This window comes from Cupressus sempervirens, chromosome 6 (assembly GCF_028749045.1).
Source record: "Cupressus sempervirens isolate cs-2001-9-10 chromosome 6, ASM2874904v1, whole genome shotgun sequence".
NCBI classification, from domain to species: Eukaryota; Viridiplantae; Streptophyta; class Pinopsida; order Cupressales; family Cupressaceae; genus Cupressus; species Cupressus sempervirens.
Window position 1 is genome coordinate 220392906 of NC_143123.1, and position 72089 is coordinate 220464994.

The 72089-nt window shown below is 34.9% G+C and overlaps 1 protein-coding gene across 1 annotated transcript; it reads left to right on the forward strand.

The window, feature by feature from the left end:
* Positions 1-6255: 6255 nt before the first annotated feature.
* LOC149552057 (electron transporter, putative (Protein of unknown function, DUF547)) lies at positions 6256-41712 on the forward strand. The gene is made up of 13 exons (XM_089787534.1): positions 6256-6723; positions 6846-7034; positions 8443-8515; positions 8865-8951; positions 13731-13847; positions 16637-17011; positions 18168-18224; positions 26753-27159; positions 27398-27497; positions 27738-27797; positions 40142-40228; positions 40344-40484; positions 40830-41712. The coding sequence occupies exons 2-13, from the start codon at positions 6877-6879 to the stop codon at positions 41151-41153; spliced, it is 1986 nt and encodes a 661-aa protein (XP_089643660.1). The 5' UTR covers positions 6256-6723; positions 6846-6876; the 3' UTR covers positions 41154-41712.
* Positions 41713-72089: the final 30377 nt, after the last annotated feature.

Here is a 72089-nt window from a genome sequence, read left to right on the forward strand (position 1 = left end):
TTAGAAGCAAGACTCAAAGTAATAAAGCTCATAAACCAATGCAATGTAAATGAACTAAACTAAGAAAACATAAATCATATTTTTTTTGTATTTTGAAAGAGATTTTGCAATTTTTTTAATTTTTAATTTTTGTATTTTTGAATTTTAAAATGCAAGAGCATAAACTAAATCTAATTTTAATGCAAGAAAAGACCTAACAAATATATGAAATGAAATTTAACACCACAAAACATAATAGGGCATCTAATTCCACAAAAGAAAAGAAGGTAAGTGTGTCGGGTTCACCAAAATGAATAGGGTAAAAATAGTGCCTATCCTCAACCCTAATTTCGAATAGGAATGATCCAAATTGATTAAGCACAAGAGAGTGATCAATGCATAAATGGATCATGTAATGAAAAATAAGGAAAAAAGAGGTCCTATAATCTTCCTATTTGAGAAGTATACACTTAAATCTTAAAATAGACAAAAGATAAATACTAACCTTGAAGTAGAATAATTCTAGAAAATGTTGATTTATGGTGTTTGTGTATAGTTTCAAGGATCTTTGCAAACAACACTAGACTGGAAATGTCGAGATGGAGAAAACCCAAAAAACTTTTGTCCTTTTGAAGGAAGGTCGACCTTGACCCTAATAGTGGGGCACAATCTTACCTTGGGGCACAATCTTACCCTGAAGCACAATTGTACCTTGAAAAGTCAACCTTGACCTACACTGCTTCAACAAATTTTTTGTTCATGAATCCTACAAGTTCAATGAAAAGGGTATCCAAATCTTCTCTTTAATTCACTATTGCACACCTATATCTGCAAGAAAAATGGGTTTGTTTATTTGTATGGGGGGTTTGCCTTGGCCAAACCCCAGTTTGGAATTAACCTTGAAATTGAATTGAAATTGCAATATGTATAAACAAAGTAAATGGAACTATTCACCTTACTTATATTGAAATCCTTGAATCCACAACTACGGATGCTCCAAATGAATGTAGAAATGTATGTAGGATGTCTCAAATCAATGACATTAGATCTTCAACACCAATCTTGAATGCATCTTTGCATAGAAGAAGACTTGAATGAATGTGGATGGAGAAATCTTCAACAAGAGGGCTCCATAGAGATTGAATCCTTCAATGGTTAACAATGGACCTCCTTGATGAATTGGATACTTGAATGCTTGATAGATAGAAGATCTTCACTCCATAGTAGGTGGATAATAACTTTTCTCATAGATAGTGTATGCGCTCATGAAAAATATGGATGTCAAAAAGAGGGAAGAAGACTTTCTCATATAGACATCTAGGGCACTAACTCCTAGAGAAGGTCGACATGGGAGCATTAAATCCCATTTAACCTTAACCCCTAGAAGTGGACCTGGATTAAATGTAATTTAAGAGTCTACCATTCCAAAACTTGAAACAACCGACCCAAAAGTAGGTAAAGGAAACTTTCCAAAGCTCGATGTCTCGAAACTCTTGAAAATTTTAAAATGGACCTAGGGTTACGAACGAGGTTGACCTTGCCCTAGGTCAGGGTCAAGGTCGACCTTAACCTAAAAGGTTGTCCTTGACCCAAAAAGTCAAAGTCCTAAGTTTCATAGAGAAAGTTGTTAGAAATAGGTTGGAAATAGGAAGAGAAGTAGAACAGGGCGAAAACAACTAGATCCATACAAAGGCCCATTCAATATACTTGACATGACTTCATACCACTTACTCGGAGGGCTAAACACTCTTAACATAGAAGTGCTTTCATTTTAAGACGATTCAAATAAGTTTTGACAATGAAAAATATTTTACAAGATACAAAGTAAGTGCTAACAACTCCATGGAAATAACCTTATCATTATAAATCTTTAAAAAACTTAATTAGATCTACAATTTTACCAAATAGTTAACTTGAGTTTCATTCTTTATTATTTAAAAAAGTTATGAGTGCTTATGTGAAAAATGCGACAAAGTTGAGTGAAGTTTCCTTACACTCCCAACATGTAGAAAGACAAAATTGGATTACCAAAACAAGAGTAATTATAAATTTATGGACAATGAATTGTAATTCTCTATTTATGAATTTGAACTAGAAAAGGAGAGGAAATAGTAAACAATAAATCAACATAATAAGTTTTGAGAACCAATAATATTGTATAACTTTCATACAAAAAAAATGCTAATTATATGAAGATAACTTTATCACTAGGGTCCTTCCAAATTATTTGTCATTAAAAGTCCCAAAAAATGATAGCACATGTTGTAATAATTGATCACACTTGTATTAATAATTGGTCATTTTTTAGCTTTCTTGGTTGCTGATTGGTCCATTTGTGCAAAAGTACTATTTTTTGGGCGGGCCACTAGTGGGGGGTGAACATAATAGGTTTCGAATGAACGTTTTAAAAAGACACTTATAGACCACCTCACACTCTACAAATTCTATAGAGAGCTCCATAAATATAGAGTGCTCAAAATTAACATAAAGGCTATTGAATGTCTCCCCTATAAATCTTAAAAATCTACAATTTTATCAAACACTTCCTCAGATTTTGATTATTTAAAAAAATGATGGAAATTAGTTTTTGTTTTCCCAAAGAATGCACTCAATTGAAAGAAAACATTAATTGAAGGGACGAGTTAGTTCCCGGTTTCAAAACGTAAATAATAGAGAGGGGACGATGGACAGCAAGTCATGAAAAGGACGCGGGCATGCACTGATGACTCCCTCATTAAAGTCATTCAAAGCCGATTGTCCATTTCCATCGTCCACAGCGCCCGCTAATAACGTTACTGCCTAAAATATCCCATTATTCTTTTTCCTTGTCCACTGTTGTCGTCGAAATTGATAGCACCTGATGTGACCACTGACCACCCCACTCTCACACTCTACAACTTCCTTGAATCTCATCATTTCACTCTCTACTACCTAATCTTTGTTGGAATCTCGTGAATGTGGAATATTATATATTACACGGCGCTTTTTCAGCAAACCCTATCATAACAACAAATGAGAACGAATGTTGTTTCCGTTGAAAGTGTATGCCAAACAATTTCATATGGGCTACTTATTGTATGGAGTGGTTAGGGCAAGTTGCAGATTTGACATTAGGAACCAAATTTGTTTACGGCTATGGCGCTAAAATATATCCCCGCCAAAATGGGGCACCAGCTACAGAGTCATACTTGAGTTTGCACTTATATAGCGCTGATGCCGGGCGCGTCTATGGTGTAACTTGCATGTATTTTTTGCAATGAAAATAGAAGGGTCTTAGATTATTAACAGTTCAGATGAGTGCATATAAGTTGTTCCGAAATATAAGAGTTTAATTTTTTCTAATATTGTAAATATTTTTATGATGAGATTTTGAATATGCAAAGAATAAAGGAATTTTAGGTACGATATTTTCAACTTTTAAAAATAATTTAATTTAATTTTTAATTTTAACAAGTTGTATTATTAAATAACAATATATTAATAGTTTTTAAATTTTTATAATATTTATATGTACAATTTTTTCACCATTTTAATAGTTATTATATAAAATTTTAGTAATGTGAATTGTTAATTAAAAAAAAATATAAATATCAAAATAAGTTAATTTTATATTATATGTTATTATATAACTATTAATAAAATAAATAAAAAACAATTTTAGAAATTCAATATATAACTTATTATTATAAAAATGGTGTAAAATTTAGATTAATTATTATTATTATTATGTGTTAAGTTCAAATAGATTTTAACCAAGACTTTCTACATGAGAGGTTCACAACTTACCAATGTTTTAGGCTCTTAACATTATCAAATTCCCACAATCCATTGAAATCTATGAACTATTTCTGAATTTGATTGTGTATGTTTTTTTAGCATCAACATCTGAATGGTAAAAAAAAATACAAAATCAAATTGAAAAATAGTTCATACGTTGTAAGCTCTTACCTATTATAATTATAATTATTTAAATACATTAATTTAAAAATAATTATATTTAAAAAAAATTTATTATCTATATATTATTTAGAGAGGATGAGATGCAAAGATAGCTAGTTTGATTATCAAAAGTATAGTAGGAGATCGAATGTGGAAAATAATGAGGAGTTAGTTTAAGGTTCTTTGGCCCTAGTTTGATTAGCAAAAGTCATAGTAAGAAATGTAATGTAGAAAAGGATATTGAATTGATTTAAGGTTCTTTGACTCGCAGTTTTATAGGCTATTGATCGTGTAGACGTCATTGAAACCTTTTCCATTCATTCTTGCATTCAACCCCACTAACAAAAGTACTCATACCAAAAGAGACAATTTGTTTTCCAAAAATTATGAAAAAACTATATGAAAAAATCAGTTCAGTCGCTGGATAGTCCCTACTACCATGGCGGGATAGCCAGTGCCTCAAAATGGTGGGCCGGCGGAAAAGCCGCGAACTAAATAAGGCGGGGCCGACGGAGACCCAATTAACGGGAAGACCAACTAACACGTGACCCATGTCTTCGTACCAAGACAAATTAATGTCTCTCTCTTTTCCCCTCGGATGCCTGAAGACGCTTTTGACTGTCATCTTCACCTGTCAAACCTAATTTTTTTGACGGTTTCTTTCTGTGCCTATCTTTTTCTTCATGGGTCAATTGATCTTTTTACTTTAAATTAATTTATTAGACACTTGATACAAAATTCATGAGCTGTTTGCAGTTATGGATTTCAGATCTCAATATAATACATATAAATAAGAAATCAAATCAATGTCCTTCCCTTATTATTATTATCAGACTGGAAAGCGAGGACAAACAAATACTCGGTTTGGACAAACAACACTCGGGTTTTAATGAATACAAACTTCTTTCATGATTTTTCCCCCAATCGTTGACGCCGTATATTGCTTAGTTTTATGTAGGTTATCCCCATTCATGTATTTTTCCAATTAAAGGTTAGTTTAGATGATCAGTTTAAGTACGTGGATATAGAAGACTGATTTTGACTTTGAAAAATAATAAATCTTAAATTTTGTTTTTATATACATATAGGGCAGTTTTGACTTAGTGTATATTTTCTATCAATTTTATATCTTAAACATGTTGACTTATTATGTCATTTAAAAAAATTGATTTAGTTGTCTTAATTTTAAATTTTCATTTTGACATTAGAAAGTATAATTTAAGCTACAATCTAGCAAATGCCAGCACATTGGAGCTAGATTCAATGGTGCAAAGTTAAGTCAACACCCAATTTTAAGTCTTATACGTGATTGATTCACTTTTGTTAAATTTCTATATACTATTCGGTCAACTTGATTCTCTTCCAACTATCTTCAATTCACCAACTCTTGTATCAACATTTTCAAATAATGATGCAACCCTAAGTTACTTCAATAGAGAAAAGAATCATCACCCATCTATCATTTTAAGGCATCACAAAAAGTAATCCTCTTCTAAATCAATTTTCTCTCTGTCATTTTGACTCTTCACATCAATAACCTAATTCTTGCATGAGATCATTTTGACACCCACTGTCTTCCATTTTGTTACATCAACTCATTTTGACACCCATTGCCTTGCATTTTGTTGTATCAAAATCTAAAGTAATTAACATAATCACAATTTCATCACATCATAAACAAGCATTTGTTTGCTATCATCCCATCTTATCAAAATTGTTGTATCAAAAAAATGATAAAATAAAAAAAAATCCCAAATTTTTCTTTCTTTTAACAAGTCCCATCAACATTAACAAAATTCCAATTTTAAATACAAAATTGTGATAAACTCCATTACATATTTTTTTATTCTTGAATATTTTAATAAAGCATTATCCATCAATACAACTTATTTGTTAAAAAAGGTCAATTTAAAAAAAAATCATATTGACACTTATATCAAAATTTTTATTCGTGCACTAGGTCACTCATTCCTCTAGTCTTGGATTTTATTGGACCAAGTCTCACTAATTAGGACAATCAAAATTACACCAACTGATATATATTTGTTGTCAACTAATATTATCAAAATTGTTGAATAAAAAATATAAACAAATCTTTTTTAAAATAACAATTTTCAATGAAGTCCTTCAACTTCAACAATATTCCAATCGTATATACACATTTCCCACGACACATGAAAAATGTCAAAATTACTGTTATATTATAATCTGAAAAATAAAAGTTCTTCACAATAATGTTTTCCATTATTAAAATTCACAGCTTTACGAAGTTCAAGATCTGAGAATCTGTGGTTTTATTAGTTGTTGAAATTTTAAAGTATGCTTATTTGCGTAAATATGTCCCCGAATGTCAAATTCCAGACCTGCTGCATTTGGTTTGTTAGATCAAGAAAACAATAAACAATGTTAAACCTGCAACCGAAGTTTTGACTAAAATTCCCCTTGACACAGAAATCTCTGTGGGGACACGCACTACACCTCTTTACTCATAAAGTGTTTACACTACTGAAATTTTAGAGCTTCGTTGAACGAGAATCTTAAACAAGGGTTGAAGGCTTACTGTACGAACCATAACTCATTGATGCTGTCTTTAATTCTCAACTTCTTTGTTTGTGGCGACATTCATTGTTTTACAGACAATAATGTCGTGAATAATTGATGAAATCCAAAACTGGTTATCAATAACACTCAGAAGCTAAATTTATGCCGAATCTAGTAAGTTAAAGCCAAACACATGTTATCAGCTTGCACAGCTTTACAGATACTGAGTTCCTCATGATTTTAGTTTTACCTTTGTAAGCTAATGTAAGTGCACGGTTTGAGCTTTCGCTGTCTTTCCATTTCCATGGTAATTTATTTAGTATGGGATACATAGTTTAATGTAGTGGTTTGATTGCCATTAAGGGAAATGTTCTTGTCCATTGCAGAGAGTAGTTGAAGCGGTAGCTTAGGATTTCCATGGATGTTGAAGCAGAGGAGACCAAAGGGGAGAGTCTGCTTGAGCATATTTCTGACAGAGGACTTTCCCCGGCATTTTCAAGGTTAAATATGGTGAACGATGTAGCGAGCTGCATGGATTGCCAGGTTATGTCTATTCAACATTCGAGATCAAAGAGGTAGGTGTCCATTTTTTTTGGTTATGGTCTTCATTCCCGCCAAAATGATTCAGGAACGCATTCTTTTGTGCGAATATTGGTTGCTAAGCTAAAATTATCAGGTATAGTTTCTGAAAATTTGGCGGGTAAGGGGTTATCAGGTCGCTCGTGATTCACGCTCCCTCCAAAGTTCCATATTTGGCGGTATCCCTTTCATAAGATTTTGCCAGTCTGTATTTACTCGATAAAAGAAGGGTATGCTATAACAGATAGTTAAGACGGGTATGGGTAAATTTTATACTGAAAATAAAAAATTTTCTTTTTGCCGGATGTGTTAAATAGTAGATACAGCGAAATGATTCTGTTTATAAGCTTTACTTTTAGTCCAAGCTATTTTTAGGTAATGGATTTAGATCCAATCCTGGTAATTTCTATTTATCATATCGTTTACCTGAGCGAATGGCTTAGTGATGGGACGGGGAAATCTGCAGAATTGAAGCCGGATTGGAAATACGCTTGTTTTATGCTATGAATTTCATTAGCACAGATACCATGCTTTGAACCATCATTAACACAAATAGCATGAAGTCTAGTGCCTGGAAACACCCTAGTCTCTGTCTCATCCTTTTCCTTATAATTCTTAACTAAGGGCTTATAGAAACCCCTTTCTACTGGACATCTTTCTTTAAACCCGGAGCATCTGAATTTTAGCGGCTAACGCAATATCGATGTGCTGTTCAAAGTCAGTCTGTATGAGATATCGATGACAAAATTCTACTTGTATATAATTTTGGTTTGAATAATGTAAAGCATCCAATGCTGGAAAGATTGCATTATTATTAGCATATCAGTTCGTACACTCTTGGTAAGTTCAAATCGAAAGGGCTATGATTGAGTTTTATTTCTTCACAGTATTCTAGGTCTCTAGTAATTTAGGTTGGAACGGAAGTAAACTTTCAATTCTTGTAGTGGATTTTGCAAGATATGCAAGGTAGGTATCTTCATGTTTCCTTCCGTAGGAGGTTTTGTTTGGAATCAGGAACAATTGCAGTAGTAAAATATGAAGATTTAAAACCAAATTAACTATCATCTAGCTAATGATGAAGTCACATTACGCAGTAGAGGAATAACCTATTGAACAACGTACTCTTATTCAATATTGTATCAAAGGATTATAGTTGAGTGGCATTCGTCACAAAATCAAAGTTTTGAAGTATGAACTGAAAGACTAGACAAATATTTGATACTCTGAATTGGATATGCCGTCTGTCTCTGGTAAATTTTAAGTAGTATGTATTGGAAATATTTTTGGCAGTTACAAACTGGCTTATTAAGAGTAAAAAGTGATTTCTGATAGACAACCAACTTGAGTTCCTGCTACTGGAAACTATTGTTCAACAATCTATTACACAATTTCCTTTTCTTGCAGTGCTTCAGATAATAAAGTGGACTCTACAAACTGGGACAAATTAGTTGCTAAGGCCGGGAAAGCAGCTAGGGAGGTGAGACTGTAGCTTGTCTCAGCTACGTTCCCATTCTTATTTTTGTTCTTAATATTTTTGGTCGTAATCATTATCCTAATCAAGTGAAAGAGCAAAGACATACTTTGATTACGGCACAGAAGTAAAACAAACTAGAGAAATTTACAGTTTCTTCTTTTCTAATTGATGTTACAAAGTGTGTGTATGTTGTGCATACTGTATATACATATATATGTGTTTTACATGCATATATAATGTATATGGTATATGTTAGTGCATGCCTACATGTATTATTCACATATGTAATGCTAGATTCTGTCAGTTGGCTTGATATGGAAAACGGTAAATTGATTGTTGAATTATCTGTTAGGCATCAGGAAAGCCATCACAACCAAATGCCAATATTAAAGCAAGACTACTTCCACCATCCGAACGCCGAGCTGCATTGGAGCAAGATGTAAGATATAATCATGTTTTTGTTTTTCTTGATTACTGTATTTCTCATTCTGTTATTACCAAATCAAACAATAATTCAACATTAACTTTACCCACCAAGAGAAAAGAAAAATAGTTGGAATGTCAATGAAGCTCTATGTTGTTAATCTTGGAACTTAACAGTGAAATATAAATGGTTGCAAGGTGTAATTTATATAGGACTTATGCCATCGGTTTCAATTTGACCTTCCACATTCATATCAAAATATAGGCTAAGAAAATAGCCCGTTAGATATTGCACCCCTCAAAATATAGACTATAAAAATAGTCCATTAGACATCTCACCCCTCAAAGTAGTGGTTTCCACAGGGTCAAAAATTTTAACATCCGGGGGATTGCACAATATTTCCACTTTTACTTCCCACAAGCCTTCATCTGTTGGACATTTACTTGAGGAACGACAACTCTACTAGTTCATAATGTGCTTTGTTTAGATTTGCGTTGGCTTGGAAATCAATTCTCTTTCTAGTTCCACCACAGCTCGGAACAATTACTGCTGTAAGTAGGGTCATAAATGTATTTCTTCAATAAAGACAGAAAAAACCCTAAGTTACAGATTTGGATGCGGATTCCGGAAGCGGATACAGAATGCGGGAAATTCTTTTCTGTGGATGCAGATACGGGAGGAAACGTGTATATATATATATACACATGAGAAATATACAAAAACAAATCATTTGGTAGTATGACTATGATACTTCACCCTTTATCAAAATTCAAGATATTTCAAAATTCATATGATATATCAATATGTGCTTGTCCAACATTAGAGACCAAATGAAAAGTGGCTGTAGATGCAAAAAAAAGTTCCAAATGAGTTGTGAATGCTTCAAAATTCACCTTTAGGGTCGTTTTAGGATTTCATAGGAAAAACTAACCTACAAAAATCAATTTAGGGACATGCATAATGGGAAAATTAAGTTGTTTTTGGGCTTTTCTTTATGTTATTGGCTGCTGGGCCCGCAGGTGCTGCTTGATACTTCCAGAAACCCTGTGGAAGCTGGCCGGAAGCCAGCCAGCCTGCTTCCACAGGGCTTCTGGAAGTATTGTGCATCCGTCCGCTTCAGATGCGGAAACCAGCTGTCATGTCCCCAATTTTTGGTGACAGTTCGATTTAATTAATTTAATTAATACTGGTTGTCCAAGGACGACTAATTAATTATTTTAATTAAATAAATAAATATTAAAAGATAACTTTATATTTAATAAAGTGACTTGGATTATAAAAATATTTAATAAAGTCACTTGAAGGATAAGATCAAAAATGTTCTAGAAGTCTCTGGAGAGGATGGAGAGAAAAGAATAAATAGGCACCCCGAGGCTCCATTCGAATCAGGCAGTTGATTATCTCTCTTTGATTTTTCAGATTGTGATTCAATCACAGGTGCATTGTGGAACCTAGGGTTTTCGCAATTGTCACAGTTGGCCATTGAGAACGATAACTCTCAATTGGTACGCAATTTTGAGGGTGTGAAATATCATCCGAATTATTGCAGATTGGAGGTGACATTCAGTCATTTCATCAGAGCGTTAATTGGGGCCTAAGGCCAAATAATTACATGGAGATGGCTGTAGTATAGAATGGTTTGTACTTTATCAGCCAGAATTAAGGAAGAGAATCCATTCGTATTAGCGACGATTGGAAACATATATATGATTTCTCATCTCTTATGATTTTCCTAAAAACCCTTTCAGCGAATTCAAAGCCGAGCACCCTCCAGTAGATTTTGATACTTATCATCGATGTGCCAGGTTCATACATTACAGACGACATCAGAAATTGCATAAGCATTTAAGGTTCAAAGAACGGAAGACGTCTTATCAGCAAGCATTTCTGTTTAATATTGGAATCAAAGTCTGGACTGAAGCTAATACCAATGTCCTATTATAAGGTGACACCATTGGAAACGAGTAGGAGGTGGAACCGATTTGAATGAACTAGAAGCCGTTTGAATTCTCTCGAGGTAGGCATCTTCTTTTCATTGTTTAAAGATCAGTGAAAATTCGTAGGAAGAAGGGAAGTCGTGGGTTTATGAAGGTGAACTAACCTCCGCTGCGGCTCTAAAGACTTGCGCAATTTCAAGCCACCGCTCCAATATCAATCCGACAGTAATCCTCCACTGTCTCAGTGATATAATTTGCATTGTCTTCGACTACGGGTCACACACAAATCTCACACCTTGTTGGCGGCTTATTTTGCACAGAGTACGGGGTCCCTTCTAAAGACAATTTGAACATTGTTGTTGATAGGGTAAATCCAAATCCGACTCCATTTGTTAGCTCTCACAAGCCGAAAGCATAATAATCTGCATACAGGTTAACCACTTTCACCACAGGAGGAACCCATACGCATCAAACCGAGGTTGAAGATTGTTAAGCAAGCAAGGTCGATGGTATTACGAAGGGATGAGGGAGTTTAAGAAATCAGCGGCAGTACTCCATATGAAGTTCGCAGGCCGAATTGTCTCAGATTCTTTGTGTGGGGCATTATCATTCTCATGTCGAGAGGCAACCGTTTCCTTATGACATACACTAGCATCACTTATTAGTGTGATTCATATAATTGTGTGACGCGGGTTTTGTAACGGCAGCAAAAGTATCAGGGCGATAAAAGAGACAAAAATCTCTTCTACTATATCGCCTCATCATTATTATTATTCATTCTCATAACAGGCTTTTCCACATGGTGCCTTCGTATATGATCAAGCACTCAACTCTGCATATTAGAAGTATTAAAAAATTCCCTGTGTGCATCTACAGGATTTTAAAACAGGAATATACCTTTATTGCTTGCTAAATGTTTGACGGAATGTCAAACCCTTGAAGTTTAAGATTTTGGTGCTTAAAGAGTCAATAATCCGTTAGGGTTATTTCAGTGGTATCAGAGCATTTGACGAATTGCCACAGTACAATATTGGGATTTAGTGACCTTTATAGCTAGGGTCATTTCAGTGGTATCAGAGCTGAAGTATAAAGAGTTTTTTTGGTGCTGGAGTAAGCAATAACCTGTCAGGGTTATTTCACCAGCCCTGTATAGGACGAATCGGTATCCTAGAATTTTTTTTTGGTTCTGATCAAATTAAGAGGATATGCGATTGGTCCTAATTACTCAAAAGTTTAAACTGTCCACAAAGTCAGGTGTCAACTCAATTGGTTGAGCTTATTTGAGTCTGCCTTGGCCCAACTTGCAGAAACTTTGATTCATGACCTACCACTTCTGATTCTTCAGTCTCTTTTAATTCTTCAGTTTGACACTTCACACAGTTCTCTTTGGCCTATCACACATTTACGTGTACTTGCATTTTGATCCACCGGCCCATCCACTTGTTTCAACATATCTGGCCTGGAGAGAACTCAATCTCCCAAGATTGTCCCAACTTAATGGTATCTTGCATGCTTGACCATTCAAAGAAGTGTCTTCATACTGAAATTCAAGTGTCTCCGACTATAACTGAATTCTACCAAATCATAGATATTTTATCAGTTTAGCGGGTTCATGCATGACATATATCCACTACATGTTCCCTAAATCCATTCTAGTAGTGCATTGTACATGCTCATTACTGGTTTATATGCAGTACTAAAATTCAACTTCTAGCATGAGAGTTCCCTCCAAAAACAAGCAGAAAACTCCTTAATCCTTTTAAACAAAATTATCTTTTGTCAATCAAAGATTTATAATTGGTAGATTGGGATGTTAGGAAACATTGTGGCACAGGTGTTCTGAATTAGAACTTCAATGGCATTTAAAACGGAGAATCATGTCAAGAAACCACATATTGATGAAGAGATAACTAGTACATGCAGCTTGTAAATTTCAGCTATAGATATCAAATTGCAAATGATATTGTGCTGCGAATGACTGAAGAAAGTGTCTCCCGTTTACCTGTTAGCTGAGAACATTGACACCGTTTTGAATGGTATTGTGCTGTGCATGGATGAAGAGAGCATCTCCTTTTCATACGTTAGCTGAGAGCATTAAGACCATCTGACATGCAAATAATGGTCTATATATTCTATGATGAACTATAAGGACTTAAGACGATTGCATAAATGATCACAGGATTATTGTTATGCGCAAATATGAAACAACAAAATGGCTTTGTGGCCATGGCTTCATCTTCCTTCTAAGCGACCAATGGGATGGCTTAAAAAAGTGATGGCAAGTAAATCAAATCTCAAGTAAATATTTAACATTGCTTGCAAACTATCCTTACAAATGAAATAGATGAAGGTATTTGACAGGGATACTTCTAATTCAAAATTTGAGGTTCTTTGGGTAAAATTTTTCATGATCTCGGGAATATTTAGAACTGATTTAACATTTGTCCATTTTCTTGCATTAGCTAAGCAAATCATTTTAGATTAAAGGTGTTGCATATTCCTTATTTGGGAGCCTAAGAATTTGCGAATTTAAATTCTTGATTAATGTATTGGCTTTACTCGAAAATTCAGGAGCCTACACCCAGATCATGAATAAATTTTAATTGCTAGATGAATGTATTTTATTACAGTTAAGCGAAAGCTACCATCCACAGATAATATTGCCATTTGTTGGAGATTTGTGAGCACCACATGTCAACACTATCAATGACGATTATTATTTCATATTTGAACTGTACATTCTTGTAACTTGTTTGTTAACTATCCATATTATGGTATCCTAAGCATCATAAACATCCTCTTCAGTGTATTGCGAATTTCAAAGTGCAGTTCTTATGGAAAATTCCTAACATGGCAGGTTGAACAGCTGCAAATGCGCCTGGAATATGAAAAATCTATGCGATATACACTTGAAAAAGCCATGGGTCGAGCTTCAAGTGCACTATCCCCAGGACACCACCATTTTGCTGCGCAGGTGCTTGAACCTTCTGCTTGAGCTTTATAAATAGTTATACATGTTGCTTGCTTCATGAAAACATGATTTGACCTTGCTTTGTCTACTGTAAATTGTGTTGTACTTGATAGCGTTTTGCAAATGACCCAGTTTTTATGCAGAAAATGAAGGATACTATGAATTTGTTATATCCTAAAGCAAGGAATCTGTTATGGCATTTTGGTAGTTGCACCAGGATTTCAAAATTTGATCATATTGTTTAAGTATACCTAAAACCTATGTTGCTGGTTTGCTGGTGTCTAGCCCCGGATCTAGGTGGGTTCGAACCCTGTTCATGATCCAAGTCAATCCGTATTCAAATTTGTACAGGGAGAGTGATATTTATTATTTTACTGAGGTTTTGTCCAGGACGAACTTGTGCAATCTCGAAAAGAATCCAGAAGCTCTGTGATAAACTTGCATCAAATCTATTGCGTTTATGATATTTTAGAACTTCTTGCTTTTTAAAAAAAATCTCACCCCCGTTCTTTTATAGGGCAACAAATAGTGGGTGTTATGTAATCCTTAAAGAGTTCCAAAGACACGTGAACTCCGACAACAGTTCTTTTGTCAAATTACGCATACACGAAAAATTAGAAAATGCCCTTACATATCACTCCATTTCAATAAAGCATATGTTATTTTTACCAACGACAGGGGACTTGTACAAACGACGCCAATGAAGTAGAGAACCCAAGCAAATAATGATAAGATTCTAGACAGTTTCTCTTTTAATGGTGCCTTCGTTCTCTGTAGTGTCAACATGTGCTAACTACACCGTCCAAAGATGGCCGATGAGTACGTGGACGAAAATAGTTAAGTTTTGGAGGCATTATCTGGTGCTGCTGCTTTTTCAAGTTCGTGTGGGCCTCTCTAGGGGATTATTGGAGTATCACCTGCTTCATTTATTGGAAAAAACCAGCAATTATTACCTTCATGCTATTTAAAACAACACTCGCTTTACTTTTTAGTGCTTTTTAACTATCCAATGTAGTAGAAGTGGTTTTGAATTTTCGTTTTTATACTCTCTCACACTCTGTGGGGTCCACATAAATGAATTAAGGGGTCAAGCTTTTAATATTAGCAGTTTATGAGTTTATACAAGTTTAATGGTTGTTTTATTTATTAAATGTATATTATGGGGTTATTTGTTTGCAAGTTAAATATTCACATATTCATGATTTTATATGTTTTACCTTTTTCGATATTGTATAATTCAAATTTAATTCGAACCTTCGAAAATATTTGATAAGTAGAAGATATTTTTCTCAGCAAGTCAAATTTTGATATTGCTATTAGGATTCACTTGTTTAATTTTTGAGTCAAACTCATATACCCATGTTTCATGAGTAGTGATTCACAAGAACCCATCAATCATGAGAATGAATTGAATACTCAGCACTCATTGCATTTAGGTGATGCTCATAGTGGTGAAACATCGGGCTAAATGGGTGAAACATCTCCTACTTATCAATTGATGAGTTGAAGGGGCTTTAATTAATGGTTCATTAGGCACAACACTTGCTGAAGGTTTTGCAATTGGAGTAGCAAGCTATAAGTGTCATGAGTAGTGATTCACAATAATCCATCCATAATGAGAATGAATTGAAAACTTAGCATTCATTACATCAGGGTGATGCACACAGGGGTTAAACTTTAGGTTAAAGGGTTGAAACATCTCCTACTTGTCAATTGATGAGCTAAAGGGGCTCTAATGAATCTTTCATAAGGCACAGCACTTGTTGGAGGTTATGCAAATGGAGTAGCAAGCTAACCTTGGAGGAAACTTCATGGTTAAGCATACTTGAGTTGGAACAATATTGGGATGGGTGACCTCTTGGGAAGGTTCGATGTTTCATCCTTGCGAGCATTATCTAGATGCAAATGAGTGCTAACTGTTCCATTCATCTTCATGATAGATGGTTTTTGTGAATCACTACTCATGAAACATAGATCAATGAGTTTGACTCAAATACTACACAGTTGAATCCTAATAGCAATATCACAACTTCATAATATTTGATTGAAGACCTATGAATTAATCTGCAAGCTCAACCAGATCCAAAGCAAATCTAGAAATTTAGTACAAATCAAAGTTTTGGAAATGAACCTATGCTTTTGTTAACTTAAAGCAAAGTTTTGGATTATTGGCTGCCAGTTAAAGGAATTCCAAATACTGTTTATCATAAGAAATAGTTTGACAATAAATTCTTATTTATGTGCTGTTGCTTCTTCCATTTTCTCTTCCATACAGGAAGGAAGGAGACTTTACTGGAACATTGTCATAAGAAAGTACTGGTGTATTACTATTTTGTAAGCTATAATATTCTGCTGATGCCTTTATGTGGAAGAGAAAAAAATGTATATGATGCTAATAACTGATTTTGTGTTGAGCAATAACTAATTTTGGCCTGATTCTAAAGGGAAGGAAAAGATTAGTTATTATGTTGTCAAGTTCAGTTATCATTTATTGAACGACAGCCCTTCAAAGCATGCCAATGTAGCTATCAATGACTTGCACATGCATATCTAGTTATAGTACTACTAGTTTTAATTTATGCCTTGATATTTTCTTCAATTGTCTGAAATTATCTTTTTGTGCCCTTGTCTATAAAAAATGTTTATGCTACTTCTGTGCTAAGCTGGTCAATTTTTGCTTTTATGGGTTTCTGATCTATAAGAATTCACTTTGCTATTTTAATTATTTTAAGAAACTACTTCAATAATTATACAAAGAGGATGGCGTTTGAGTTGTGTTTAGTTTGATGCAGACAAAGGATCTACTAACAGAGATAGCTGTACTTGAAGAGGAAGTCACTAATCGTGAGCAACATGTTCTTTCTCTCTATCGAAATATTTTTGATCAATGCATTTCTGGGGCATCCTCTACACAAAATTCAAGCAGAGCATCTCCAGCACATGTGAAACACGAAGACAAAAACCTTCCAAGTACAATTTCAAAGGCGTTGTGCACACCAAGCAAGTTTGTGTATCCACAGCATCGACGCCAATTTTCTGTTTCGACTCAATGTTCTCAAAACACAAATACAGAACTCCAATCTAAGATGATTCATTCTTCAGTACTGAGTGGGCCATTAGCCATAGATGAAAGAATTCAGGGTTTTCACCAGCCTTCCAAGGTGCAGGTATGTCCAAGTATTTTCAAATTTTAAGGGTTCAGGGATGTATATAATATAAATGGAAATCTACCACTTACTGATTACAATAATTGTTCAGATAAGACTTATTTGAAAGTAGGAGGTCTAGGCATGGGCTTAAATAATAATCTTCTGAGTTTGATCTTCACTATAATGTTGAAGTCATAAGTATCATACATAGGTAATTGTACATAAATGTCAAATGGCAAAAATGCTTCACAAATTCAATTATTGGTGATATTCATCTCTTTTCATTTTGGTTTTGCGAATGGATTGACTATCTTTTTCTGGCTTCATTAGTTTTTAGTTTTATCAAATTTATGGATTGACTATCTTTTTCTGGCTTCATTAGTTTTTAGTTTTATCAAATTTATCTTTACCTAGATAACTAGATGTATGGTGGCAATGTTCATTTGAGGCTGTCCTGAGATGCAACATATGTTTTCTGTTTAGCCCAGAAGTGTTCCTAGTATGTGATTGCTTTGGTAATTGTGTCTTGATAATATTTCCACGACAAATCTTTGACACTTCTGATCTTGTAAATGACACCTCATTTAAGCAATTTTTCTAACTTAGAGACTAATTAAACGATAGCATTGAGGCTTTGGAAAGTTCCGGTTAGTCTACAGCCTTGACTTATAGACTAAGCTCGAGTCTGATAGCCGAGACTTATTTGAGCAGAATTTTGTGAGTCTTGACTTTCAGACTTGGACAAGTTCTGAAAACAACGGAAAATTAACTTGAAATATAAAATTTATAAAAATACATTTCATATTTGTATTTTTTTGATTTATTTACTGAGTTCTTCCACTGAGTCATAGTCACAAATGTCTTGCCGAGTCCAATCTCAACTCTATCAGCAAAACATTTTGTCTCAAAGGAAAAGTTCTTTAACTTGAAGATGCGGAACCTGATAAATCCATCAACTTGATCATTTACTCATTTGTGTCATATAATTGATTTGAGCACGAGCAATTGATTACTTGATTTAATTTTTGTCAACGTGAATATAGAATTGTAAAATGAATTTTGGAAAGCATAGTTTTTTTTAAGTAGCAGTTTATGTGTAATTTTAATGTCTTAATTTACAGAGATTTTATATCTCTTAGACATTCTATACCTGATTTTTTGAAAATGAATGCAGGATGTCACATCAGAACAAGCTTTGAGGCATGCCAATCCAGACGTTGATAGTGATGAGGTAATTTTTCAACAAACAACTTCCCTAGCGATAATCTCTTTGTTACTTCCATATCTTTGCAGCACTAGACTTAAGCATATGATTAAAAATTAAAAACATTAACATCTTTTGTGCTCTTGAAATAGATAATTTAGTAGTTTGCAATTGGAATTGTAGGGACTCGAGCTAGTATGATTTGATGTAGTGTTACACCATTATGGGGTACTTCGGGATGGCAGGATGCCGGGGCGAGTTTCCAGGACGTGGGGAAAATAAGCCACATTTTTGGGATGGTGGGGGGACAGCCAAGGGATGGCAGCAAGGGGAGGACGGGCCAGAGAGGGGTGTTGTATAGTATACATATAGAACTTGAAATGCTAGTTATGTAATGATGTTTTAGTAGTTCATTAGAACATACCAAATTAAAATACTTGAACATAGCAAAATTGCAACATGAATAAGAACCATTGACATTCAACATAGTAATGTATTACATACCCAATAGTAACATTCAAAAATCAAAATTCAAATAGAAATTCAAGTACACATCCCAATGGTGGCATGGTTGCGGAATGGCGGAGGTGGGGGTGCTTGGGTACTCAAGTACCCGGTGCGAGGATGTCTCGGGGACGGGTAATTCAAGGTTTGGGAGGGCGGTGCGAGTCTCCGGGTTACATTGTTTATTTAGCCTCAACTCCAACTATAAAAATATTTGTGTTTTCTTATACAATTATTCACATCACAGGTGGGTGTGTTGCGTACACTTAGATATGAACTCTACTAAATCAACCTCTAAGTAGAGAAAGGTAGGGTGATTCTCATAGTAACACTCAAAGAAAAATGTGTTAGGCAATAAAGTATTAAATAAGGCAATAGGTGTCTCCATATGCAAAGCAATAAAGGCAACATGCAAAGTAAGAAATGAATGACAAGAATGAAATCAAACTGCAACTAGTAACATAAATAAGGAGATCTGCATTAAAAATGTAATATTTTGATGAGAACTATTGCTCATTCTTCCATTATCTTTTACATCTTCATTCTTGGTATTTGCAATTTTGCTCTAAGGAGCGATTCTAGAGGACTGGGATGCAAACCCTAGTGCCTGGCTATTGGGATGCAAGCCCCAATAGATGGTTTCAGCAGCATTCTATAGTATTGTTTCAGCAGTTGACAAAGATTGTTAAGTTCAACGTTTGGGGGTGCTTGTGTATTGCACGTTGAGGGTCTTGTTTGGCACATTAGGATCTTCTTGCTGCCCTGGCGTGACTATAGCAGCTGCGCGGTTGCCTTTCAGCTGGCATGTGATTTGTTGGTTGACTTATGTCACCCATCGCTGCCCTTTTGGTGTGTGGCTGGTCCATTCTTGCAGCTGGCGTCATCATTCTTTGTTTGTTAACACCTTTGTTGGCATACTGATTAAATATCTTGCCTGGTACGATTTGTAGCTATTCTGGTTGACTGAATATTATATTATTTGTTGCTGTTAATTATTGTTTACTTATATCTGGAAAATACAAAAAAGAATAAACAATCTTTCTGCAACTTCTATCTAATTCTCTAAGACCGCAAGGAAAGCACAGGAAAATCTATTATTTTAATTAAAATTTACAGATGTTCAGTGAAAGGATCCTTTTGGGATCTTTCGGTCTGTCATACGGATTCCTGGTCTAAAGAAGAGCTGAATTTATGAGAAACTAACCTAGTAGAGAAGCAAGAGCTCGATGTTTGATAAGCTTCTGACTCATACATTGAGATACCCATCTAATTGATCAAGGGTGATGTATATATTGGATATATTTGCTAAGGATGGTTTAGGTCAGGTTAGGGTTTTGTGGGTGCATGGTTTTTACCTTTTGCTGTCTAAACCGGTGGGTCAAGGATAGTTTTGAGAGCCCCCAAGTTGATCTTGATTATTAAGAGTCTGGGGCAAGATTTTCAAAATACCAGTTAAAAGAGGTTGGGGGAATGCCTCAATTAAATTGGATATATGCAGGTAGAGCATTACAAATAGTGGGGATGATGAATAGATTGCCGGAGTTGGTTGTACAAAGAGGGGATGGAATTGAAGTGTTGGAAGGAGAGATGAAGCCAGCGAAAAAATGAACCACTGTTGGATAAATTGCTTTTTGGAGTTTTTCTCATTGAAAACCTATTCATCAAGTATAAAGTGGTTTGACTTACCAGGGAAACAATAGTGAAATGGGGAAGAGTTTGTGGAATCTATCTAGCAGATCTATTTACTGCCTTTGAAATTTTCGTCTTCACCAATCCTATATTGGATTTGGTCCTGTGCATGCTTCTTTGCACTTGTGGGGGTTTCCTAATAGGGATCTCATGTCATAGAACTGACTTAAATTACTCCGCTTGGATAAAAATGAAGAGTTTGGATGTTATGGGACTGTTGCATTCATTAACATCTTGAGATCTGCACGATAAGCATATCAATCACAAGGCTTTAAGCTAGGAGAGGATCTTCCATGCAATGTTACGAAGGGAGACAATTGATAGGCCTATATTGGTCAACACTAAAATTGTTTGCGGATGAGGACCAAGGCAGTAATATTTAGGATCTTGAGTATCTTGTTATAAATCATCGATTCCCCTACCATTTGGAACAGATCCAATTTGATGATGTTCCTTTGGTAGGAAAAATGCTAGGACCCATCTGGGCTCAATGCCTTGTTTGGTTAGAATGAGAAATGTATAGATGAAGATATGACTTGTCATAGATCATTTGCTTGTTCTTTAGGAGGAATGGTCTCCGTTGTGCCTTAGGTAGTGATAAAAGCCGAACTTTGAATTGGTGAAGGTTCTGCCACATCCTATTTAGTTTATTGTCTTGTCTAAACAACTGAAAACAATTGGTTTGTGCCATGACGAGTGTAGTTTATTACTCAATTGATATGCTCCTTAGTCATTGGATGAAGATGTTCTAGATCAATATTCAAGGAGTGTTGAGTAGTTGTTGGAACAAGCGAGGGTGGAGAATAGGGCTTAAGCAATTCCATGTTCAATACTAGATGAAGATCAATGCAGGAGCATCCTTCCTACCCATACCAAAATGGGAGCATTGAAGCCAAGAATCAAAGCTAATACAGGTGCAATGTCAGATTATACAACCTTTGCCAGCATTCAAGAAAAGTAATGGTAGAAATTCAAGGAAGGGTCATTTGTTAGAGAAAGAAAAATAATGCTATAGGATATGGAGGAGATATGGCACCCATGTGGAGGAGAAGGAAAAAACCTGCTGTGTAGTGGGTGTCAACACTATATGCAGGGAAATAAATTGAATGATGCACAAAGAGTGGGGAGGCAAATTTAGAGGTGGACACCATACTTATGAGGGGATATAATGCCTAAGGAGTTTGGGTTTGCGGGGAGAAGAAAGGCAACCCAATAGAGGCCAGCGGATACATGAGTGAGGAAAGTTGGGTGTGAGTTGAGGTAAGGAGGTAAAGGAAGAGAATTGCATTGGAGCGAACAAAAGAAAGAGGTGGTGATAGAGAGTTAATAAATTGTGAGCAAGGAGAGAGTTTGATTTAATTTTCTATAGGAATATAATAAAATGTTATGTAGACCTGCTGTTTGGTGGGTGCCAGCACTTTATGCAAGGAAATATATTGAATGATGCACAAAGAGTGGGAAGGGAGGTGAAATTAGAGGTGGATGACATAACTTATGAGGGGATATAACGCAGGAGTGTTGGTTTACAGGCAGAAGGAACTCAACCCAATAGAGGCCAGTGTGCGCACGAGTGAGGAAAGTTGGGTGTGAGGCTAGGTAAAGAGGTGAAGACAGAGAATTGCATTGAAGAGAACAAAAGCAAGAGCTGGTGATAGAGGGTAAATAAATTGTGAGTGGGGGGAGAGTTCGAGTAGATTTTTTATAGGAATATAATAAAATGTTATGGAGCAAGGAAGGCTGTTGAGAGGCCATAAATGTAAATAGTGTATTTGCAGATCGTTATGAAACAAAATTTGTTTCTCTTTGCAATCTAATTATAGACTATGTTTTATGTTTAAGATTTCAGAGCTAGTGTTCCTGAGCATGCAAGTAGATCGTTGATTGGGAGACATCTTAGCACCAGGACTAAAGGGTGGCATTGAGAGAAGTCCGTGAGCATGTAAGCACATCACCAGAAGTGAGGCATTTTGCATTGGATTTCTTGGAGTGGTTTAAAGAAAGTGTACCTTCTGTGTACAAGCAGATTGCCAAGCAAAGAGGTAATTTGTTACTAAGATGGAAGTAGTATCTTTGATTTTAGGCAGCTTCACATTTACAAACTTACACATCAAGTGTAGGAAAGGAGAAGGGAAAGAGGAGATCAAGGTAAAGTAAGTATTTTGTGTTACACAATGAAGAAAATATATGTGGGGCTGTGAGTCCAGATTTTGGACTTAGAGGAAATAATCAATTTTTGTAGACTTTAGAAACAGATAATAGAGGTAAGTAAAAATAGCATGTATGTTTGACGAGATAGAAGAATCATTAGAAGGGAATTTTGGAAATTTGATTGCAAGACGTAGTGATGTTGGAAAAAGGAGAAGAAGATTAGGGAAAAGAATAAGATATCAGATATGAAACAGATGGTGCAGAATGGGATGAAGGATCTCATGAACAGAGTGGCCATATTGATCAGCTGATCAGAAACAAGACTAGAATTTCATAATTTAGTTTAGACGAATTTGAAGAGGAAAGTGAGAGTTATCTTGAAGAAGTAACAACATCGATTGTTGCTGATTTGAGCAGTGCAATAGAGAGTGATATTGACACTTTATTTGGTCATAATCTTGAAGATGGAGATGTTATTGAAGAGATTTCTGAAGAAGGTAAATGCATAGAAGACATGGGACATTTTATGACAAGCCAAGAAAATACTCAAGATCTGGAAGCTGAGATGATGGACGCTATGGGTCCTGAGTTTGATGAAGAACTTAGTGAAGGTGAAGAAGATGTGGTAACAAACAATGGCGATGAAAAGGTTGCAATGAATGAAGTAATGCATGATATTTGTAATTTTTATCATGAAAATGAGATGATTTTATGTAGATGAAAAGTTTGAGGTAGATAATATGAAGAATGATGTTTTGGCAATAGCAGAAGAATGGGTAAAAGAGGTAGAGCTATAATTTCTGGAATTTGTGAAAGGTGATTTGCATATTGAGATGATGAGGTAGTGAATACAAGAGAGATGATACATATGGATGTTGTTAGTGCTTATTTACAAGTAGCAAAAGATCTGTATGATGAAGTAGAGGATGTTATTGTAGAAGGTGAAAGAGAATTTGTAGCAGCTATAGATTGGGTAATGCCTTATTTCCTTGAATTTGATAAGAATAAAATTGATGTGGGTGAAGAAGTAAAAAATGAAGTCCTCTATTTTCATGAGTTTGCTACTATAGAATTTGTATGCAGGTGTTTAAAGAGTAGTGAAGAAGAATGTTATATGAGGATGGTTGAAACTGGATTAAATTCCATGGTGGTAAGGGAGAGTGAAGTGCAGATTTTGTGGAGAAGGATGGATAATGCTTCAAGAAGATGCTGGGAGAAGAGGAAAAAGAAATAGTTTTATGTTCAATTGTCACAGCGATGGAGTTTGATGCCGATTGTTTGCAATCTTGAAGGGTCATTCGATCACTCAACTACACTTTATGCTCACAAACTTTCTACTGGGTGCATTTGATGTAGAAGCATCCTTCCCATCCATGCCAAAATGGGAGCATTGAAACTATGAATTAAAGTCAATGCAGGTGTAATGCTAGATTCCATAGCCCTTGACAGCATTAAAGAAAATTAACGCTATAAATTTAAGGTAGCGGCAAGTGGAAAGTGGAAGGGTCAGGAGTTAGAGAAAGGAAAAGAATGCTGCAGGATATGAAGGAGATGTGGGACCGACATGGAGAAGGAAAAGAAACTGCCCTGTAGTGGGTGTCAATACTTTATGCAAGAAAAGATACTGAATGATGCACAATGAGTAGGAAGGGAGGTGAAATTAGAGGTGGACAGCATAACTTACTAGGGGATATAATGCACAAGGAGTGTTGGTTTGCAGGGAGAAGGAATGCAACCTAATAGAGGCCAATGGGCACATGAGTGAGAAAAGTTTGGCATGAGGCTGTGTAAGGAGGTGAAGATAGAGAATTGCGTTGGAGAGAACAAAAGCAGGATGTGGTGATAGAGGGTAAATAAATTGTGATTTTCTATAGGGATGTTTTAAAATGTTATGGAAAGGCCGTTGAGAGGCCATGACCATGAATGTAAATGGTGTATTTGCAGATGGTTATGAAATAAATTTTATTTCTTGTTGCTATCTAAGGATAGAGTGTGTTTTATGTTTAAGATTTGATAGTTGCAAGGCAAAGTGGTGTTCTCTATTTGCATCAAAGATAAAACTATGAAGGTAAAATATTTAATGAAGAAGCTTTGAACTATGTGCAATATTGTCTAAGGACCCTAGTCAAAAGCTTGTTATTTTGATGTGGATCTTTGAAATGCTCATTTAGAAGATGCAGTTATTGTTGCTCACCCACGTGGAATTCAAATGTGCGCAATGTGTCATGGTTCTCTTAATGTTTCCATTGTTGGCAAGAGTATTTGTTAGACTTCTAGTTTAGCATGTTGGATGTGTTGCAAAAACTTCTCTTCCTTGTCCACTTTGTTCTCTTCTTGGCACAATATTGTGTTGAATGATGCTTGATAAGAAATGTCAATGGGTAGGTAGGATGGAAGGCAAGACAGTTAGAACTGACCATGCTTTGTAGTCCATTCATTTTTGCAAATCTTTGTTGGAGGCACATTGTATGAATGACAAGTTGATAACTAAGAATGTTATTGGCTGAAGACCCCTGCTTTCCTTCTTCCATTGTTTATTCTTTCTTGTTCTCCTGTTTTCCCAGTATCTTTAGGCTTAAAATGATAGGACTCCTGTTCTTATGATTTGCCCTGTTTTTTTGCTTACTCTGCACAAATACTTTCTGCTAACACTTAGAGCATGTTCCCTTTCAAGAATGATGTGCATGGTTTCTCGCATCTACATTTTTCGTGTTTGTAGAGGTTTTAGATGAATTCATCTACTCTAAATGGCACATGACAACTTGGAAGAGTGAAAATCATCAGGGCACATAATTTCGCCTCTTATGATAGCAGTTATGGGTTCTTGCTGCCCTGGTTTAATCAAAAGCACATTCATGATTCCCCCATCTATTCCGTTCAACCCTAGTTGACATTCATGCCAAAACTTCAACAGCTGCCATGATGAAATGCACACAGGAGAACTATGCCAACTGATAAAACTATCTGATCCTTTTGACAGTTGAAGGTTTGAAAGAAGCTGATGTGGATAGAAGACAATACCAAATGTCCATTGAGATCCATGTCACCAAAAATCTCCTCTGTCGACAATCACTCCCACCTTGCTACCAAAGTCATCACAGTTGGTGCTGAATTTATAATGCTGTGGAAGTGAATTCATGATGTTACTTAAGATGCACTATATGTTTCTACTGCTGCCAAAGTCAGCTGTAGCATTCTTTTGACTCTGATTTATCCACATGTGCCATTTACCAAATACAAAATAGTTTTGCATCAGATACTTTGGAATATGAATAACAACTCTAGGTCTAATTCTAAGTCGTTGGTTCAGGTATGGGTATGTGCATGTGTATACAAAAAATTAAAGGAATATACAGAATTGTAAAACTAAATCATTTGATACTATGATAGTTCATCATTGATCAATGCCAAATGTCAAAGATAAATGTCAAATGCCAATTGAGCAAACCTTCAAGACACAATAACATCATCAAATGACAAATACACATACTGTGCAAACTCAAAGTTTTAGTGTACTTCAAAAATCAAATGGAGGTCTGGGGGCAACGCCTCCAATGGGCTCAAGGGACAGTGCCCCTAGTGGGATTGAGGGACAGTGCCCCTCGTGGGGGTCTAGGGGCAGTGCCCCTAATAGGGTCAAGGGGTAGTAGTGCCCCCCTTGTAGGGCTTTTGGGGTAGCACCCCCAGTAAGGTCCCAAGGCAGTGCCCCTCGTGGGGCAGCACCTAGGGTGCGTACCTTTTGCGATACGTGAAGATCAAATGAAGACCTTCAAAACCACACCCATGGCACACACCGTTTTATGGCCTCATAAAGGGCCATTTTAATTGAGTTTTGAGTATCTTTTTGTGACTTGGCTGCGGATGTGGCCAGGCTATATAGAAGCTGTGGGTATTATGATTTTATTATGCCAAAACTTTGATTTTATATCTTATAAATTACCTGTTTGTAATTTCCTCTGTCTGAAGCTATACAATATACATGAATTTTATTGAAAAAATGTTGAATCAGGGACTGACTTCTTGAGAATGTAGACAGATGAATCATCAAACCTTCAAGGAAACTATCTTTTGTGCCTAATATAGAATGCTTACTGTTTTGTAGTTAGTATACATTCTGGAAGCATGGGGGAGTTCATGCTTTGAATTTATTTAATATGCTTATTGCTTATTGTTGTGTGTACAGAAAGTAACATGGTTGTATGTTAATTGTTCAGAAAGAGTGTGAGGAGATTCCTATTAAAAACCAGAAGAATGCAGTACATCGTACCTTGAAAGATTATATCTATGAATCACCAAATCGTTTATCAGAAGAACTAGTGCGTTGCATGGCAGAAATTTACTGCAAATTATCTGATCCACCAATTGCACAATCGGGGATGATTCTGTCACCTTCTTCATCTATATCATCAACCAGTTTATTCTCTCCCCGTGATGCAGTCAGTGATGGGTGGAGCCCAAGATGGAGAACACATTCTGTCAGTGAGACAATTCTGAAGAATCCCTTCAAAGTAAAAGGGGAAACTGGAAACACAGGTGCTTACAGTTCTATGGTTGAGGTACCTTGGATATGTGCTGACAAAGATCAGTTAGCATATGCAACCTCTATGCTTCAGACATTCAGGTAGTGTTCCCTTCTTAAGATCTGTACATGTGGCTTTGATGTTTGAGTCCTAAAATGTGAATTTTCTAGATCTATTTAGTCAAAGGTAAAAGAGTTCTTACCAAAGAAATGAAGAAGGGCTTAAACACGTTTAGTTAAATGCTCCCAAAGTTGACTGTTTCTGAAAAGGTAATGGACAAAGATCCATGTTTGTTGAGATTGACTTTTCTAGAATATTAATATGAATTTTTGAACTCAGATCTATGGTGGAGCACCTGGAAAGAGTTGATCCAAGTCAGATGCCACGGGAGTCAAAACTTGCCTTCTGGATCAACATTTACAATGCTCTGGTTATGCATGTGTGTATATGTAGTTAGTATCTTGGACTATGGATTGGAAATGGATATATGCTATTTTACAAGGCTTTTTTAGTTTGCCTTTAAGTTCTCAAAGAAAAGAATTAGAATTACCTCCAAGATTGATCTAATGCATTTTTTTGATTGGTTCCTATTGCACTTATGAACACTTCAGAATTTATGTTATACTAGAGGCATGTCATTGCAGCTCATTTGTTGTGGATTGTCTTTCTGCTGTACCAGGCATATTTGGCATATGGGATACCCAGAAGCAGCTTGAAGAAGATGCCCCTATTCCAAAGGGTAAATATATTTCTTTTTGTCTTCCAGCTACGAAAACAGTATAATATCAATATGTAGTGATGAAAATTGAAAATTTATTTTAATTGGATTTGGAATGAACCTTTGTCAAACTTCCAAACTTTCCTTTGCTTTACTTGGAATCAACTGCTAAGTTACACTACGGAACATAAAAACAGATTATAACAATTATGCACTCTAAACAGCACAATTTGGTTGACAAGAATTGTTCTCAAAATATTGCACATGATACAGTGGAATGATAAAAGAATAGCATGATAGCAACCAAAATAAATACAAGAATAAATTGAATGCCAATGTTACATAAGATACTACTATATGATAATAGAATACAATGGAATTAATCTGAGCATTGGATCCTATTTAGTCCCAGATTGTGCTGCTTCATTCTTATATGTGATGATGTGTTGGAGTTAAGCTTAATGATAAAGCATTTGGAGCAGATGAGCTATATATAATGCTATGGAATATGATACGACAAGTTGCCCACTTTAAAATAAAGGGTTTATGATTTGTGATGCTTCCCTTTAGAGTTCATGCAGAATCACTTAACCATTTGCTTTGGCTTAGCAAATTAGGAAATGATTGATATAAATGCTTGCATCCTAAACGCTATTGAAAGTGTTCCTTTTTCGAATTCTTTCTTATGGCTTGAAAAGATAGTTTGTATGGAAAGTATAAATGAGTGTCCAATCAACAGAAAAACAGTGAAAAATTCACAATAACTTGATTATGAATATTATTCGATAAGTAGAAAAACATGACACAAATATGCATTGATAAGCCAAAAAAGATCTGCAGGAAGTAAGTTACAGATTTTGGTACGTGTCTTGGTTTATATTCATGGATCTGGCGATTGTTTGCTTGTTTTGCATTTATTTGCACAAAAGACATGTAAAAATCATATTATTATTATTATAATATATCAATAACGTTAATATTTATAAGGATCATGGGGAGGGCCCTGTTATCCATTAGACAGTTGTGCACAATTATTATATTTTGGAGACAAAATTGGTTAATTAAGCTTTGATCTTGTTAATATATTATTTTTTGCTTGATATACTTGTCAAAGGTGAATAAGTGTCTTTGTAGATTTTTGGTGCCACTAATCCATGTTCCTTAAATGTGTTCACGTGAAAGGTTTTATTTAGTGCCATCTCACCTAACAACAATATAATATTATAAAAAACTTTAGTAGATCAAAAACTCACACCAACTTGGATCTTTGACGTGAAGAGGGATGTGAATAGCTAGGGCCAGAGGCACACCTATCCATTCAATCACCTCGCTGAGTAAACACAATGGAAACAAATAACACACAGAGCAGCACCAAGGAGAGAGAACAGCAAACACTTTTATTGATTCATCCAATTATCAGCATACATGCCCAGTTGTAAGGCCTTCTGGGTTACAGCGAAATATAAAATGCAACTTCAAAATCCACAATCCAGCTTTAAATTCGCTCTGCCTAGAACATCTACTCTGAACTCTCTAAGTGATGCCTAACCTAAACCTAAATACCCCCCCTATTTATACTTGCCAAAATGGCTTACAAAAGATTCTAGATCATTATATAATAGAAAGGCCAACCTTAAAACAGTCTGCACACATCCCAAGACAAGATCCTAACATTAAATTCATGATCCAAATTAAATACATAAGTCGGCTCAAACTAAGAACCAATCACAGACAAACTCGGTCAAAGAAGGAACTGAACATCAACAAATATCAGGTTCACTCGGCACATGAAGGAACTCTCGGCCAACACTGGACAACTCGGCAGTAACTGGAACTCGGCAATAACTAGAAGAATGAACAAAAATAAGTAGGATTACAAGGCAACCCAGGATGCTTCTGCATCAATCTCAAATCCAGCTCATACTGGACCCAGATCCAATGGCTTGACCCATGGATTTGATGCAGGGAATTATCTTAACATTGACTAAAATTAGCTTTTAGAGACATATTAGAAGAAATGTGAAATGATATATAAAATAGAGTTTGTATGAAATTCTTGAGAAGAAACTCGAATAGATGTGCATCTATTTTTAGTATATATGGTACAGATCAAAGATTAGAATTAGCTTGGAAATTGAAAGAGTTTATGTTCTAGTTGGTACAAATTGTGGATCGACACTATGAGGGCACAAGGTTCTGGGATTCCTAGCTGTTTAGCAAGAGAAATTTAACCTGGACTGCCGTTTGCACTTTCAGATATGGGACAAAGGACACACTTTGGCATGATGGGTGTTGAAACATAATTGGCTCTAAGGTGTACAAGAGTCGTTTAATATTGGCAAAGATGTTTGGACACACAACTTTGGTGGCTAAGAACTAGAAATCTTATTTGTTTTTCTCTTGCCTTAAAATGGTTCCTGTTTAAAGGTCTGCAACCCTATATTAGGAGTTGAGAGAACAAAAAGGGAGCTCACTGCTCGAGGTTGAAGGTTATAGCCACCTTCAAGGACTCACTGTCCAATATAATAAAGTAGTATTACAACGAAATGTTGAACTATACATAGCATCTCAATGCTTGATTAGTTCCAATGAATTTCGTATCTGCTCTGTTCTGACATTCAGCATCAAGGCTTGCACATAACAACAACATTCCATTATCATAACATATTCTGTCATAACAAAATACCTTCTTTTATACCACTTAGATTTTTTATTCCAGTTAGCTTCAATAAGTCTTTACAACACATGTCCATACACTGACCAAAATACAAAATTAAATTACACAATCCTATGTCCTTGGATGTTGTCCCAACAATGCTAAGTAATTGAATTGCCAAGTCAATTCAATTTACTAAGCCAAATTACTCAATCATCAAAAATTGTTTTGTAACACTGTCTTCTTGGACCTGTGCCACTTCACACTACTGTATCTCATACTGCATCACATAGTAACACTGATGATCATAGTAGTAGATCAAATACATCCCATATACCGTACTCCTGAAGTTATAGACCCATCTGACAAATCCTCTGTCATCATTGATCAAAACTGTCCAACTATGCTTTGTGTTCCTTTATTGAACTTAGGCATTTCTCACATTATTGACATACCAAAACTTATCACCAACACCAGCGACTATACCAATGATGTGTGTTGCCATCAATGACAACATCTGTACAGTTGCTTGACATTCACTTACCAACATATACTCCCTTGTGAATTACTTGGTTTGTGTTGGCACCTAACTTGTTTTAACCAACTGCTATTGAACCAAGATGCGTTATTTGACTTAAAAGGACAAAGGTATTTGAAAAAAGTGGAGGTTTTCAGAAACCTTTCAACATGAAATATGTCTAATGAGGAATGGTTTACTTTTTGCATACTTGGCAGGAGATTGGTACTCGCACTTGTATGTCATCTTTTGAAAGTAGTTAATTTATATGGAAACTTTGAATATATGTAGAGTTTAATGAGAGGAAAATTGAAAAGAGTCACTGTTTTTTATTTTAATTTCTTTAGCAATCAGTAACATGACTTTTAGCTTTCAATTTTAAGCACACAAAGACCAATATGTTAGATTAAATATAGTATAAAAATTCATGGCTCTTAAGAGTTCATATTACATAACAAAATGCTGATTGACATACAAAAAAATATTAAAATATCTAAATCTTTATATTATATTATTTAACAGATGAAATCCATTCTTCCATTAGCTATGATGTCAATATTCAAGTTCTCAACTATGATGCTTTCCAAATTTTCATCACTCTTAAGCACATAAGTCATTGAGACCATCTGAATCAAACACTTCATCTTCCAAGGGTGGAGCTGATCCATAAAGTGGAATTTGTTCCTATTTTGTTGTTGGGCCCACCTGTTGTAATATTCATTCTTTTGCCATTAGTATAGATTTTGTTGTTAAACCCTATCAGGTCCTTCTGTGAACACGTAAGCTTTTAGTTAGTAATTAAAGTTACTTTCATGATGATGTTGTATTATGTCTCTTCAGATGATGTTTATTGTTATCTTCATGTATCCTGTACTTTTATCTTGAGGCCTCTATGAGACGACGTACTGTATCCTATTGTACTTGTATTATCGTTACATACTCTGTGACATATGCAGTAGATGTACTTAATTCTATCAGTTGGACTTATGGATTCACTATGAGATTTTGTATCTGTTACTCATTAATGGACATTGTACTTATGTTGAAATCTAATTAATAATATTTATTCAAATGTGATTCAACATGAAGGAACCCTTGAGAAATGGAAACCGTGTTTGCATGGTTTATGTGTATATGATGTGTATGTGTTATATTGCTTCTGCATTGTTAACATGATGTTGTATAAACTTTTAAGTAAAAAAATGTTCAGCAAACATTGTAACATGATAGGTTAACTTCAATTGGGTTCCCTAGCGGGGTGTTACACTTGTACTCAGGCTGTACATGAGAGAGAAGGTGAAGTGAGCTTGAAAGTAGACTAGGCTTTTTGCTTTCTTTAACTGTAATTGGTTCCTCTTTCATATTGAAATGCTGATTGACATTAAAAAAAAAAAAAAAAATCTCAATTTCTATATTATAATATTTAACAAATTAAGTCCATTCCTCCATTGGTTATGATGTCAATTTTGAAGTTTCAACTACGATGCTTTCCAAATACTCATCACTCTTAAGCACAGATGTCATTGAGGCCATCTCAATCAACCACTTCATCTTCCAAAGGGTGGAGCGACTCTGTAAAGTTGATTTTGTTCCTATTTTGTTGTTGGACCCACCTGTACTCAGGTTGTACGTGAGAGAGAAGGTGAAGTGAACTATGCAAGCAGACTAGGTTCTTTTCTTTCTTTAATTGTGACTAGCTCCTCGTTAAAGAACAAATAAAACCATAAGTACCCCAATTCCTTTAGAAGATGAAGAACTAGCTACTTGTGAGTGAAATCTTAATGTAGATAATTGCAATTCAGGTATTTCACTTCCATTGTTCCACCACCACTCTATAGGATCTTTCTTTGTATGCCTTTCATATGAGGTTTTCACACAAGAAAACTCACCTTGCCTATGTGAAAACTTATTCTACTTCATATTGATAACTCAATCATCCTCACCGTGGCCATAGATTTGTCTTACAGTAGCCCAAAACCCCTTCACTATCTCTTTGTTCTTATATGGAGAGCTCTTCTTGTTCAACCGTGTAACACAACACTTAAAGTCCAAGGCATAAGCGACACAATGAAGGAGTGTGTTAAGTTGTTCCACCTTTCATGCATCTTTTCTTCTATCAAAGGATAGAGAAATATCTGTAACATTTTTTATTTTCTTAATTTTGTCACTAAGGGTAAATATCTCCCAAACATTGCTTCTCTAAATCTACAAATCTGATTACCTCACATGTGGGTGAATGTATTAGGATAATATTTTCTATGATATAATGTTTCTTTAATGGTCTAGTTTGTATAGGAAAGTTTCCTATTCTGTTTTCTGTCAGTGTTTGTTTCTTTTAAAAAAAATGAATGTTCCTTCCTCTGTTTAATATAATAAGATCATCCCATTATTCTATCATCTGGCCAGTGTAACATGGTATCAGATATTAGGAATTTTTTTCAAAAAAATTAAAATTTTATTATGAAATCTTGTGTTCTTTAATTTTTTGAAATAAATCTGTTCAAATCCATTTATTTTGTAGACCTGTCTAGCGTTTCTGTTCAAAAATCAGTTTGCAGCATTTTTGTGGGTCTACTTGTTCTACCTCCGTTCAACCCATCTACAGTTGTCTAATACTCACATGGGCATTTGTACATGCACGCTTGCAGCTTCGCTTTAGCCCAGTTGCAATTTGTTTGAGTTGTTTGGGCAGATGACTAGGGTTTCATTTACAACTCTCTTTTTCTGTGCCAGTTTGAAAAACTATTTGCAGATTCCTGGTGGGTTTTCTGAGATCATAACTGGGTCATCATATTTTTCTGGGTACCTCGTTTTTCATGCATCAAATTCCATGTCATCAGAACTTTATTCTATTTTCAGATTCTTTCTGGGGTTTTTGAGATCTTTTTTGGCTCTTCGTCAGTTTTTTCTGGGTCAGCCAAAACTTTTTCTTGAAACCTGTGCTCGTTCAATTTTGATTGATGTTTTTCTAAAAAACATATCTAGTCATCTGTAATCTGTGATATTTGTGAGAGATTTTGTTTTCTGCGTTTGTCAATTTTGTCCTAAAAAGTCGTTCTTTGGGTTTTGTAATATACAAAGTTGTGTGGAATTCAAGATTTTTACCATTTTTCAGAAAAAAATGATGCTTTGTAAAACTTCAGTTTCTGGGTTTTTATCAAAAAAATTGTGGCTTCTTGCTGTCTGTTCAAGTTGTAGTCTCCTGCAAAAGTTCTCAGGGTCTAACATTTTGCAGATCCAGGGAGGGTCCCAACCATTGCAGAATATTCTGACATCCGTACAATGACCATTAAGGGAGGGTATTAGGATAATATGTTCTAAGATATAATGTTTCTTTAATGGTCATCTAGTTGTCTTTAGTCTGCATAGGGAAGTTTCCTATTCTGTCTTCTGTCAATGTCTTTATAAATCTATATAAGGGACATTTTGTTCCTCTGTTCAATATAACAAGAGCTTCTAATTATTCTATCATCTGACCTGTGTAATGAAATAAAGTGAAAAAATTCATCAACAACCCTAATACAATCATCAAGGACGATTCATCTCACCTCAATTGCATATCTAATGCATATTGTCTCCATGATGCCTATGCATCACTAACTACCATAGAACACAAATTTTATTTGACTACATAAGGATGGTCAAGGAGTATAATAGAAGCAGACTGTGTATCAACAAGTTTGATTGTCAATTTTTTGATAAAAGGCTTGCGTTGTGATGATGAACATTGTATTTATCTACCTTTTGAATGAGGATTGAAATCTATTGAAACTTGCCATAAATGCACATAATATGGTTCCCGAAATATATGCTAGTACCTTTTTTATGCCAATAATCCTACCTATTTAAATAGGGGGAATGTTTGTAACAACTTAGACTTGTATCTGGTTCTGAAGGGACTCTGCAATTTTATCTTGCCTTGAATAGTCTGTTTACCTTAAAAAAATAAGGGCTTTTGTTGTGTATAAGCATGATATTAAGAAGTGGATGATTTGTAGCATATATCCACTCACCAATCGCAAGACTACATCCTGTTTCAGACTTTACTCTTATAACTAGTGCAGTTTGTTGCTCTTGTCGAACCTTTTCATAACCTGCTGGCTTACTTGCTGGTCTAGTACTTAGAGCTTGTACCGTATCGTCATGGAAAGTTGAGCAAGAAAAATTAAATGGTCTTCTATTTGCATTAAAAAATGATGCAATTGCATCAACCGCATCTCTACTGTGCATATGAAACAAATTTCCAATGGAGTTTGGGCTGCCACTGTGTGGTCTCTTGCGAGAATACCCTATGTCTTCTCTTGTCACATCTCTAGAAGTCACATCTGTCTGAGTGTCTACATTGATTCTAAGATTCCCCTATTGTTGAACATGCGAGCTCAAATGAGACACATTCAGATGCATTGCAATAGAATCATCGTTACTCATCCTTGAAGAGTAATGGTTTCTCAGTAGAAAAAGGCATATTTACTAGAGACTTATCTGGAACAGGTTTTCCAAATTCTAGAGGCTCTTAATGGAGGCCTAAATATATTTAAGAGCACTTAATTTGCAAAACAAAGCATAGCCAGGCTTCTAGCTTTCTGATCAACGCAACTCCATTTCAATCCTACATAGCTATGAATTTATTTCAAGTAATTGCAACCCATAGAATTCAGTCAATGAAGGGATCTTCCATTTCAAGCTAATATAGCTCAAAATTTGTGCCATTAAATTTATCTATCTCCAACCCTGATGTGCTTGCCATCTTTACCTGAAATAAAATCATTTTTATGTGCAACTCTTCCCACTCACACCAAGATAAATGGAAAAAAATCCTTTTTCCTAACCAAGGATCTCATAAATTGCTCAATATGGCAAAACTTTGATACCATTGAAAGGAAGTTGGGTTGAATGGAACTTCTTTTCTAATCTTTCAGAGGAGGGAAATGCAAAAGAGTTAATGATCTAACAATGTTAGCAATGATATTCAACATGAAAACTTCTTGGAGTCACATGTGACAAACATGCAACAATATGAAACCACATGCAATAATATATACAGCTTGTATATTCATGTAGAAAGGACAGTGTAAACTCCCAAGTTATATTGGGTTGGATTACTACTGGAGCTAATATTTAAGTCAGACTTGACACTCTCCTATCCAAATATATTTGTATTCCTATTATTTATAGACAACACAGACAAACATTACATACAGCATTGCCCTGTAGTTATGCTAACACAGATCTATTCATGCATGCAGCACAGTTCTGTGCACACAAACCAACAAACAAACTGAACACAAACACTTCCCTATTAGAATTAAAACAAATCTTATCATGTTAAACACCCAAAAAACTTTAGAGTCCTTATTGAAGTCAAATCAGTTTAGAGAGAAGTTATAGTCCTTTCAGGATACTCATTGCCTTCTTCAAGTTAACCCAGAACTCCAAAGTTCAACACGGATCCTTTAATGTTTAGCACAAATCTCTCAAAGAGACTATTACTGTACTGCTTTGCCACTTTGTGTCAACAAAAAATCCATAAAATAACATACACTTGGTCAATCGATGCAATGCTATTGTGATGCTAAGTGCGAACACAATATTCTTGATCAAGATACAGTACTATGCTTCTCAAATGTGAATACATCATTCCAAGCAATGAAAATGAAATTTCATTCCTCCCAAAATTGATAAAGGGCTTCTATTGGTGAATTCTTTACCTCTATTACTGAATAATGCATATGTAATCATGCCACAGAGCACAAGCATTGGTTCACATGCATTGATAAATGAGCATAGTGCGGATTTTCAATGTGGAAAAGTATTGTGATTAGTCACAAAGGTCATGAGTAATCATGAGGTACAATCAACCATGAGTTGAAGAAAAACTCAGCACCAAGTTTTTCAAAATCTATTACAAAGCTATTGTTTCCATTGATCTTGCTAAAGTACAAGTGTGCAAAGATCGATGAACTTTAGATCAACACCAGAAGTGATGTTGAGAGTTTCAATAAAATTCTCATAGGACTTGGGCAAACTTTTGAGGATTATGACCACAATGTCCTCTTCCTCTGTCTTGCATCCAATGGCAAGCAACTAATCACGGATTTTCTGAATCCTATTATGGTGTTCCTGGAGCGATTTCCACTCATCCATGATAATAGAAAACAAAGCGTTCTTAAGAAAAAAGGCTCTGCTTTTGTTTGAAGTCTCATGAAGTTTCTTGAGATGCTCCCATATCTCAATAGTTCTCTTGTCAGATGTCTTGCTGGATGGAATCTAAGGGAGCTGATCATCAGCTATAGATAGTCTGAGAAGCATCATCGCCTCTCGATTATTTAGACCCCATGTATCTTGATCAATACCAGTTGTAGTCGGACACTTCGTAACACCCAGAACAATTTGATCAATATTCTGATATTCAAAGATTGCTCCTATCTGTTGCTTCCACATGCTATAATTCTGACCATTGAATTTTGAATTGCCTTCAAGTAGAATATGAGTCAAAGATGTTATATCACGTTTTTCAATTAAAAAGTGTGAAAATCTGTGAAGGCATGTACTTTGAGGCAAAAAATGGAAGAGTTAGAAAAATTGAAGGGGTACCTAGAAGAGAGCTCGAAAAACCTAGAAAGAATATATTGTGGTTTCTAGATCCGTTGACTCAAAAATAGAGGTATGAAAAATTGAGGTACCTAGAAGAATCAGACGATAACCTAGTTGAGCTCTCAAAAAACCCATAAAGAATATGTAAAAATATTTTGGATATGGTATAGAAAATTAGGGTTTCAAGCAAAACCCTAGCCGGCTGCAAAACAAGCTCCCAACAATGGCGGATTTAAGCAAAAATGTTGCAGAATTGGACCAGAAAAATGGCGGATTGTAGAGGCGTCAAGTGTTGTGTGGAGATTGCAGCAGTATTGATGGGAAAAAAGGGAGTTTTTCCAGTCGATTACCGCTCCAAACAAAAAAACCCGAGATGCCCATTGCGAATTGTTTATAGCAAAAAAAATGGCACACGATTTATAGTAAAAAATGAGCCAGAGGAATTGCAATTTGGCACTCAAAAAATGATACCAGTAAATCACGATTTTCAGATGGATGTCGTGTTTTTCCAGTCGCAAATTGCAGATGGTTTCTAGTCGCGAGTTGCAAATGGTTTTCCAGTCGCGATTTTGTAGACACTTGTATCCAAAACCCTAGCCGAACCTAGGTATTATGGAGTAGATATATTATGGAAAAAATAGATTCGAAAATAAGGGTCAAATAATCTCAACAAGAATTTATTATTATTTTTGAAAAAATTCAACCTTGCTCTGATACCATATTATGAAGTAATTGGTAAATATTTGCTTAATATTAATGAAGAGCAAGAGGTCAATATATACAAAAGAATGAATGATGTTTGTTTCAGAAAGGATTGTAAAGAATAGAATCATTCTATTCTAGCTAATAGAAAACTAACAGTTAACTGCAAGCTATAAATATTAGAAACATTCTAATATTTACAATAGATTACAAATAGATAACGAAATTTTCAAAATGTCACGGCAGAATTAAAACTCATCCAATGGCATATCTAACTGACATATTTTGCTGCTTAATGGTTTGAAGAATGAGTCAAAATGACACGGGTTAAGATTTTTGCAATTTCTTAGTTGACATATATAGAGTAAAACTGTAAAGCCTCGCTGGCACTGCTCTTGCAGTCTGAGGGCTGGTTTTATAACTGTTTTTTTTTATGAATAGTTTTTAGTTATCCGGCCTTGGGCCGAGTGAACTCTTGCGGGGTGATCTTGTATCCTTTTTTTGGCGAATTTGTAACTTTAATACTCATTAATAGAAAAGGGATCATTCATCAAAAAAAATATAGAGTAAAAGAATTTGAGATCAATTCAGAAATGGGGTTGGGTTGATTTCTCAAGTTCTGGTTACAGTTTCGAACATGGAGGAGGTGGGATTTTACACTAATCTAATCAATATGTTAGAAACCAATCTCTTATTGACTGCTTGCTTAAGGGGATGCCATTTACAAACTTTGGCTGATGCTTCATGCTGACGTAACCTTTGTATCTTTCTATCATTACACATATAAGAATTAAAAGTAGTATTATGCACAGGCTCTGAAGATATGGTGGATTTGCTAGGTGGGGGTTCAGAGATTCAGACTCACAAGTCTTCTGCAACAAAATAATCTTTCTTCCTATAGCTCGGGTTCCTTGTATATTTTTTTGTTGCACAGGCTATTGTATATTCACATATTGCATGCATTATTCACACCTTTTTTCTGTTAGAATCTTTCTTCCTCTAGAAATGCCCTACATTCTTTTCATGCAAGTTTCATTGTACGTACACTATACTCTTTCCATTCACAAGATAGAAGTAAGTGCAGAAATCAGCACTCGCAACAATATCCCGGCGTTCCTTTGATTGCTATTTGTCCACATCAGGACACATGACTGAGTTAGGAAGTGGACAAAATAGCCTATGAATGGATGATAGCCTGTGTTCTCGTGTTAGGCATGGATGTGCTGCTCAGCATATATCTTATTTTCTTACCGTTGCAGTTGATCTTTTCATTTTCAAAGTTTCATGTGTGCATGACAGTGAACTCGCTGTAGGTGCTTGAACTTGAAGACATCAGTCATGCTCTCATATAACTGGAGACTTGAGGGATGAAATAGTGTAACTGATTCATACACACTGGATTTGAAAGAAAGCATTTCATATTGTCGATTTGTTTGGATTGAGGAGGAAGGAGAGTTCCTCTAGCACTTTGTGAAGTATTTCTGCTAACTTGAAGGAACTAAGACTTGAATAGAGGTTGATCTGATTTGGCTTTTGAGTTTTACATGATGAAACTTATTTATATTCATAGATTTTGCAAGTCGATAGAGTTGGATTACATGTATAAATAATTTTTTTGCTTGGAAGAAATGGTTGTGGTGTCAAGTTATAAATTTTTGTGTCATTAACTACATTGACTACCTAGGGCCAAGCTAAAATTATTTATTCATCAAAGTAAAAATGAATATAAAACACTAACTTTTTTTTAATGTTTTTGAATGTTATTTGACAAATTTGATAACTGGACTCCCTGGTGTGCCTTCCTTATTTTTCATTTCAGAAAGCTTTTTGTGATGTTTGCTACATTCTGGAGTTTTTATTCAACTGACTATTCTATCTCAAACATAACATTTCCAGGCTGCCTATAAAATAGGAGGTCATTCTATTAGTGCCAACACCATCGAGCATTCCATATTATCTTTTCGCACGTATCGTCCTGCTCAGGTATGCTCATTATCCTAGTTTCTGCAAGAATTTTTTGAAATAGTATGGAGATACCTGTATGTTAGATAAATCACCACTCATTTTTTTATTTCTATATATTTCATTGTTGTTTAAGTGGCTGGAAACACTACTTTCAACTGGAGCAAGGATTAAGGCAGGTGATGAACGTCGCACTTTTGGGCGTAAATATGGTCTCGATGGTCCTGAACCTCTAGTATTGTTTGCTCTTTGTCGTGGAGGGCATTCAGATCCTGCGGTATATAACATTTCCAATTGCCATCTCCATAGAATTTTTGTTATTGCAGTTTGGTAATGCCTTTTTTTATTTTCATTGACATGGCATATTTAAAAAGCCTAGCATGATATTAGACTATTTTGTAAAAAAATGAAAAGCTTGATTGAAGATGTGACGATAAATGCTCTATATGTCAATCCTTTTATTGCATTACTTTGATGAATGTTTCATATTGTTGCTCTTCGTCTTTTGAACTTAAATAAATTAGCATGGGCCTGCATGTCCAGTTGTGGACTTCAATTCTAGATTTGACATCCATTTTAATTAAGATGTGACATGCACCTCGGACCTGTATTATATCTGCAGGTACGTATTTACACTGCCAAAAATGTGTTTGATGAGCTGGAAACAGCCAAAAGGGAGTTCCTTCAGGCAAGTATTGGAATTCAAAATCACAGACGAGTCTTTCTACCAAGGATTCTTGAAAGATATGCAAAGGAAGCATCCATCACCTCTGCAAACTTACTTCAGTGGGTGTCTGAAACTGTAGATAAGCAGCTGAAAACTGCTATCAAGAAATGCATTGAGAGGAAATCACAAGCAAAGTCAGCACAGTGCATTGAGTGGTTGCAATATAATGGCAGTTTTCGATACATCTTTGTGAGGGATTTAGTGCCAGGGCTGGTGTGATACAAATTTCTCTCTTGGTTATTGAATGTAGTTTGTGCACAGGGTGAAGCTTAATATAATCCGTTGGTATTTTATCTCTACGCTTTTTGAGTTACCGTGAGGATGGTTCCAAGCTTCCCAACTGAAATTTGCTACCTTGCACTAGTTGGATTTTTTGTAACAAGAACGAATCTGCAAGATTAATTAATCAATGATTGTAGCCGAGCTCTTCCTTTTCCTAAATGGCAGAAGGTTTGGCAACACATGTATAATAGCTTCTTCTTTTGCGACTGGCATACATAATTCTGCATGCCTAGATGTGTATCTGGAAACAGTGAAATATATAGGAATGGATAAATTCATTGTGCATCCATTGAGTTGTACTACTCACAGACACCATTATTTGAGTAATTTGGGGTCTTGACCATTCATATTTTTCCAGAAGGTCAACAATCTGGTATGTCTTTTTCTAATTGTTTTAGTTTAGCTTTAACAAGTTCACCATTTCTCTGATGTGGTCAATTATTGTATCAGTTAAACTACAATTTATATATAGAGGTGGTCTAATTTTCTACTTGCATTTGGAGTATGGACAGATTATGCATAAATTCTAGCCTCCTGTATATTCCAAGAGTAGTTTGACTGAATGGTGCAGTTCATTACTGTATAATAAAGAATAATATGATGGATAAGATGTGTTTGTATTTCCCAGATTGTAAAGTCCGAGTAGTAGCACACCTATGAGTTTTGTTGCAGACCATGGGAATCGATGATGGTGTCTTGGTCATCGATCCTGGGGGACATAATTAAAATAACTTAGTTTTCTTCAGTATGAATTTCCAGCAATATATATTTACAGTTAGACTATTAAAATCAATCAGTTCCTTCAAAATTCTCGTCAAGTCTCATCTATCCCTGAGCTTTGAGAACCATGAAATTATTGTAAACCCTGTTACGTTGGTGTGTCTAGCTGAGCAGTGTACTGGACATTTCATTCCCGTCAAGCAGTTATCAAAATAATTGTGAAAGGAGGCTTCTACTTGTTCTTCAGTTCAATTCATGAAAAGGAGATAGGCTAATAGCATACTAACATGTAGGTAAGGTTTGTTATAATTTTATGTACTCGAAAGGAAAGATCCTCAAAACAGTTATCATAAATTGTGACAGGGCTATATTAAAGGATGAGTAACATTCACTTTCCAGCTTTTTCGTGGAACATGTTGATATTTATTATCTTACAGTGACAGCAGAAAATGTTACTTAAAACCGTGAGCATGGATTTACATAGTGTCTTCGTGAAAGGTTCACATGGTTAGTGCAAAGTGGTGATTGATGAGTTTGCATTATATTTTAGAATTTGTGCTGCTGCAGTTAGGGGCAACAGTTAACGAGAAGAATTGTCAGGTTTCCTCCACGATTTTCATTGTAATTACAACACAGGAAACTGGTTATTTTTGAAAAACATGTATCCAGTAAATGTATGGTATTGAGCTATGTTAGGCAATGTAAGCTTTTTAAAAATCTGTTTACATAAAAGTAAGTTTGTAACAACTTTTCTGTTTTGACTCGTACTTCGATTCTTGAGAGAGCTACTACAAGTTTCTGGAAGTAGCTCATTTGATTCCATAAGCTGTAGAGCGCAGAGAATATTCAATAATTTGATCCTTTGGAGGTGCTTGCCAAGAGGAGAGACACATTAACTGCAATGCGAACACTTGACACGCATCAATGGCGAGTTTTTTCTCTTTTCCCTGGAAATGAAATCGTTTGATACTTCTTTCTTTCATTTTCAAAAGATGAAGTCTTAAATAGCAGTGGCAAGTAATTCATGAATAAAAAATTAGTTCTTCCAAATTAGCAATATCATTTTCTGTTTATAATTATTTTTTCTTACAGGTATCTTATATTGTTTATATGTGATTGAAAGTCTTATGTTTGCATGAAAATAAGTTTTTTCCTGTCAGTAAGATAGTGAATCAGTCAATTAACCATGATAAATGAAATCACTTTAGAGGATTGTCCTTGCCCATGGAGTTACCTAAGTTAAAGAGCTGTTAAATTATGCAAGGATGCTAGATGTATCCCACAACATTGGGTAGGAATAATTTACGTATTGGTACATGAGCATGAAAGAACCCTAGAAATTTAGGGTTTGACTATATTGCATGGAATAGTCTAGGAAAATTAATCTATGTACTAACAAAAAGTTGAAAAACAGATTAAACAGTGAGGCAGAAAGTGAGGCTATTATCCTACACGAATTAGAAGCCTTCAACTAACTTGGGGTGAATTGGATTCAAATTGAAGGCAATTTGCATTTTATTAGTAGTTGTGGCTAAGTATTATTTGCAACATTTTATGAATTTTGATTGTTCAAATTTATTTGACCCTATATGCCGGAATCTTTACAACATACACTTTTATTAGTGAATTCTATCAAGTTTGTTTGGCGTTGTTCAAAGAAACGGCAATGATTTTTTTTTTCATAACTATAAAAGCTCTATCAACTTTGTAATAGTTTTAATTTTTAAAATTATGTCCTATAAATTCTTTTTCTTGGTAATATTAATGTTATTTTTTTTGATTAAGTAAAACAGGTTTTAACAGGTGCCTGAAACCCAATAGTAAACAAAATAAAACCGACTTATAGTCTAGAACATGAAGCAAAACAACGAAAAACAACAGGCCATAGAAGACCACTAGAACCAGTCATAAGAAAACGCAACCTCTTAAGCAGCAGGCAAGCCTAGCAAACCAAAAAACCAATGGAAAAACATAAAAGCCAGGAGAACCAATCAAGGCACCATATCTTTGACCAACTTTGCAGCCTTGAGCTCCAACTTTTCCATTGTCTCTGTCGCATTAGTCATCAGTTGAGTGTCATTTGGAAAGTCCTCCCTGTCCCTCTTCCTCTTGTCCGATCTTGTTTTCTTGCTCGGGCTTTCAACTAGGGGGTTGACATCCTCTTTAGTTACCTTGTTTTCCTCATTGTCTATGTCATCTCTCACCTTTGTGCTAACCTCCATCATAGTATGCAACTGTTTGATATTATCATTTAAGCCTTTGATAATATTGAGGCTCTAGTTAGCAGAGTTGTGGAGAGAGCTCTCTATCTTATCCGTTCTTTTCTCCATTTCAGTTACCTTGATATCTAGATTGCTAATTTTGTTGGTCTCGTCTTCCCCTCCTTCCTTCGCTAACCTTGCATCCTATTCTTTATCTCTTCCGTTTTATGGAAAATCCATTTGATAGACCATAAGTTATCCACCATGTTGTTGCGGGCATTGTTGAGGAGATTCATCACTCTCTGACATTGTCCTTGAGAATCACCATTGCTGGATCAATGAGTTCTTTGAAATGAATTCTACCATCGTTTCCCTCTAAGACCTTGGGTTGGATAGTTTATCTCACAATGCCCATTTTAGCACTCTAAGTTTCAAAATTCCTCCAAACCATTTTCCTGCCTTTAGAGCCAAAAGTACAGGTAGTTTTTTCTGTGCCATAATCTTCATTAATCTCCTCTCGGGCTTTGAGAGAGATCTCTTGTCCCTTGCCAAAATCTTGATTAGCGTCCATATCAAATCCCCTTCTCTTGGCAAGGCTTTCCACCTTCCTATGAGTCGGGACCTTTGAAGACATGGTCACACAAGCTATATGGATAGAGGAATTCATGGTCAAAAAGGGCGAAATAACCCTTCAAAAAGACACTAAACAAGGATCAATTTCTAGTAAGGATAAGTCCAAGTATGTGAACAAGAACTGAGAGGTAGTACATGATGGAGTTGTTGATAACATTACTCCTAAACTTGCTAAAGCAACTTTCAATCTTATAGACAATCTCAAAGCATTTAAGAATGTTGACAAACCTCCTCTTGACAACAAGACATTTGGAAACAAAACAAATAACTCATCTTGGGTTACATGCCAAAAATGAGAATATACACCTCTTGGTGAACCTTTGGATGTGGTCTATAAGAACTTGTTGCAAAACAAGCTCATTTCTCCGTTGGATAATTCTCGTCCTTATGATCCACAACCACAACCTTCATGGTGGAATGAAATTGCATTTTGCGAATACCATTAGGGCAAAGGTCATAAAACTAGCAATTGCATCAACTTGCATCACAAAGTTCAAGACTTAATTGACGATGGTGAAATTGTTGTGGATGGACATAATAAGAACTCGGATCACAAGGCCTTCAAGGAGCCATTCACACACTATGAGAAAGGATAAAACTCTAAACATAAAGCTCATAACAAGGTTAGTTATACGTACTCTAATGATGATGATGTGATCAACATGGTTGAACTTGTGGATTTTGAGTATTGTGACATCATCACCATCAAGGGAAAACAACACCAAACCTAAGACACCATTTGTCTTAAGGGGGTGCTACATCTATTGCGCTTGACAAAGAACTATCACAATCTTGTGCCAATGTTGTTACGTGTTCTCGTGCCAAGCTAGTCCTTAAAGGCCCTATGCCTTCTGCTCTTGAGTTAGAACAACACAAAGACAAACCTCTTGTTGGTCCATCTGGCAAAGGTACAAAAATTGCAACATTTTTTGCGATTGCTAGCTACAGTATCCTTGATCAATTGCAATGTACAAGTGCTCAAATAATGATCTTTGAATTGCTCAAAATATCACCTGCTCATTGGCAAATTCTCGACAAAGCCCTCACTGAGGCAAATGTACCTCAAGATCTTGATCTTGATAGGTTCCAATATATGGTAGGTCATTTGACCTCACCTCACTATATATCCTCTTAGGAGGATGACAATTCATTGAGTCATTGACATAACCAATAGTTACACATTGAAGTCGTGATACACCAAAAGCGTGTTCGCCATGTGCTCATTGACAATGGAGCTGGTTTAGACATTGTCTCTACTACTCTGCTAAGATAATTGGGATATTCTGAAGAGTCCATTGATCCTCGTCGCAAGATAAACATCAAGGCATATGACGAAGTTGAGCATAAATCTTTAGGTCTTGTTGTGTTGCCTCTCTGAGTTGGTCCTATAGAAAGAGATGTCACCTATCAAGTCCTTGACATTCCATTAGTGTACAACATCCTGCTAGGGAGACCATGCATATATGAAATGCAAGATGTGCCCTCAACTTACCATCAATATGGCAAGTTTCCATTTCATGGCTCTGAAGTCACCATACCTGCAAATACTAGTTATACTTGTAACATGCTAAAATTTGTTGAAAGCTTCGTACCTGCTAATAGGGAATCTACAGACCATCATGATGATAAGTTGAAACAAATCGAGTAGTCACTCAAGTTGAAAGAAACTGGGATGGGTGAATATCACATAGAACTGGTTATGTCTTTGACATCTATTCCCAAGTCTCCCCGTCATTATGAGAGATTGTCTGAAGCAAAGAGACCTTTTGTGGTGTCACCTCAAACTAAGTACAATGGCACCTTTGTTAAAGCTACTGTACCTCTCGAGGAAGAAGATGAAAACAGAGCCATTGTTGCATGGGTATACAAAGAGGAAACTCTAGTTGACCTCACAGAATAGTCTTGTGAGATTACTCTTGAATAGTATGGTCCAAGTCTTAAACTTATGAAACGCTTTGACTACAAAGGGAATGGTTCGATCAGACACAACAAAAAATGGCTTGATTGATCCTATTAAAGCGATAGCTAGAAGGTCTCGAGATACATCTAGTCTAGGTTTCAGGAAGATTCCCTTCATCTAGGGATTAACAAATTTATATTAGAACCTGAGAGTTCCTTTGAACACAAGTCACAAGTCGAGTCAGATGACCATGAGGATGATGTTGACGATGAGGATCCTTATCCCTATCCAATTCTTGTTGATCTTGATAATTCTTCGCACAACCAGATGACTTTGTACCACATGTCAGCACTATGGATGGTGATAGTGTTTCTTCTGATAACACTACTAATTCTCTCCATATCCAACAAGAACAAGGAGAGTCAAGTCATGTTTTAGTCATTGAGCGACTTTGTAAAAATCCAAATGATGAAGGAGAATGGGTCCCTATTACTGCTGGTGAATTCTACAATTTGTCTCCATGCAATACAAATTCTTGAGAATATGAATTTGATTCTCTCAGAAGAAACTACAGACAAAGATGTAGATCAAGTTCATGTTTATGAAAATAAGCTTTAAGTAGGTGAATCGTCTAGGGTTAGGTCAGATGAGTCTCATCCAACTAGTGTCATTGAGTCTTTGATTCATGACATTGGAACTCTAAGGCATTCAAACACATTTTTGGATGAAGTCACTCTAGGTCTCAAATTGCTTATCCAAGCGTTTGGTGACTATACTGTGAATGCCATCGAACCAATCGCATCTCTTTCACTCACCTATCTCAAGCTCATACTAGAATTCCAATGCATCTAGTGAAGTCCCTACATTCCATAATGATTATGCTCTTGCCTGTTACTTGAACGTTGTCAAACCTATAACGTCTTCCACCAACGAACAAAGTGTCAACATGACTAAAGCTAACATCAAATATCTCAGTCACAATAAAAAGAAAAGAAATAGAAGGTTCGATGGTGAAAACCACATTGTGGCAGTATCAGAACCTAAAATAGTAAAAATAAAAGATGTATCCAAAGGTGAAAACCTCTCCAAGATGTCTAAGGATGAGATATTTGATACATTTATGAGTCATTTTCGAGAAAGATCATCAGTGTTGCTAGAGCCAACACAACTGATCAACTTGGGAACTGAGGAACAACCTTACATGATGCATCTTGCACAATCTTTATCTACTGAAGAAAGAGAGGAATTTATTGCCTTCTTCCAAGAGAAAAAGATAAGTTTTACATGGACATACTCATACATGCTAGGCTTGGATCTTGATCTCATAATGCATCATTTATCTATTGCACCAGGAGTTAAACCAATCAAACATAAACTTAGGAAAGTGCATCCTCATGTTGCATTACTTGTTAAAGTTGAACTGGAAAAGCTTCTGAAAGTTGGTTTCATTCGTGTTATTGACTACGTTTGATGGATATCAAACATTGTTCCAATCTCCAAGCATGACAAATCTATTAGAGTTTTGTATGGATTTTCGAGATCTGAATTTAGCATGTTCGAAGGATGATTTTCCACTCCCCAATATTGATATGATAATGGATATGATGCATGATATGAAATGTACTCACTCATGGATGGATTTTCTGGTTATAATTAGACTAAAATTGTACCAGAAGATCAGGAAAAGACTGCTTTCACTTATGCATGGGGAATCTCCTGTTGGAATATAATTCCATTCGGTTTGAAAAATGCTGGTGCCATGTATCAAAGGGTAGTTACTACAATCTTGCATGATATGATGCGTAAGACAATGGAGCACTATGTCGATGATACCTTAGTTAAGAGCACAAAATGCAACACTCACCTTTAAGATTTGGGATCCATCTTGGATCATATAGAGAAATTCATTTTGAGAGTCAACCCTAAGAAATGTGCATTTAGTGTAATGTTTGGGAAATTGCTTGGTTATATTGTCTTTGCAAAAGGAATCGAGGTAGATCCAGAGAAAGTTCAAGCAATCATGGACATGCCTCCACCCTGTAATATCAATTAGATGAGGGGCTTACAATGAAGACTTCAATCCATTCGTAGGTTCATCTCATAGTTGGTGGATAGGTCACAAACTTTCACTAAGACCCTTCATAAAGGTGTGAAATATAATTGGACCAAAGATTGTGATAAGAGTCTAACATAGATAAAACAATACCTTGCTAATCCATCGATTCTAATGCCTGCTATCTACGAGAAGCCTCTCATTTTGTACATCTCAGCAAAAGAGTCATCTCTTAATATCTTACTCGCCTAGGAGGACAATGATAATAAGGAAAGAACTATCTACTTTCTGAGTTGCACGTTGATTTCTTATAAAATGAATTATAGTATCATTGAGAAAGCTTGCTTGGCAGTCGTCTTTGCTTCCCAAAAGTTGAGACACTACATGCTCGCTCATACTACGCAACTGGTTGCTAAATTTGATCCATTGAAATGCTTACTTAGCAAGGCATCTCTAACAGGAAGGTTAGCTAAGTGGGTCATGATACTAAAAATGTTTGACATTTAGTATGTTGAGAGAAAGGCTATCAAAGGATAAGAAATCACTAACCAATTAGCATAAGCACCAATGCAGAGTCTTCTTGCGTTAAACATTGACTTCCTTGATGAATCAATTCTAATGGTAACACACCAAACTTGTGTGATGTTCTTTGACGGCTCCTTCACACAACAAGGATCCAATGTTGAGCTCTTATTCATAACACCACAAAGGTATTCACTACCTAAGGCGTACAAGATTTTGTTTCCTTGTACAAATAATATTACAGAATATGAAGTCCTAATTAATGGCATGAAGATTGCAGTTGAATGGAGAGTGGATGAATTGAATATCTTTAGTGATTCATAGCTCATAATCAACTAGGTTAATGATGTGTATCACACGAAGGGTGAGAAATTGATACCTTATAAATGCATGGTAGATGTCTTGAAGAAATAATTTGCTCATATCACTTTTCAACAAATTCCTCGGGCAAATAACAAAGCGGTTGATGCAATGGCTACTCTTGCTTCCATGTTACAAATGCCAAAGAATGATCTTCGTCACGAGTTCCTAGTGGAAATGTTACTCTACCTTTCCTATAATTCCCTTGAATCCCAGATGATTTGTTCTATTGTAGGACACGATTCATCCCGCTACCATCATATATACTCTTATCTGCGCGACCAAACAATTCTAGACAATCCAATGCGGAATGAAAAAAGTCACCTTATCCACAGTGCTTCACGGTATGTTATTATTGCTGACGACTTGTTTAGGAAAGGTCTTGACAGAACACTCCTTAGGTGTCTAGAACCTGATCAATCCAAACCCGCATTAATTGATGTACACAAGAGCATCTGCGGATCTCACTCTAACGGATTGGCACTAGCTCGTAAACTTATTAGAGCTGGTTACTATTGGCTGAATATGGAGCAAGAGGCAATCAAATACACCAAGTCTTGAAAACAATGCCAGCTCCATGGGAATTTGATTCACACTCCAATCAGGGAGCTAATTCCATCTATCAAACTCTGACCATTCCAACAATGGGTCTTTGATCTTGTGGGTTTGATTCACTCATCTTCAAATGGAAACAAGTTCATTATTACGACTACAAATTACTTCACTAAATGGGTAGAGGCAGTCCCTCTCTCTGTAGCAAATGAAAAAATTGTAGCTCTTTTCATTATGAATTACATCAGATGCAGGTATGGGGTACCATCCTCCATCATTACTGACAATGGAGGACAATTTAAAAACAAGGATCTCAAAGAGTTGTGCAAAAAGTTCATAATCACGCAACATTGGTCTTTTATTTATTACCCCCAGGGTAATGGTTAAGTGGAGGCATCCAACAAGGCAATCCTTAAGATCTTACATTGCACAGTTAACAAATTTGGAAGGGACCGACACCTTCAAATTAATCTGGCTTTATGGGCTTACAGAACAAGTATCAAAACTCCAACGGGTACAAGACCCTTTGCTTTGGTAAATGGAACAAATGTTGTGCTTCCAATTGAGGTCGAGATTCCTACTTTGAGAATCTCCATGAAGGGCCTTATTACTGATAATAACTATAGAATATCTCATCTTCAAGAGCTAGAATTGTTAGATGAACGTCGGCAAGTGGCATGTGATCATTTTCGAGCTTATCAACAACGTATGTCTACAAGCTACAATAAGAAAGTTAAGCCACGTGACTTCCAATTGGGTGATCTCATTTTGAGAGAAAACCCTAAGAATCAACAACAATGGGTATAGAAAGGGAAGTTCAAACCCAATTGGCTTGGTCCATACATAATTACTATAGTGTTTGGATTTGGTGCTTACCAACTTTCTACAACCGAGGTAGAGGTGCTCAAGGAGCCCATCGACACTCTCCATCTAAAGTGGTTCTACAGCTGACATGATCTCAAAATCTCTTCGTACATACTTATAAGTCTTGAAAAAAATAATTATCTTGGTGAAAACCTCACAATAGGAGCCTTGGTAATACCAAAAAACTCAAAAATAAAAAAAGAGAAAGAAGAAGAAGAGAAAAATACAAAAAAATTGAAAAACAAGAGAAGTGTCATTGATGAAAATCTGACAAATAGGCATCATGGTAGCAAAAATAGAATCTTTGCCAAGAAGGTGAAAATTTGGTAGATAGGTGCCTCTTGTTTCAAATGCTAAATCTTGTAATGCATCTTCTGGCTCTTGTACAATTGCTTCCTTGCTTTAGTTTGCTGATTTCGCTCATGCATCCATGCATTGAATCTTGTCATAACTCAAGGGCAACACTCTACAGTGTCATAGGAATCTCTCTTGCATCAGTCACCAGTTGTTCTAACTGCGTTTGCCTACTGTCGCTTGTGTCACTATTGAGATTCCTCACATGGAAGATCTCATTTGTGTCAGTCAACAATTGTTCTAACTGCGTATGTCTACTATCATTTGTGTCACTATTGAGTTTCTTCACACGTAAGATATCTTTCACGTCAGTCACTAGTTGTTCTAATTGCATTTGCCTACTATTGCTCATGTCACTGTTGAGATTTCTCTCGAAGATCTCTTGCGTCAGTCACCAGTTGTTCTAACTCTGTCTGCCTATTGTCACTCATGTCACTATTGACATTTCTCTCTTGAAGATATCTTGCATCAATCAATAGTTCTAATTGTGTCTACCTACTGTCGCTTTTGTTACTACTGAGATTTCTCTCTTGAAGATCTCTCACATAAGTCACTAGTTGTTCTAACTACGTTTGTCTACTATCACTCAGTTTCCTACTAGGGTTCTTATTGAAGATTCCTCTGACTTTAATCACTAGTTGTTCTAACTGCGTCTGTCTCTTATCGTCACCCTACTGAAGAGATTTCTTTCATATATGTTCTAAACATTAACACTTAACATCAATCCGATAACACAAAAGTTGACTTGCAAATGTGGAACTTGTTTGGGATATGCTGAGCTTTTCTTTGCTTGTTTTGAAAAAAAAATCTTTATCAAGTCTCTTCAAGAAACTTGATGTCTCTTTTGACTAGAGAAGCGAGGACGGGGGGCATGATCTTTTATTTGCTTTATGTTTGATAGTTTAGTTCCAAAGATCTGAAGCATCCATATAAAAGGGGTATCCACTATAAGAGTCTCTACCTTGTATTGGATGGTCATGTGTACCTCGACTCATTTTATATGGACTCTTCACCGAGGTTGGTTCTTTTCCTTGTTTGTTTGAGTGAATTCTCTATGCTACAGTAAATACTGATACTCATCTTGTTAAGTGAATGTATAGGTCACTATGAGTACACTTAGCGCACTTTTGTCTCAAGTTACGAACTCAAGGGTTGTTGTAGACATAATCTTTACCAATTACTTAGCATGAGAAGGATCTCTTGTGTGTCTAGTGTGTCTGCATGCAAGAAACATTCTGGTCATCCTAAAATTTATGCTCTGATGCTTATGTTATCTTGCTACATCAAAAGGGACAAATATTTTGGTCATTTTGGCTTCTTGTGCCTTGAATGCTTATATTTAGTCCTGATAGAATTAGAACATGTGTCATATTCATATTTCCATGATTGCAATGTTAGTGAGAATTGTATGATATTTGTGGATTCAACTAAAACACTCAGTGATGATAATTTTATGAGCTTGGTAAAAAGACTTAGGGTTGCATCTAGCATAGGGCTGCATTGCATAAGCACATGGTTCAATCACTAATTTACTTGCATTGCGAGGGATTGTTGGTTTCTTCACGACTGCACAAGTGTTTAGTTCTTTGGTTTGTCCTCTCGACCTTCTCAGGATACATGTCACTATCAACAAAATGGAACACTATATGAGATGTTATCTCATTCACATTTTGCATTTCACATGCATACTTTCATGATTCATCTCATCTACACTACACTCATACATCATTTCAAATTTGCATTCATAATCATATCATAAATATCTCATGTACGACAAACTACAAAAGAAAAAAGATGACACATGCGAATATGCTGAAATAAAAAATCTCATATATACATATATACATATATATATATATACATATATATATATACATATATGTATATATATATACATATATATATATACATATGTATATATATACATATATATATATATACATATGTATATATATATATATACATATATGTATATATATACATATATGTATATATATACATATATATACACATATATATATATATATATACATATATATATATATACATATATATACACACATATATATATATATACACACACACACACACACACACACACACACACACACACACACACACACACATATATATATATATATATATATATACATATATATATATATGTATGTGGAGTCAACTGTTTACATCGATGCAAAATTGAATGCTGTTGATCTTGATACAAAATGATGTTGGCACACCAATCGATACATAGCCAAAGAAAAATTGGAATCAAATGAGAACTTTGTCCCTTTCCCTCACCCCTAGGTGGAGGAAGAGACATCTTTGGTCTAGTCGGAGGTTGTGCACCTCTCGAGTCTCTAGCATATTGTGAAAATCATGGTACTTGCTTTGCCTCAGGTGACACTGCTGCAACATACACCACATAGTAATATGTCACTTGCTGACTGGAGCCGAATCTCATCTTGTTGTCACTTTGATTGCTCTCATGATGCATGAGTCTCTCGCTCTAGCTACTCTCATGATGCGTGTGTCACTTGCTCCATTTTCTCTCGCAACTCGCGGATCTCTTGATCCCACTCTGATATGGCAAGTTGTATTTGTAGCTCTCCCACCTACCGCTATGTCGTCCTTGCTCACTCTCTAGATCTCCTTAGGGCGTCCTAGGTCTATGCTAGGACATCTCCACCTCATGGCTCAGGAGTAGGTTGATCTTGCATCTCCTCATCACCCACTCCATGCTCTGCTTGCTGAGCTGGTTGCTCCCCTATATGAGATCTTCGTGTATCTCCTCTAATAGTTCACAAGGTGCCCATCTCACCGCGAGGATGTCTCTATCCTTTCCCACTCCTGCCAGCAAATGCATCATCTCCCATCTTTTGGGGAGGAATATGCACCTGTCGTGTTCTCTACCTGGGTCTCTCCTGTTGTGGCTACTGTGGTAGTGGCTGTGGTGTTCGCACTCGCTGTATAGGGATGACCATCCCTACTAGGTTTATAAACTAAGGGAAAGGATGACTTGCAAAATATGCCTAGTAAGCTGGAGTCATCCCCCCATCTGCTACTCCTACCATATAATCCCACTATGTCACAACTAGGGTACACACATCAATCATTGACCTAACTTGGTCCAATCTGACAGACCACCCATGATCCAGGTTAGTGGCAAAGTGCACATATGTACAATACTCTTGTGGGATGTCCTAGGGTTGACCATATTGTTGCTAGACACAAGTTAGTGGGAATCTCTCGATCACCTACACGGAGCGACCAATTAGTGGCCGAGAAGAAAACATATACCCTAGCTCCACTAATGCATTGTCCCATGCCTCCGTCTCTCTCCATGGTCTTCGCACCATTGCTACTAGGTCATCCAATCAACCTCTCCACTGCTCAATCTTTCCCAGAGCTATCTAGCTCAACTATCCCTAATACCTGCATATGTAAGGCTCAAGATCCTGTCTCTCATTAGCAAATATGGGCCTTGTAAGGAGCAAGTGCTCCCATGCCCACACCTAAAGATCATAGACCCCTGCGGCCACACTCTTCCTCTCATGGTAGACAATCTTGTGCATCTCATGGAACATATGTGTGAGCATGCACTAAGCCCATCCATAAAGAATTGGCTCATATAGCACTCGTGGCCGATGGAATGGTATGTGAAGAATCCTATAGATGTCCTCTAGTGTAATGGTCATCTCTCCCTGGGGCAAGTGAAAGGCGTTTGTCTCTGAATGGAAAGGCTCAGCTAGTGCCGTCAGTACATCGTGATTCACTAATAGGGCAGGAATCCGAAAAAGATATGATAGGCTGAGGGCGTCAATATGTGCCATGTCGGCATCATCTAGTTGTCAAGTCAATGCTTCGTAGGGAGGATAATGTGATCTAAAACCGACGTCTAGAAAGCTAACTTGTAAACATGAAAACAACATAAGAACAATCAGTATTAGATAAGCAAAAATGATGAATGAGAGTGTAAAACATCAACAAAAGGTCAAATTTCAAACATAAATTTTTGCAAACTACACTAGTTTTTCGCATGAGATTTCATCTTCTCACATGAGACTGCACCTTTTCCAATGAGGAAACACATTCTTGCACGAGAAAGTTCAATATATTTAGTGAAATAGCAACCATGGATAGGGTTTCTTGCATGAGACATAGGTCTCTTCTGTGTGAGGAAACCCGAAATGTCTAGCGAAGGACAAGTTTGGTACTTCCTTGTGCGTAAGGCAATTTGGGACCACATGAAGAATGACATCCTCACATGAGGTCAGACGTTGGCAAGCTTAAAAACCCTAAAAAAGTGCTAAAAATGTGTGAAATTTGAAATGAAGAGCGGGATAATGGATGATTCACTAGAGGTCCATAGTCTGTCGATTGGTTGTGTTGCTTGAAACACTCGAATTGATGCATACACACAAGGACAACCATCTTTCTCCTCAGAGCTCTCTTCTTCACAAAAGACAAAAGCACAAATGAATTGAAAATGAACCTTTAGGCCCTTATATAGGTTTTTACCTAATTTTTCAAAGTGCTCCAATTGGCGTGAAAATCACCCTCCTAGCTAATTTGGCTGCTTTGAACCCATTTTCGGGATCAAATTTGAAATCTGACACACTTAAACAACTCAAAATCACATTTTAAAATTTTGGGACCCATGCGATCGAATGTTTGTGTAATCCATTTTTCTAATACTTTGTGAATCTTGGAATCTTTGCAAATCACATTTTCTTCAAATTTTCCAAAAATTCTAAAAAAGTCAACTCTAGTAAACTTTGGTCAAACTTAGTCTTTTGGACCTTGAAATCACTTTCGAATTGCCTTCAAATCCTCTTCAGATCCTTCTGATCTATTCTACATTCTTCTAAAGCTCATATTTCTTTAGTATCTCTCGGTATACTTTTCTATATCACTGTTTTGGTGTGTCATCTTTCGATTTCGCTCCTGAAAGGGCAGGATGATTACATCATTGAATCTTTCAAAATTAGCTTCAACTCAATCTGAATCTTATGTTCTCATCACTCGGGGCATCTTGTTCCCCTCTATCTAGCATCATATGTCATTTATCTCATCTTTTGATCATATGATCAATCTTATAATAGTTCTTGTCAGAGTTCGATGGATAGGTATCAGGATAGTCTAACCTTGACTTCTGAGGATCAAGCCTCGTTCTGGGGATGATTCTATGACTCATGATAGGTCTTGTTATCTCTTTCATGGACCAGTATTCAAGTGTTCTATCTGGACTCTGGGGGATTAATTCTAGAGATAATTCCATTTCTTGCTAAGGATTAAGCTTCGTTCTAGAGATAATCATAACTCTTGCTGAGAATTAAGTCTTGTTTTGGGGACAATTCTAAGCTCTTGCTTTCGATCACTATTCAATGGACAAGTATAAGGACAGTCTAACTCTGACTCCTAAGGATTGAGCCTCATTCTAGGAATAATTCTATGAATCATGATTAATCTTGTCATCTTGTAATCTTATAATTTATACACGAATATTTTAGTTACAATTCTTTTCAGGTTGCAATTGAAGAGTGTTTGGTGCAATTTGCAAAAAAGGTGATAAATTTAATAGTTCTTTTCCTTTCTTGAATGCACATGTTGTTAGACGACATATGAAATTAGTATTAAATATTCACTAATATGTAGAGTTGGTCGATATAATGCAAAGTTCAACTTGTTAAGATACAATCCTAAAGAGGTGCCAATAAATTGTCTAAAATGTTGCTTCTCCTATAGATGATGGATAATTTGTTCTCCACAATCCCTCTTCCTCAAATTCCTATTATGATGACAACAAATTTGCCACCAAACTTATTTCAAGTCTCATAAAACTTCCATAGAAACTTCTCGCAATACTCTCTTCAAAATGCTTTATAAATTTGCGTAGTCCTTTATATACTCATAAATCTATCCATAGAAGCCTTCATAATTCTGCACTTTATCTTTGCTAATAGATCCACATTAATCTTGTGTGTGCTTCCCTATTCACAACCCATGCTCTTATCAAGACCACAATCTCTTTCATATCTTGACACCTTTATGAAAGAATGCAATTTTTCTATCAATAAAAGGCTATAATTGGTGTTTATATTATATAACTAGGAAAAAAATGACAATTACAAGGATGAAATACAATTTATATGAGTAGAACATCGTTTTAAGCATCTCTGGAGAATACTAATCTAACCTTATCTAGAAAAATTGTCCACAAATTCAATAAGCGATTATCCTTCAAAGAATAAGACAAGGAAGAAAAATTTCAAATAAATGATTATCATTACCTATATTCAGAAGAGTAGCAACATTTTGTACTTCAAAAATATAAAATTAAATAATATTCACTATTATTAATAGATTTTCCCTACTACAAATTGTGTAACAATATTATAATCATGTATGTAGTAGCCACAACAAAGAGATAAATGTAGTTATCACCTCTACTACAAGCAAAAAAAGGAAGAGAATTTGAAACAAAAGAGTTTTAAAGTCATAACTTCCTAAAAGTGTAAACTAGAGATAGATCAATCACATTTGTAAGAGGCATGATCACTAATTGTTCTAAAACTATAATGACCATATAGCCTTGAATGAGGATGCTCTATTTGTGGCATTCACATTCTTCTAGCTGCATATAGCAATTGGAGAAAGTTGGCTATTAACTCACCATAACTAAAATGCATGTAATTTGATCACAATGTATAAGAAAAGAAATGCGTGAGAAAAAACACAATATATGACCCAAATGGAGGACAAAAATGACATCAACAAAAAAATTAGAGTAGTATCTACACCTCTCAAAATTAAGCATACCACTAAACCTTCAAAACTACAAATGCCTCATGGGACCTAGAGTTTTCTTCTTGATTGTTGAATCTTAAAACATACTTAATAGAATTTAACTTCTTATTGTCATAGCATATTTTGGTGTACTTATATATTTAGAATAATCATTCTACTATATATCACACTTCCATAACAGAGCTGAACACACACTAAAGACCGTTGATCACGAAAACATGACTATTCAACATAAAGATATAGTAAACTTTCCCAACCATGAAAAATGGAAAGAAATGTCAGTCATAATAGAAATGAACACACACTAGTGACAGTTGATCATTTATCCTTGAACATATGATTACAAATAAAGGATAACAATCAATAATATTTTGATCCCCTCCCAAATTGCATTTATGGGACTTGTCTGAAAAATAAATGTGGTTGAAGCTCTATTCTTAGATAGCATGGCATGTATAGATTTGAAAACTCTGGAGAATTGCATTTGTTTCTACTACTATAGAACCATCTTTAGTAGACCCAATGTTGTTGTAGGTTTGAAATACATTGGTTGAGTTTTCTAGTATTTTCCAAGATTTTTCTCATCTTGTGACTTCATATAGCAAATAAAACAATTGAACTTAGATTGAGTTGTGTATAGTATGAAACCTATCTCATTGTCCACTCAAATACTTTTAGTGGAAAGCTAAGTAGAATAGTGTGGAAAACAGAAAAAAAGTGGCAGAGTGTGTAGAATTCAGATAACAATAGTATGTAAGAAATTTAGGATTGGAACACTGATAGTCATTCCTTTTCTAACAATTTAGGACTAGCTTATTTGTCATGGATGGAGGAAGGTGCTTTAATAATCATTCCTTTTCTACCAACTTTTGAGGGGTTCTAAGTAGTCTTCTTACCCACATGCATGTCTATATTAGTCAATTACAACTAACAATGAATAAATCAACAATAAAAATATCTAGCTATGTGAGGAAGAAATTACCTTCCAACAAAATGAAGTACGAATATGAGTAGGTGTGATTATGGTAAACATGGAAGTTAAATCATTTTACTTAAGAAACTAAAATATTTGGTATCATAGTGTCTTATGTGGATATTTTTTTTATTACAATTAATAACCATAGTAAATATATGTATAAGCTTGAAGAAGAGATGCACAACATTATACTTGTGCCCTTTACATATGATAATTTAGACATTTTCAATCCTTGGGATACCACTATCTCCATTGGCTAAGTACTAAAATAAGAGTATTGCATTTTGATTAATTTTTGTGATTTGATTTCAATTAACTTTTTTTGAATATTAGTTTGATCTCTGTTTTGTTCAACGAGCCTTGTCGCAACATACTAACTCAAAGATGGAATATACATGCTTGTAGAGTTCAAATCTTAACAACCACATGGACAACCACACTAACAGAAGTTACAACAAAAACCATATGAGAAAGAGGAACCTCCAAGCAAGAGACAAGCAAGGAAGACACACATCCCTCATTGGAACACCAATAGGCATCGCAAGGACCGAGGAAAGGAGCTCTGGCGACACCATCAACAACAATAAGAGGAACTCGAAACATGACAAAAGCAATTGAAACTATCACAATGGATTCTTGAATCATGTGATCTTCTACATAATATTGTGAGTTATTAAGCATGATTTTAAGATCATACTCGCAATATGTTAGTATACATTATTTGGAGGCAAGTGATTATTGGCAAACACTCCACAAAATCACATTCATTGTTCATTGATTTTAGGGGATATTTATATAATGCTATGTATTAAATATTTTCTATTGAAATCAACTATTATAAAAAGATAATAAAAGACAAATAGATTTAGAAGAAAAAAGTTAAAGTAGACCTTATGCAATTGAGGACATTTGTAATATTAGATAGACTTGTAGGAGAGCAAATGGAGTGTGCTTCACTAGGAGGAAATTTGTGCTACATGAATGAAGTTGCACCACATTGAAAGTACCTTATAAAAGCAATGTTAAGCAATAAAAAGGCATGGTCAATTCCTTGGGAGATGTGTAGATAAGTAAATACAACACAATATCTCATCAATTGTCAAGACATGATATAACACAAACATTGAATGATACTAAAAGGAAAACATTTGAAGAACATGTTAAAAAAAAAATTGTTCTTCTTTATTAGAAATAGATTTTTACTATGTTGATCACACACGTACGCTATTTAATGCAGGTCATCTAGTCTCCTTTTTTGCCCCTCTCATGGAGATTGTGTTTGACATTCTTCTAAGTTGACTGATTGTTACTGCTTCTGCTCAAGCATTTCATAGATAGTGTTACATTTCCATTTCCTTTTTATATTACTATACATAAGAAGCCCAACATCGTGATTATTTCTCCATGAAGTAAGCCATGGATTCAACATACATTTTGTGTGCAACTTGTTTTCATGCCAAGTCCTCAATAAACTAATGTTGCACACAAAATGTATGTTCAATCCACAACTTCCTAGATGGAGAAATAATCATGATGTTGGGCTTCTTATCTACAGTAATATAAAAAGGAAATGGAAATGCAACACTATCTATGAGATGCTTGAGTAGAAGTAGTATCAATCAGACAACTTAGAATAATGTCAAACACAATCTTTATGAGATGGGTCATAGAGGAAACTACATCACCTACACTAAATAGTGTACATGTGTGATCAACATAGTAAAATTTATTTTTAAAACAGAAGAACAAAAAAAAAAAAAAATTCAGCAGGGTGTCACAATTGTAATAGCCTAGTTCGACAAAACAACATTCAACCAACAACATTGTTGTCACATATCCATCATACTTGCACCAGATAAATCTGAAATATAATTGTCGCAGCCATGGCACTGATATCACATATTGTCTCACATGCGAAGGACATTTGGATGAATGACTACGGGTAACTGAGTGTAGGCATTGCTATTGCGATAGAATAGTGAAACTATAAAATGTTGTAATTGCAACAATGGATTGTCGCAATTATGACAATATCATAATGACCTCATGGCCTTGCCTTCTGCTTAATTGCGACAGATTTTTGCATCACAATTGTGATGGATGAGATTTTCATCACAACATGCCATGCCAAAAGTTTGAAGCCCATCTGATGGGAGCCAATTCTTGGTACTATTGCTTGGGTGATGGTTAGCCGCTATAATTGTGATGGCCTAGTCACAATTTGAGTCCAAATGTAGTAGTGACTGGGGTAGACACCATGCAAATTGGTGCCACAAAGGTATTTGTAAACATCATAGATGATCCTTTTAAGGATCTTGGTCCCTACATTATTGGAAATATTATTGGTTACGCCAACCCTAAGGAGGAAGATGAGAAAAACAAATGTGAGGCAAAAGAAAAGAAAATAAGAGACGAGGAAAGGAGGAAAAAGAAAGAAGAGGAGAAGAAAAGGAAGGAAGAAGAAGACAAGAAAAAGAAAGAAGAGGAAGAAAAGAAAAGAGAGGAAGAAGGGAAGAAGAAAGAGGAAGAGCAAAAAAAAGAAGAAAAGAGAAAATGGAGAAGGAAGCTAAGGAGAAAATGAAGAGAAATTGGAAGGTTGTTATGCAAGAAATTGCATTATAACCTCAGCTCAAACATGTCAACATAGAGGTTGACAAAGTAATCTTCAAACATGAAGCAGATGAGTTGTTTGTCACACTAGTGACAAGAAAGGTACTAGTGATCCCCACACTCCCAGCAACATCAGAGGACGATGATGATCAAAATGGTCTCATATCTTATTTGAGAAAGCTTTTAGAGAAGATTAAGACTATACATGTTCTTAGAAAATACTTATCCCCAAATATTAGTATACTTGAGAGGCAGCTAGAAGAATGTCTTATAGCTAAGACATCATATGAGAAGTTTTCTTATACTGACTTGAATGTAGTGGAAGTGGTGTCCTACTCCCTATGTGCACTCTTGAGCACTACAGAGGCATTAAGAGACACATGGAAGAAGGAACTAGAGAGGCGAAAGATAGATTTTGCAGATTCTATCTCTAGACTATCAAGTTGAGCCACAAGAGTTAATTCAATTTTGACATGTAAATAAGTTTTACACCTTTGTCATTGATGTCAAAGGGGAGTAATATAGAAAGGAAAAATTGTGCAAAAGATGTATAAAAGAAAGCAACAATTATATACTAAGGGGAAGTAGAACTTTTAGGAGAGATGAGGAAAAGATGGTTATATGTAATGATCCACAAATTTTGTAATTTTGTAAATTTTGAAATTTTTCTAAAGGACAAATTTTGGAGAAGTTTTTGATGTAACATTTTGGGATTTAGCCAATTTTCCCATATGTTGCAATCAATGCCAAATAGAGAGATTGCTGGTAATATGGCCAAGTAAGATGAGTAAGAGTTCTCATTTATGGAAACATATTATTCTGGAATAGAAGGCAGATCATACAACTAAAGATTTTATATTCAAAGACAACAAATTGTTTAAGTATTAGATAGTTGAATATTAGTATAGAGGTAATTTTGATATTGTGGATCCTACAGTGACAATCAACATGTGCACAGTTAAGGATAGGTAGACACAAGTGTCATGATGACCTTACCTAAGTGTGTAGATCGGTACAGTTAGTAAGGATGGAGTTACAGGTAAAACACCAGTGAAGGAAGAGAACATGACATAATAGAGTATATCAAAAAAGGGCTAATAACAGGTTAAAGAATTATTTCAGCCACAAAATAATTACTTAATTATTAAGGACGACATCCTAGATGTTTAACCTAAGTTTGCATTGGCTAATCTTGTATATAGCCAAATGTGTGGAAGTATCAAGCTTACTAGATAGAGTTTGTAAAAGAAAAGGGTATAAGAAAGAAATCACTACTTGCAAAATAGTAGAATGTGAATGTGAAGTTTATGGTTTGAGGATTTTACTAGGGCCTAGTCCTCTAACAAGGACCGAGACACTATATGTAATTCATAGACTCCTAATAGGGTCGATATCCTTAACATGATTCTTTTGTTTAGTGGATCCCACTGGGGTTTTCCCTTAAGGTTTTCCTAGTTAACAAAATATGATGTTATGAGTTCTCTTTGTGTATGGATTTATTTATTGTTCAATATTAATAGTGTACTTTCATATGCATTTTATAAAGTAATTAATAATATCCACTTGTGGGAAAAAGTTTTATTCACCCCCCCCCCCCCCCCCCCCCCCCCAAAATATTAATATCTATCTCTAATAGTCATTTCCACCCCAATTTTACCTTCACCTTGGACAGTTTCTGGGTTACCAAAATCTGTGTTATGAATTTACATTTTGATGGATGTTATGCTTAGATATATTTTATTTCAGTTTTAAAGATTATGATTATATGGTATAAGATCTAAGGTATGAGATGGATTATGAGTGAATACAGTTAATATGTTATTTTGTTCAAGAAAAGAAAAAGTTTCTCCTAAGCCTCTTATTTAATTAAAAGAAGTTTCTTCCTTTTAATTAAATAAAAAAGTCCCCACTTCCAACTTATCCTAAAGAGTGCACACATAAATCACTTTCTCCATTTAAAAAATAAAAGAAAAGGCTTTTTGTCTCATATGAGGGACACAAAAGTCAACTCTTGATTATGATTGGTTGAAACACTTGTGCACATATATCATTGAACATTCATCCTCCACACTTTATTAGATCTCTCTTTTCCTTTGATCTCTATCATTCATCTATCTTTAAAAGAAATAGCTCTCTCCTCATTCTCATATCTCATGCTTTTGTACTAATGTTATGTTGCAAGATTTCTAGGTGCTTTTGGAGCTCTTGGAGAGCTTGTGACATCATTTTATCCACATTTGCATTTCATAGTAGCATTATGGCATATTTGCATTATCTTAGTTTCTTTTCATGTTTAGAGTAGCCCATCTAGCTTAAGTAGGGGGATTTGTAACACTCTCATACTTGTTAGTTTAGCTTGTATTTGATATTCATTTAGATTATTTTGCAATTGCATTGTATTGCATACTGATTCCTGGACATCAGAATTTTTGCTTGTCTTTGAATCTCCTGTTCTATGTTGTACCTTGCAAGGGTTGCATAACTAAGCTCAATTGAAAACCACAACACTTCCATTTGCACCTATTGCATGTCATAGATAGGGAGCTCTAAGTTGTCATTCAAGTTTCCTAATCCATGGGATCCCTTGGATAGAATATCTTAGAGAAGTGTACCCTTTTTGAGTTTACAATATTGTCAAGTACATTATATTCATATTGATATTACCACCATGGGTGATAAGGAAATTGATATCAACAAAAGTGTCAATGGTAGAAGCAATCAACAATGAGAAAAAAGAGAGAGATTAATTTGATTGCAAAACACCAAGATACCATTCATAGATAACAATAAACTAGCAATCACATGCTTTTATGCATGCAACAATGTTAGATTTTTAAAAATATAAATGATAATTAATTAACATGAATGATTCTTTGACCATTTCAAAAATTTAATGGTAAAAATAATTATTGTCTTGATAATTGAGAATTATACTTCACTTACATAATTATTAATCTTTCTTTTAATATATTAATATTTATAAAATTACTATAATTTCTATTTTATATTCATTTATGTGAACTATACCATTTTATTTAATCACTATGTATGTATGTATGGATACTTTTTTCCATTCTAGTTTCAAATAGAAATCTTTCTTAAAAATAAGAAACAAATCTACAATCTCATAGAAATATTTCTATGTTTTTTAGTCAAAAAATCTAATGCAAAGTGGAAAAACTCTAAAACATTTAATGAATAGTTTAAGGACAAAATTAGATAATTAGATTTCCAAAAATATGTAATGATGAATAATTTTTTTCAAAATTAAATGTTTTATAAAAAAATTAATCCACCAATTCTCTCAACATATCAAAATTTAAAAGATTAAAATATTATCATCCTCACAATGAACAACTACTATTAACTTACATAAACATCAATTTTTCTTTTATTATATTAATATTTATTAAATTACTAGAATTCATATTTTATATTCTTTAATCCAAACTTTATCACTTCATTTAATTATTGTATACATACTAATGTATTTATTTGTTTTTCTAATTGTAGTTATATACATACTAATTTATTTACTCGTTGTAAATAATGCAACTTATTTTTTTCAATTGTAATGGTTTATCTCTCAAATACATTTTTAAGAAAAAGTGGAGGAATAATTAAAGATAAAATATATTGATTATTATAATTTCATCTCCTTAGAATATTTTTTGTGTAAAAAAATTGATAATTTTTTGTATATAAAAAAACAACTAATGATTTTAAATAAATAACTTTGGTTCTATCATAAAAAAAGTAGTTGTTCCATACATCCAAAGATCATAAATTAAAATAACTGTTCAAAAAGTGATACAAAAAAATTATATGGCTCTACCTCTTTTAATCTTAAGCAATTTATAAACTAAAATATATGTATTCATTGATATATAATATACTAATAATAGTTAAACATAAGAAAAAGAAAAATACAACATAGATCCAAACAAATATAAACAATCTAACTGTAAAAAGTTAAAGTTAGAGAAAAAGATTTACTATAGATTTTTAATACAAATTCTATTCCCAATCATTTGAAGGAAAGTTTAGTAGCCCATTTATGATACTCGGGAGTCTATCTAAAACCAATTAATAATATATTTCTAGAGTCAGTTGTAAATCTAAATAAAATGGCATATATATGCTAGAATGTAGAAGGTCAAAGGAATTGAATTGAAACATCATGGATCTTTGAAATACAATACATATTTACAACTTTATATGTTTCACTGTGTCTATTAAATACTCCAATTTTTCATCATATGGATACAATGCTTGAAGTCAAAATATATAATCTCTCAAGTATTCTAATAGATACAAATAACGGTGTATTGAATTTTAACTATTGCTCGAGCTATCAAGTTGTGTACGGAAAACCACCATCCTAGCTATCTTCATAGACTTTATACTAGAACATATTCACCAGTAGACTGGACAAGGTAAAAATTCTTGATTGCTAGTTGCTGTAATTTGTGGCTAATTTTGTAGATGAATTTTCTTCAAATTGGGACTGAGTAGGTTGAATAGGTGCTTCCAACACAAGTTTTTGAAACTGAATAATCAAAATCGTGTGATGATGAAAAGTCAATAGAAATTGTGATCCTAAGAAAATGGAATTGATAGGAGATGATTGGTCAAATTTTTTATGTAAATAGACAAAATAGAGATATACAAAAAATTCACCATGACGAAGGAGGATTGCATGGATGTTCATATTTCTCTTATTAGGAAAAGGTTCTTTGGGCGGTGGATTCATGGGATGTATCCTAAAGCTGGGAAAGATGAGTTTGTATGAAAAATGTCATTATTGGGATGGAAGAGGCTTTGCAGGCTCATATTATGTTTATAAGGATGTTTGATCAGATTTGAATGCTAACCCAACTATGCATCTTGTGACCATCATGAGGCAGGAAAAAATCTGTGATTTAGTTTGAGTGACCGTAAATATAATACTTTGCAACAAAGGGATTTTTTTGGCATAATTGCACAAAATATACACAAGGAAAAATAATCCATTATAAATCTTCAAAACAGGGTATTTTCCAACTAAATCATAGGTTTGAAAAGAAAGATTCTAATAGAAAAATATTTTAAAAAAGAACTCAAACACATAAAGGTGAAATATAAATTTCCTATCAAACATAAAAAATAAAAATAAAAACAAAAACTTAGGAATCTCGTCTCAATATAGATCTTAGTAGTGAGTTCGTGGAAAAGACATCATTTCTAAAAAGAATAGAGCAAACAACCATTTCCAATTCTTTTCTTAGTTGTAAAAGCCAAAAACCCGTCATAGTTCTAATTTCAGTCACACCATTAACCTCTACATATAGATAAAAAGATTAAAAAGAAATAATTAGAAACTTTCCCATGACAAGAATAAAATAAAGACTCAATGTTAGCATGACAAGAATAAAATAAAGTGTATGTTTTCAAAAATTTATAAAAAAGGAAATAGTCAAAAAAAGAGAGAGTTGGGGCTGATAATTTTATACTAAAATTTTATAAAATCCAAGAGTAAAGCTCCCACATATAAGCCTATTGTCTTAATAAACTCATAGAGTTGTTGGAAACTACAATTGAGACAATTTTTATGTTGTCATTGATGTCAAACCTTATTAGTAAAATAATTCTATCTGAGTAGAGTGCCATATGAAGATGATTGATGAAGAGGATTTGAGAAGGACATAACAAAAGGACCTAGAGGAAAGGTTGAGTTATGGGGAACTACAATGAACACTTGATTAGTTGGACTTTGACAAGATAAAGTATTTGTTTAATCATAATACAAGTGAAGATAGTTGTATTAAATTCTAGAAGAAGTGATCAAAGAATGACCAAATGTGTAGGCTTGACCAAGAAAAAGAGTGAAAAATAAGGAACTTGAAGTTTAAGCCGAGTGATGCTAGAGTTGACCGAGTGATTATATAAGCCAAGAAAATATAGTGTCGACTGAGCATCAATATTAAACAAGCATCAATATATGTGCCAAATAAAGCAACTAGTAGCAATTGAGTAATCTAGTGATGATCGAGTGTCAGAATACAATGTTGGTCAAGGGACATCATTTGACATATTATGAGGAGATCGTGATTTCTAACCGACATAGTTGATTTCTTAGAATATGAAAAGTGTGTTTAAGATAAGGATGGATGACATAAATCATTTCATTCAAGGGAAACCCTGTTTGAGTGTTTCTATGCAAGAATTCAATGAGAAGTTTCTAGAAGAGAAAATAGAAGATGAAATAATGGAAGGATTCAATGAATCTAACCAAACCCTAAGATCTACGTTGATGTTTAAGTGGCAAAAGATTAGAATTATCTATTTAAGAAGGTGTAAGGGCTAACCTAATATGGTTGGATTAGTTGTTGATGTTATTGATTAGAGAACTTGAATAGGAGATGGAGAAGAGTTGTAAAGAGGTGAAATATGATTGCTTGGAGGGTTGTCAGGCATATTAGAGACATAGATGACAATGGAGGCCAATCAGTGGATCAAAATATGAAATTGATTTGTTATATATATTAGCAAATTAAGTTATATTTGTTAGATCAAACCTATTGTTACTTTCTAACCATTGTATTAGTATTGAAATCCTTTAATTAAGATTGACTTAATAGTCATATGTAAATCCTTTAATCAAGGTGACATTCTAATGAAATGTTCTTAAGCCCTCTCACAAGTCCACTCCTAATAGGGTGATTGAATCTTTTAACAAGGTCATATTGAATAGTGTGTTTTGTAACCTTTAACAGGGTTGGCTCTTAACAGAGCTCACTGTAGAAGAGTAAAAAATTAGTGACATGTTACTGGTGGCTTTTCCCAAATTGGGTTTCCATGTTAAATCCTAGTGTCATACTTGTGTGGATGTAATTTGAGATATTTACTATTAATATTTTACATTCTGCAAGTCTGTTGCTATTAGGATAGTGGACTGCAAGTTTAAGTTATTGATTATCTACTATAGAGACCTAGCTATTGAATGTTTAGATCTGAAGTATTTGAAGTGATTAAAAGTTCAATTGGTACATCTTGACACAAGGATAACTAATTCACACCCCCCATGCCCAAGTTATTCTAAATAATGATAAGAATTGGTATCAAAGCTATTGGTGCTTGTAGAGAAAAGTTTGAAGTTCTTGAAGCTAAAGATCAAGATGTACAAAAAGGAGGTGCCAAGGTTGAACAAAGAGAACTTCCCTGCATGGAAAAATTTGATGAAGTTGCATCTAGTAGGAATTAGAGATGGAGAAATATACAATGTGGAACATGCATATGTGACGGTACCAAGTCCTTTGACAACTTAGCAGATGAAAGAGAAGCAAGAACATAACCAGGCTATGTTGGAGATTGCATCAGTCTTAAGCTATGTTGAGTTTGATGATATAAAAGAATCCACTACTGCCAAGAAAAAGTGGGATACATTATAGACTATCTATAAAGGAGACAAAAATGTTTTGAGGGAAAAAAGAGAGAGAGAGGTAAATTTGATGAAATGAGAATGGTAGAAGGAGAAAATATTGTACAATATTATGGAAGAATCAAAGAGGTGGTAAATGTTATAAGAGGATCAAATAGAAATATTAATGATGAGATTGTGATCAACAAAGTATTGAGAACTCTACTTCCTATTTATGCTATTAGAGTTTCTATAAACAAGAATTGAGATGTACCCCTAATAATAACCTAACTTTAGAAGGTGTAGTTGGTAGGCTTATTGCTTTTGAATTGTCAAATTTTGATAATTTCACTCCTACTACTATTGAATCTGCTTTCAAATCTCAATTATTTATTAGTAAGAAAAGAAAAAGAAAGTGTGTGAATAGTGACAATGATGTCTTTGATGATGATCCTGATGAGACTGAAGCATTAGTGTCAAGAAGACTTCTAAGAGGTAGAGGAAAATACAAAGGTAAACTTCCTATAATTTGTTTTTTATGTAACAAAGTTGGTCATATTGTTGCAAGATGTTCTGATAGATAAGACAAGGACGATAGAAGGGAAAGAAAGTATAAAGGGAGAAGAGATGACAAAGACAATAGAAGAAACAAGGACTACAAAGACAAAGGTAAGAAATCTTGTTATATTGCTAATGAAGAAACTGACAATGAGTTTGTTAGTAATGAATAAGAAGTTGTATATGTTTCTATGAAAGAAGATTTTGATGAAGATGAGAAAATTGCATTAATTTCATATGTCAGTAAAGGTGATAGATGGATAATTGATAGTGGTTACCCACGTCACATGATCGGTGATATATGTAATTTTGAAGCCATGGAATAATACAAAGGTAATTGTGTTAAGTTTGGTAATGATGCACCATGTCTTGTGAAAGGTAAAGGATTAATACAATTGACTGATAAGCTCAAGTGTGACAATGTTTATTGGGTTGACGGACTTAACTATAACTTGTTGAATGTTTCACAGTTGAGAAAATTAGACTATAGATTTAAATTCCATCACAAGAAGGCTAAGATATTTGATGCTACTGGTGAATTGATTAGAAGTGGAGATCAGACAAGAGGTAACTTGTTCTATCTAGATTTATTTGATAAGACATGCTTGTTTGCACAGTATGATGATATATGGTTATAGCATAAGAGGTTATGTCATGTGAACTTTGATAATTTTGTAAGAATTAGCAAGATTAAAAGAATAAGAGGATTACCAAGATTGACGAAACCTGATAATGCTATGTGTAAACAATGTCAATTGGGAAAAGTGATAAAGTCCAGTTTCAAGAGAAAGACATTTTAATCTAATGATATTTTGGAATTGATTCATACTAACCTTTGTGGACCTATTGAAGTGAAAAGATACTCTAGAGACAAATATTTCATTCTATTTGTTGATGACTATTCTAGAATGATGAATATAATGTTTCTTAAAGAAAAATATGATGCTTTTCAATTGTTTAAGTGGTATTTGAAAAGAGTTGAAAAGGAAATAGGTAAGAGTCTGAAGTCCTTGAGATTTGACAAAGGAGGATAATTTATTTCTAATGAATTCAACATATTTTTCAATGGTAGAGGAATTAAAAGGAAGATGTCAGCACCTAGGATCCCTCCACAAAAATGGAATAGCTGGAAGGAGAAATAGATAAATCATGGACTATAATAGAACACTTATGATGGAGAAGAATGTGTCCCAAAAATACCAGAGAGAAGTTGTAAATACAACAATCTATACTATGAACAAAGTGCAAGTCAAGAAAGGTACAAAGGTTACACCCTTTGAGTTATGGCAAGGGTATTCACCTAATGTGAAATATTTTAAAGTTTTTGGAATAAAGTGTTATATACTAAAAGACAATAGAAATGGACAACTTGATGCTAAAAGTGATGAAGGCATATTCCTAGGTTATTACACTAAGAGTAAAGCTTACAAGTGTTTGAACTCTAACACTAATAAAGTTGTAGAAAGTGTAAATGTGAAAGGGAATGAATATGCAGAAAAGAATGAATTTGAATGTAAGATAGAACCTAAAGATTATGCACATTTATATATGTCAATGAAGGCATTCCATGTACCTTAACTGAACCAGAGAATAAAGTTGTCGAGAAACAATGAAATGTGAATGCTGAGTTGTAGTAGACGGTTGCCAAGAAATAGATTGTAGGTGTTGAGCATTAGTAGAATGATGTTGAGAGACATGAAGAAGATGTCAAACATCAAGAAGACAATGTCGAGTAGGAAGAACCTCAACCAGAAGAAAAAAAAAAAAAAAACTTTAAATCAATTCTTAAGATGAAACTGTACTAGAAGAAAGAAGAAAAGAACCTACACTGGAAAAATATGTAAGAAGACACCATGAACCTAAACAAATCATTGGAAACAAAGATTCTAGAGTTATGACTAGGAAAAGACTTAGAATTGATATATGTTTACTTTGTGAATTTGAGCCTAAATTAGTGAAAGATTCTTTGGATGATGAAGATTGGATTCAAGCAATGAATGAAGAAATTGAACAAATAGAGAAGAACAAAACTTGGTCACTGGAACCTAGCCCAAAGGACAAAAATGTAATTGGAACCAAGTGGGTATTCAAGAACAAGTTGAATGAAAAATGAGAAGTCACAGGGAACAAGGCTAGAGTAGTATTCAAAGGATATGCACAAGAAGGTATTGACTATAGGAAAAAATTTACCCCAGTTGAAAGATTAGAAGGAGTGATAACATGGCTTGCATATTATTCTTACAAAGGATTTGAAGTGTACCAAATGGATGTCAAATCTACATTTCTGAATGGACTATTGGAAGAAGAATTTTATATTAAACAACCAGTACGATTTTTTGATCCCAACAAGAAAAACATGGT

Coding starts and splice junctions, on each gene's coding strand:
- LOC149552057 (XM_089787534.1), top strand. CDS start 6,877: ATGGATGTTGAAGCAGAGGAGACCAAAGGGGAGAGTCTGCTTGAGCAT. Junction 27,798..40,141: donor AGATGCCCCTATTCCAAAGG/GTAAATATATTT, acceptor TAACATTTCCAG/GCTGCCTATAAAATAGGAGG. Junction 40,485..40,829: donor GAGGGCATTCAGATCCTGCG/GTATATAACATT, acceptor TTATATCTGCAG/GTACGTATTTACACTGCCAA.